Source organism: Pan troglodytes, chromosome 11 (assembly GCF_028858775.2).
Source record: "Pan troglodytes isolate AG18354 chromosome 11, NHGRI_mPanTro3-v2.0_pri, whole genome shotgun sequence".
NCBI lineage: Eukaryota > Metazoa > Chordata > Mammalia > Primates > Hominidae > Pan > Pan troglodytes.
In genome coordinates, this window is record NC_072409.2 from 32443640 (window position 1) to 32515728 (window position 72089).

Sequence of the window (72089 nt, forward strand, 5' to 3'; positions counted from 1 at the left end):
CCATGCAAATCCAAACACTCATGAGAGGGTGGGAACTTCTTAATTGCTGCCTTTCACAGATTGGTGGGGTCTGGGGTTACTAGGTGGCAGATTGGAGGCTAAAGCTAAGAAGAAAGTTCAAAGGAAGCCTCTCCCTGACCTCCCCCTTGATCAGCAGGTGGATTTGAGGGGATTTGCACTGGGAATATCACAACTACTCCGTCACTTTAATCAAGAACCTTACTTTTTTAAATTTTCTAACCCATTGCAGTAACATTCTAACTGGAATCTGAATGCCTAATCTCAGTCCCCTCCAATTTATCTCTTTTTTTTTTTCCAATCCAATGCAAATTTTAATTAGTGTATATAACAAATTGGCACTGTGATAAGCACTGGGATCCAATTTATCTCTTCAGTGACAACTAGTGATCTTTGTAAAATGCCATTCTGACCATGTTACATCCCTTACTTAAAAAAAAAAATTTTTTTTAACTTCCAATAAACTACATCCGCCTTCAGGATGAAAAATAAATCTACTGAATCTAAAGTTCCCTCATCCTCTGGCTCCCTTCTGCAACTCACTTTCAACCCTAAAATTCAGCCTCCCCAAATTAATTTCAAGACATACTCCCACGGGTACCATATTCTGCCATGTACCCATGCCTTCATACAAGCCAGGCTTTATGCTGGAAATGCCCTTTCCCTTGTCCATTAGGCAGCTCCTATAATGCTTCAGAGCTTCCGGTCACACACTACCTGGTCTAGACATCAGCACCCACCCCTAAAACCCCCCAAATTAGTTGCTGTCTCTGTGATATGCTCCTTCAGCCCTCTGCTGACCTGTTTCCTTGCATTGTTCTCAATATGTTACAATTGCCTCTTGTCTTTCCCCCTAACTAGACTGTGATGGCAGGAGGGATTATGTCTTCTATATCAGTATATTCCCAGTTTTGGCGAGGACACAGAATAGATGTTCAATGCAGCTTTGTTGAAAAAAAGCCCATGGAGCATTTATGGAACTCCGTAAGTGCACTGTAAGTATTGGGCACTGCATGTATAATGTATTAGGATCTCTAACTTCGTTAAATATGAGGGGAACAAATTGCTGGAGTGATCAAGTGAGCACACCCATTTACTTCCAAACATTGGCTCATTGACCACATCCAATTTCTAATAAAGGTTTTACTTTTTATGTAGGTCATAATAAAATAAGAATAAAGTAATATAGTTAGATTTTCTACAATTATTCCCTTCTTCCTTTTTTCGGTGCTAAAATATCTTCATTTAGTAAGATAAATAGAGCGGTAGTAGACAGCAGTTTTGTTTGGGTCTTGCTTATTTGTTTATGCCCTTACTTGGCAATCTAAAAATAAGCAAGTCAATATTGGTCTTTGTAACAGTCAGGGTCTCAGCAGGAAACAGAATTCACCCCAGATGGTTCAAATAGAGAGATTTTAATGAAAGAACCACTCACAAAGCTGGGAGGGGTGGGAGAATAAACAAGGGCAATGAGATGCCCAGAAGGGTCAAGGGGAGAAAATTGTGTCACTGGAGCCTGGTGAGTGCTGGAGCCATGGAGAAGGGGCCACCAGCAGAAGCCATAACTTTGAAGGAATATCACTACCCCTGACATGCCAGACTGCAGCAGAGTTTCTCTCCTGTCACTACTCAGTCTCCTGCCAGGGACCCCCATTGGTCAACTGGAAGCCAGCCAGCAAGGAGCTGGTACAGCCCACAGGTCAGCCTCTTGGACACAGAGCAGGCCAGGGATGGGTCCAGAATGAAATGAGGGAAGAAGAGAAATGAGGAATGAGCTGCATAATTTTCCCCAATTGTTAAACTGGTCCATGAAAACCAAATCTTGGCTACTGCTGATCGAGTGGCCTGAGCACCAAAAAGGGAAATAGAATCCTGAATTATAAATTAATCCCTTTTAGTTACTAGCGGGGTGACCTTAAGCAAGTCCTTTAACTTCTCTGTATGACATTTTCTTCACCTGTAAAGTGGGAATAATAATCACTGTCATACCAACTCCCACGGTTGTTGCAAGAATTAAAAAGTGTATCATATATGCAAGGGCTCATAAACTGCCAAGTACTATAGTTTAATTTAACCAACATTTATAGTTCTCACTGTGTGCCAGGCTCTGTTCTAATCCCTTAGCAAATACTAACCCAGGCAATCCTTCACACAGGTTTCCCCCACATACAATATCTTTTCCTCACAGGGGCAGAAAAATATTCAACGGATGAATGATACACTCATCATTACTTTCAATGTTATAAGAGGAATCAACTTCACTCATTCTGAAACTAAAACACTAAGTTAATCTTTACATATTACACTAACAGGCTGTAGGATATCTTGATTCTTTTATTCAAAATAACATTAAAATTTACCTTATTTTCATGCATTTCACTACTGGAGGAAAATAAGAACCAGTGGCAGACTATGGACATTACTATTGCCATTATTCTTCTTACTATTTTATTGTCAACTAAAATTGAGACTCTGTTGTGGCCTAGAGATAAACACAGAACATTCTCCTGGGAACATAACAGATTTTTATGGCATTTCTTCAGCTTGTTTTTCCAAATACTCTAAAAAATAATAATCATGGACACCATAATTGGTTCCATCAAAATGAATAATCAGTGTGGTTCATCGCCCACTCATTTTGCCAGTTAGCCAACTATGACCACCTGCAGATTTAGACTGGTAAACGGGCTTAAAGAGTTGTTTGTTCCAATCCTGTTCCAAACGATGTTCCTTGTGCCTGGAGCTTTCATAAAACATGTTCACAAATCATCACAGACAGAGAATTTCCAGTGGAGATTTTAGAGGGCGTGGCTGGAGGGCAAAAGTCTTTGATTTCAATTACATATTGTTATTAGGAGTATTTCTCATCCTAGAGCTGTCCAAATCCTAAGCAGTAATAAGGTAGCAGAAAGAAGACAGGCTCTGAAGTCAGACTAGGACTTAAATTGCAGATTCTCCACTTACCAGGTATGTGACCTTGGGTAAATTATTTAATGTGGCCGAACCTTGACAAAGTAGGAAAAGAATTTCTGCCTCACAGGATTATTGTAGAAATACATGAGATAATAAACGATACGCCTGGTCTGGTACCTAGCATATAGCTGGTGCTCACTAAATAAATATGATGCTGATGATGAGGAAAGCTTATGATGTCCTGACCCAGAAGGGGTGGCTGTGGACGAAGACATCAAAAGTGGATGAATGCAAGACTTGGCTTTCTCTTCAGACAGGAATCTGTGCTAATCAATGCTCTTTGGCTGTAATGAGCAGTTACCTTTTGTCTGCCTAGCACTCCTCCCTCTTTCTGGGAACAGCACTCTCCATTGGAATGAGGATGGAGTCTTCCCTTCTCCACCTATTCCGCTCTAGTATGGTTGGACAACTGTAACTCCCCACACCACCTCAGGCCACAGAAAGGACCACGAAATCAGCAAAAACTGATCACAGTCCTTCCCCAGAACTTTCCAAATTGGAACTAAGAGAAGAAAGTTTTTTCCACCCTGGAGTCAAAGCTAAGAGGATGTGACCTAGCACCTGTCTGTGCCCAAAACTTGGTGAAAAGAAACTAACATGCAGGGTAAGGTAAAAGCAAAGGCAGCACATGAGAGACAGGCCTGGTTGAAATTGAGCCCCTGGTCCCTGACATCCCTAAGGCCAGCTGTACCCCTGCCCATCCATCCAACAGTTTGGTATCAGAGCCAATAAATCTCCTTTCTGTCTAAGCCAGTTAACTTACTTTCTGTCATGCTCAATCATGCTGAGTAATACAGGGGCCATTCATCTAAATACAGGACAAAATCTAAGACAACACCTCTCCACCTCTTCAGAATTCAGAGTGCCAAAGAAATATCCATGAGAAGAAACCTTGGTGGTAGGGGCAGAGGAAACTACATTTCTTCCTCTATTTAGTCAGTCATTCAACAACCATTACAAAATTTTATTATGCCCCATATGCAAATCCAAGCTAATTCAGCACTGTCTACATCTTCATAGTCTAGAGATCAATGCAAATTAGTAATCATTATATAAGAAAATAATTTTATTAATGAAGGTATGTACAAAGGGCAGGCAGCATAAGGAATATTTTTCAGGCCTTCACAGAAGAAAAAAGCTAAGCTAAGACTTGAAAGTTAAGATGAGTTTGCTTTTTCAAACTCTCTCTAGTGAAAGCCTAGTTTAGTTTGAGTGAGAGAGAGAGTGTGTGTGTGTGTGTGTGTGTGTGCATGTGTGTGTGTTTTATTGCCAATCCTTTGCAGGCTGGTTTATGGTCCTACTACATCTGAACTTGACTAGTATGCAGTTTGTACCACCTGTGACTCACTGTACAAGTTCAATAACTCCTAAACTGTCAATAACCTCTTCAATGACATGTTTACTAATCAAAGTCTTGTATGTTACAGCAATACTAAGTTGTTATAAAAATTTTTTAATGCTCACTTTCCATTTCTGTATTTATTTTGTCCCAGAGTAGTAACTAACAGTTCGTGGCCCAGTAGTGTGCTAGAGGAGCAGTAGAATTCTAGAAGGCAGGCTGGGCCAGAGCATCTCAGGCAGCATGGTGAGGGCTTCAGAGAGTTCAATGATAAGGAAAATGAAGCTCCCTCTTGGAGTTATACCATAAAATAAACACATAGTTACAGGCACCTTAACCATGCTGACTGGCTTCTAGACGAGAGTAAGACTTCACTATATTGGTGATATTACAGTCTTGAGGCAAGAAGCAGAAATCAGAATATTATAAGGTCATCACAGAAAATAAAGAAAAATGAGGAGGAGCATCTCCAGTATCTGCCTAGCCCTGGCCCAGCGTCCCCATCCTGGCCCTGGATCCAGCACATGTTAGATGGCTGCCTTTATAGACCTTTCTTTTTCTGAGATTCCAGGTGATACAGAGTATCTGACTTTGAATCCCGCAGATATGTACAGCTGAGCTTTCAGCATTCCTGTTGTAGAAATTGGTGCATCAGAGCTAAAGGCCACTGAACACAGGGATCTTCCAACCAGGTACTTCCCTTTGTTCTAAGCCCTGACTCTCCAAACTCTCCTTGTCCTGTGGTGCCCCATGAGCCAGTGCTGGGAGACAGACCTCTGGTTAAGTCAGTGAACATGGGTCAGTTGGTATGAGAGACTTGAGTTTTCTCTCACACGTAATTGAAGAACTGGGAATCCTGGTGTACAAGTTGGTTATCGTTACATAATAAACTATCTCAAAGCTTGGTGGCCTAAAACAAGATGCACATATTACGGCACACAAGTCTGTAGGTCAGCTGGGTGTGCTACTGATCTGGGCCAACCTTGGCAGATCTTGGCTGGGATCACTCAGGTGGTCTGCAGTCTCCCGGTAGATCAGCTGAGGGCTAGCTGCCTAGAGATTGGCTGGCTTCTGGCAGCTGGCTGGCTGGTGGCTGTGGGAGCAGGGGTGACTCATCCTCTAGAAAGCTGGTTTGGTCTTGTTCACATGACAGTGGCAAGAATCTGAGAGTGGAGGCGTGAGCAGTCTCTTGAGGCCTAGGTTTGAACTGGAACACCATCAGTTCCACTTCATTCAATTTGCCAAAGCAAACCACAGGATAATCCAAATTCAAGGAGTGGGGAAATAGGCTCCAACCCTTGATAGGAGCAGGTACAAAGTCACATTGCTAAGGGTGGGAAATTGGGGAGCCAAGAATTGGCGCCATTTTTGCAATCCATTTGCCCCATCTGGCTTCCACTTTGGGTGTTTCCTCTGGATGAGTTATTGGCTAAGTACTAAGTTTCTGAATCCTCCAAATCCAGCCCCTAAACCATAGAAAATTCTCCAAGGTAAATGCTACTCTCCCCAGCTTTGGTAAGCAAGATCCACATCTGACTAGATGCTTTTTGTTTGTTTGTTTGGAGACAGGGTCTCACTCTGTTACCCAGGCTGGAGTGCAGTGGTACGATCTCAGCTCACTGCAACCTCTGCCTCCCAGGTTCAAGTGATTCTCATGCCTCAGCCTGCAGAGTAGCTGGAATTACAGGCATGTGCCATCAGGGTTTCACCATGTTAGCCAGACTGGTCTCAAACGCCTGACCTCAAGTGATCCTCCCACCTCAGCCTCCCGAAGTGCTGGGATTACATGCATGAGCCTGACTACATGCTTTCTTTAAAACTCCAACCAGTATCAAGTTGAACATCCTTTTTTTCGGAGGGGTGGCGGGGAGGAGCATTTAAGTTAGCCAAGGAGCTCACAAGAAAATGTAATCCTTATGTTAGACAAAAAGCATGCAAGAATATGGGAATTATAGAATTCAAAATTCAATTCATTCATTTAGTTATCCATTCAATAAATGTTGGTTTAATACCTTCTAAATGCATGATGCACCTAAGATGTTTTGGGGCATATAAAAGCAATTTAGACCTGCATAGTGCCCTTACGGGAATATGACCTCACATATAGTCAGTATCAGAGGATTTGGTGCCCCAGTTCCCCTAGAAACTACTGTTGTTTGTTTACCTGTTTCCCCTCCAGCTGCCTACAAGATCCTCAAAATTGTGGATCTCATTTTATCTACATTTAACGCATATTAAGCACTCAATGAATGTTTGCTGAAATGCAATTAAATAAATAACTGAAGAAAAGAAAACTATAAACATTGACAACATAATTTACTCTTCACAGACAAAATGGTTTGATTTACTCCCTCCCCATTTAACAGAATTAAAACGTATGGAAATCATACAACTTACCCACAAAATAGTGATACTATGGCCCCTTTACAAAAAGCTTAGTGAGGTTATAAGTAAATAAAAAGGGCATTTTTGTTTTTCCCCACTCCTCTGTAGGAGCATATCCTCCGTTGGAAGGAAGAAAGAAGACAAACAGCAGCCTGCATGCTTTTGAAGCTGGACTATCAACAAAGGATCTTCTCAATCAATTCACCACTAGCAACAGAACGCAGGCGGTTCTCAGAAATGGCTCACAAAGAAGCACAGAGAAAGGTTGTCTGAAGGCAGAAGCAGGAGATGTTTCCCTCCTGAAGATGGAAATTGGACCTTCAAGCTTTTCTGTGGAGTCAGAAGTGCCACGGCCATCTCAGTGCGGGTGATTCAGAGAGGGTCAGAACACTTCCTCCAGGCCACCCAGGGGAGTTTTCATTTCAGCCATAAAAGTCAGATTCCCCAGCTGCCCTCCTCCTGGGCTCTCCAGCCTCTGCCAGCACGAGGCCCAACCGGCAGTGTCCACCAACAGAGGAACAAGAAGCATTGAGGAGGAGCACCAACTTGAGCAGCTGCCAGTGCCATCTGCACATTCCACCGGCAGAGGAGACAGAAGCAGCCTCAAATCCCATTGAATTTAAAGAACGGGGATGTTGAAGAGTGAGACTGATGACATCAGCTGGACTTCACGGGGGCCAGGGCCTAAGGGGACTCAGTGGGTCCACTCAGCTTTCCAGGCTCCAAAATATGATTTTGCCCATGCACTCTGAGCTTGTAAGAGCTGATATTTGAACTAATCTCATTTTTTAAATGATCTTTTTGAAAAATAGACTATTTTTTAAAGTAGTTTTAGGTTCACAGCAAAATTGGGCAGAACAAAATAACTATATTTTTAAATTTATAATGGGGTCAATAAACATGCCTTGAGCTGGATGGAAGTACAGCAAATAAGGCTGCATTGTCCCAAAACCGAATTGCTCAAAGTGAATGAGAGAGAAAAATATGCGTAAGAGTTTTCCAAGTGAGTGAAGTCTTTAGGGGACATTTTATTCTAGGAAAAATTGATGTCCTGTGATCTCTCCTTGTCCAAACCCAAGGCCAAATGAGCCTTAGAAAATCCCTGCAGCCGCCTTCTCTGAATCCAGGAAGTCCTCCATGTCCATCTCTAATGTCCTGCTCTAATGCTTCACTTTCTTCCCATTGCTCCTGTTTTCACTGGGAATTCAACTTCTCTTGGCAGCCCCTTCAGGTGAGTGACCCATTGGATGGTTTCCAAACCTGGATTTCAGTTTCTGCACCAGATGCTGCCTCTCTTATCACATCCACATGTGAGTGGGCTATTTCCCAGGGTACTATATCTGAGCCCAGAGTTCCATGACCCCTCTGGCTTGGTAGGGAATGGGGAGATTTGACCACTGCAGGCAGTGGAAACAGATGCACAATGGTAAAAATCCCCTCTCTGAAGAGTGCTCTGCCTCATTCGGATCCCAGTGTCTTCAAATAAGGCAGAAATAGGTGTCTGGATGACATTAACTCCACACCCAGAGAATCCTAGAAGTGAGTTCTTCAGGTTGTAGCCAAAGCCCCATGAACGATTTATTCCAACTAGACAGGTGAGTGAAGAGTGAATTCTCAACACACCTGAGAACACACACTGCTCTTCTTAATTCAATGTGAACACATTTAATGTTCATTAAGTGATATATCTAAGGACCATCCCTCCAGCTCTTTTCTTAAGAAGATAGCCAATTTCAGCCATTCTAGACTGATGTATACAACTGCCCCCCTCAGAAGGGAAATGTCTTACAAATGTTGACGACCTCCAACTGTGAGGCCCTATGTCTTGCTGCAACCCCTCCAACATAATTGAAATGAGGTATTTCACTAACAATCTCCATAGGTTCCTCCCTGTTCCCTCTCCTAGAGAGAAATATTTCCTTGAAACCACCTTGGGCCTCAGCTCACTCTTACACCCATCTGTAAACACAGCCTGAATTATTCCATATAAAAGAGTTTCCTCTCCCCATCTGAATTGTGAGCTCCAAGAGGGCAGGTGCCACATCTTAAGTCATTTTTTGTGTGTGAAATGAGCACACATTCAGTGTGCACACTAAACAACGTGGAGCAAGTTAGCCTCCCTGTAAAATTGGGAGAAATAATCAAATGGATGTCAGAGGGCCACTAGGAGCATTACATGAAAGGATGTATGAAAAATCCCCAGCATGGAACATAATAAGTGCTCAAAACTTATTTGCTGCTGTTATGTGTTATTAATATCTTAATTAACTAACTCTGGGTCTTAGCTTCCTCATTAATTAAATAGTAATAAAGTGGGTACTTTACTGGGTTACAGTAAGTAAATGAGACCATGCTCATAGCAACCTAGCATGCTGCCGGGCACATACTAGTCTCTTTGTAAATGGAAACAATTAATACTAATGCACTGAGAACTTGCCTCCCCTTCTTCCCTATTTCCACCCATGGAGAGGGGTACTTGACCTGGTACCTCTGAATTAAGCACCACTAGGAGACCTAAGGTACATGAGGTTGAAGATGCTCCTCTCCCCTGGGGTTCCTGGGAACTCTCAGAGATACCCTGCCCAGTGCTACCATAAAGCGCTGTTATGGGGCTCACCAGAGGCATCAGCAACCTGCCCCAGGAAAGCTGAGCATCTGAGCAAGCGACACACACCCCAAATAGGAAGCAAATGCCTACCACTGGCGAGGACTGCAGAGGGATGCCACAGCCCACTCCCCTGGGTTTTATGAATTTGTAAGCCAGGGCAAAGAGAACACTGCTTGAGAGCCTACTGAAAATCATCCATTCATTTGCTTATCTGACCATCCATTCAGCCACCCATCTGTTCATTTACAGCATAGAGGCTCTGGAGGCAGCCTTCCTGAATTGAACCCTGACTCAATCACTTACTAGATGTGTGACTTGAACAAAGCACTTAATACCATAAGCCTCAGATTCCCCCTTTTATAAAATGGGAAATAATAACAATAAATGCCCCATAGGTTTACTTCATGGAGAAAAACAATCCCTGAGTATAGCACCTGGCACAGCATAAACATCATTACATGTTACCTGCTATTATGACAAAGATGATGATGATGATGATGATGTTGATGATGATGATGGTGAAGATGTAGGAAGCCTGCACAAAGGTGGAGGATGGAGCTGCATAAACCAAACTGCAGATGGAGTGCACACAGGAAATACCATCAAAGCCAGTCCTAAATAATTGAGGCTGGGGCTGCTGCTTCTATCATTAGGCTGTTTTAAGATCTGTTGTGTTTTCAAAGGGAAGAAGATATGCTGCCACTTCCCTTGAAGTTTCCGGTGTACACGGGTCAGCTGCACACCTGCAATTAAACATTGAAGGGATTTTGGGAGGCCCTCTTTTTCAGCAGCTCCTTTTTTTTAACCATCATTTTCCAGGTTTGTTCCCACAGTCACCTGTCAATGTGTCACTTCCCTTCAACCTGCCCTCAAATGCACTTGCTAAAAAACAATTTCCAAACTCTCCTTGTTACCAACAGAGATGCTGAGAAAGAGAGAGGAGAGCTGGAAAAGCTACCGATTCTCTTTGATGAGTCAAAGATTCTAGCATTTTCCTTTCTTGATGCTTTGCCTTTGACTGACATTGGGGCCTGTTTATAAATCTCTAACCTGAGCCAGTGATCATTTCCCAAAATCTAAAACTGCAGACCAGAATCAACCTTAGAATTGATTGCAGTGGATTTGTTTTGGTTGCTCATTTCTCCAGAGCCTTAACAAACAATCTTTCAAGGCTTGCTGGTGGGAGGGATGGATGGCCTGAAAGGAAGGAGGTGAGGGGATGAGAGCTCCCCAGGCTCCCACACCACCCCTGCTTTCTCTCTACTACTGGGTGATTTCTTCTCTCTACTACTTTTTGAAGCTACCAATTAATTCTCTCCACCACCCTTTGCCTAAGTCAAGCACTGCTTCTTCTTATGCCAAGTCACATTCAAATTGAAAAAATTAAGCAAGTGTAGTAGCAAGAAAGATACCCCTAAAATCCTGTTCAGTGAGTTTCAATAATTCTATTTTTTAAAATTACCAGAACATCAAGACATGGTGCACATAGGAAAAATACAGAAAAGCACATTGTCTGTATTGATGATCTACATGTTGGTGTGTACATGCAAACAGGGGATGACCCCCTTGTGTCACACTGGAAGCCTCTGACAACATCAGATTCTAAATTATTAAAGTAACGAAAATTTAAGATGGCCACAGCCCCTCACGATGCCCAGTAACAAGTAGCTGTATCTCTAATAAGATGCATTCTCAGGCCACAAGCCCGGAGCCTGCTGAGCCACTCTACAGCTCATCTTGTTCACCAAGGCCTTTGCAGCTTGAAGGTGACAGAGTCCACACCTGCAAGGGCAGGGTCATCCCAGCAGCCACCATGGCCCCTTCAATCAGCTAATCCCAGATATGACCTCTTTTCACAGAGACGAGAAACTACATGGATCTTTCCACTTGGTCATACCCTGGGGATGGAGCCTGGTACACGAACGTGCTCAGAGACATGCCAGCCAGAGAAATTAACTAACAGGCCTGGGGCACAGAGGCCAGGGCCACCTGTGCAGGCAACCTGTGATTAGGCAGGCTTCTGGCATATCAGCAGAGGGACTATGGCCCAAGGGACAGAACCACATACCCTGTTAGGCCCAAATATGCCCTGTCAGCCTGCAGCCTGGACAACCTCTGTTCCCACCAGCTTAAACAGAGCTGAAAGAATTGTAGGCACCTTCGCCACTGCTGAGAGTAATTGAGCAATAGCCTCCCAGCAGGCTGAATCGCGATGTGTTCCTTGGGAAATTATATACTTTTAACCTCTAAAACAATATAATTTAAAGGTGAATGTATTTTTCCTCAATGGTTACAGAGCCTCTTATTTCCTCTAAAGAGCTGAGGTGGGAGGTTATTTTGCTGCTCCTACATATATATTTAAAGAGATACTTACAATGGATTCACCTCCAAATGTAAGTTTTGGTAGAGGGGTATTTAGAAGGCCTCTGAAAGTAACATTTCTGTATAGGATTTTATTTCCAATTAACCCAGTTTTGCAACCAAAGTATATGTGCCCACTCCAACCCCTTACAGAGTTTCTATTTATGACAACAGAATCTTCCCAAACACCAAGACAAGAAGAGTTATATTCATGGTGAAGAATGAAGGTGATCTCATCACTACCCTTCATTCCTCATATTCCCTCATTCAATAATTCCATCACCAAGAGTTAGTCAACCATCCAGTCTGGCCTCTTTTTCATTGAAGTGGCTCTTGTATTCATTTCTATTCAGTTCCAATATCCCTACACAAGGCAAGACTCTTCCACCCTCATGCTGGGATCACTGTGTCCATTCCAATTAAACCCCCTGGGTTCCAGCAGCTTCTCCACACGGTGCAATCCTGCACACAGCTGCTAGCAGCATCCACTTTCATGCTACTCTTTGCCAGGTCACTCCTCTGCTCAAAAACCTTCAGTGCTTTTTATCCTACCATGGTATTCAAAGCCAGCATTCTCTGGCCATCCCACAAGCAAGATCCACCCTGCCTATCCTGCTGTATTCACAATATTTTTCAGCAAGTACTCACTATTCCAGCCACACCAACAATGTTTGGACCCACAAACACATCAAACTCATTCATATCTGAAACTTCTATATCTTTGCTCATCCTGTTTCCATCATTTGGAATTCTCTGTAATCTTCTCACTTCCTAACTCAATTCTAGGCATCCTCCAAAGTTTACCTCTTCCAAGAAGACTTTCTTGATTGCCCTGTGTCCTGCTATTCTCCCACAAGTGCTGTGTCAATCAACATTGTGCTTTATTATGGACTATTTGTGACCAAGTCACTGTTTCTTGTTTTTTCAATGTCCTATTTTTTCAAAATTGCAAGAATTTGAAAGTCATAAGTCATCTGTATCATTTTTTACACAAAGTCTAGAACCGATTAGCAAATAGGCAGCTTATGCAGACTTGGAAGGAAATGAAAAGATGCTATGATGCCAACCTGAGCTCATCAAGGACAAGTCACACAAGACTAGCTTAATTCCTTCCTGTGCAGGGGTTTTAGAAAGGTATAATAGGAAAATAGAATACATGCAATGCTCTGCATTTCACCAAAGTATGTAACAAAGTCTCTCCTTCCCAAAAATTTAAGAGCAAAAGTACCTTTGCTGATCTAGATAATCAAATGATTATCTAGAAAGGATGCCCAAAGGATGCCAATCATTGCACTGTTGTCAACCAGCTAGGAGAGCTCTAGTGGTATGCTCATGAGTCTATTTCAAGAATATTTTTGTCAATGGCAGAATGGTAATATTTATGGCACTCTGGGAAAAATATACAACCTGGAGGGAAAATGATAATATTGAATGACCAAATAAAGTTACAAAATTTTCTGAATTGGCTGGTGAAAGAGACAAAGCTGTCAATATGGCATTCAACAGAGACAAATTTAAAGTTTCACCCACGTCCATTCATCCAACATGACAAGTATGGAATTCCTGTTGCTGAAGCTTTTCTGATATAAATACTTTTTTCATTTTTATGATATACAAAATATTCAGTGTCCAAAAGAGGGATGAACTATATGATGTCAAAAAATCTTCTCAACTTTGAGATTATAGTGATGTATGATTCTATATATCTCTGTCTCTATCTCACACCAAAACTAGATTGGAAATCTATTGGCATGAACATCATGGTATAGGGAAAAGTACATGGAATTTGAACTCAGATAGACATGAGTTCAAATAATACTTTTTCCAGTTACTAGGTGGATAACTTCTGTTTCTTTTTCTACAAATTAGAAATTGTGCAAGGTATGATAGTTGACTTGAATAATGTTCCAAACATATGACCTAGTCTAATGTCTGGCATATAGTGGGCATTGAATAAATGTTAATTATAAATATTTCTCTATATCCTATCCAGCTGATAGACTATTAGGAATAAATTGGAATTTTAGTAAGAAATCATTTAGTTCTTTGATTTTGAGGAATGTCTTAGAGAGATTACTTGCTCATTAGAAAAGGTTTGAAGATGGAGGAAGAATAAATACAGGTATTCCAGACAGAGAAATGGCAGGGGGAAAGGCATGGAAATGTGAATATGTAGAACATGGCATATGCAGGGAATGGGAATAACTCCAACCCACTAGGACTAGAGGTTGGAGAGAAGGTTAAGTTGGTAGAATGGCTCAGATGACGCAGAACTTGAAGTGCCACTAAGCCAAACTGTAAGCCATGGGTACCTTCTGATACTCACATGGTAACTCACCTCTATACCTCTTTTTGGCATATTTTAAGAATATTAAATGATTATTCTAATCAAGACATTTTCTCTTTGGGAGCAATGGCTTGACAAAAACAATTCACAAGAGATGTCTCTTCTAGCAGCAACCAAGTTACTTCATCCTCATTTTTCTAGCTTGCTTTCAAAAGCCAAGGTTTACTGATTTGAACCAGGTGCCCTATTCTACCCATGCAGTCTCTCTAGCCAGCAGAGTTTGAAGGCCTATTTCACCAGTTCTATTCTTTTTCTGACACTAACATATTTGACAGGAATATGAGTAGGTGGAAAACACAATGTTTTCAATTGAAGTTCACTAGCAAGTCTCCAGTAGAGTTATTTTAGAGATTAAAGAAAGGATCATTTGGACACATGAATTTGAATATGATTTATAGATTACTTCCACAGACATAGAGTTGCTTATCTCTCAGACAGCTGTGAGAATAGACAGAAGTCACATAGGAGGTACATAGTCTCCAGAATGGGGAAAATATATATATATTAAATCTTAAAGTGGCTGATGCAGCAATTAATATTTCAACCTTCCTTGTGCAAAGAAGAAAAGAGTAAGATTACAGGGATGTCGGATTCCCATGAATATGTGATTTCAGACTTGAGGGGGAAAATGCCTGATTATGTATTACAAACCTAAACCCCTCAGGCACTAATGGGCTATTTTAAAATGTTTTTTAAAAATTGTGGAGACTAAAAAACTCTGATTTCTGTGGCTTAGGATCTTTTGAGTTATTTGGGACAACATTCCCTTCTCTTTGGATCCAATCTCTTCACAGGGATAAGTTCTATAGATACTACTTTTTCTTGGTTAATAATTGCAATCCAATTTAACCCGTGGATAAAGCATTACCAAAAACAATTGTAGTGACAATAGAACGTAAATATTTTAAAACTTGACAACATAAAAATAAGCGCAACAAAAATCTAGAACAAAGGGGAGATGCAGAAATAAACATAAATGTGCTACACAGTGGGAATTCTATACATAATGTCTAAATATAAGTCATCAAACAGAGAATGGAGAATTTGTAAAGGTATAAAGCTAACCATTGGAATATCAATAAAATCTCAAGAGATAAAGAAGGGGAGGGAAGGTGTACAATACTAACAATAACTAAATACCTCAAATTTCCGTAGCAGGATGTCAAAATATACTTTAAAATGTTGATATGTTAAAAAACATAAAATTCTATGATTTATAATTTTAATTGTAGCCACCAAAAATCTAAAAGCAGAAACTTGAATGTCATAGGGATAAAATTGGGGTACAGGAGGGAAACAGACAAGATAAATGTTTGCTTTTCATTTTAGACTCATGAGTAGTTTAAATAATTTTTTCTGTTTGGCATAGGCAGTTTGTACTTTAGTTTTTTAATTAATTCAAAAAATTATAAAGAAAAAACTAAGTTATATTCTCTCAGCTTATCAGCAAGTGGTGCCCCCAAAATGAGCTGGGTCCTTTTAGGTATTAGGAATTTAATATGGAAGCTGAAGCCAAGAACTAGTATCTGGGATTTGAAGGTCAAAACTTTCAGACATATGTAAAATCCACAACAGGGCCAGATCAAGACTAAAAAGACACGTAATTGATTAATAAACATAGAAAAGTCATTCATTTATACATGCATTCATTCACTCATTCATTCGTTTATTCCCTCTGACTCATTTTCCTACTTATAAATCATTCATTCTTTAATTGATTCACTTATTCAATGGTTTATCAGAAAACATAAGGCAGGCTCTCTGCCTTCAAGGAGTTTAAAAATCAAGCCAGAGGGAAGGCAATAACCTAATACACTGCTCTCGGAAAGCACTGAATCATGCTAAAAGATGGACATGGGCAAAAGTTTCATGAATGGAATAATAAATGTACTGGGCTTTGAAGAATGAATAAGCTCTGACTCGGAGGAGGAATCTGTTTCATTTTATATCTTCATACTTTTATTTTTAAGTTTTAGGCTACCCTTCGAGATATTGAGGATAAGGTCAGTAAGTAAGCTTTCTATAAACCAGAGCTGAGAATCCATAGATCTACCATCTCACACTAGTCAGAATGGCAATTATTAAAAAGTCAAAAAATAACAGATGCTGGCGAGGTTGTGGACAAAAAGGATGCTTTTACATTGTGGGCGTGTAAATTAGTTCAACTATTGTGGAAGAAAGTTTAGCAATTCCTCAAAGACCTAGAGGCAAAAAATATCATTTGATCCAGCAATCCCAATACTGGGTACATACTCAAAGGAATAAAAAGCATTTTATTATGAAGATACATGCATGCATATGTTCATTGCAGCACTATTCACAATAGCAAAGGCACGGAGTCACCCTAAATGCCCATCAATAATAGACTAGATTAAAACATGTGATACATATACACCATGAAATACTATGCAGCCATAAAGAGGAAAGGGATCATATGCTTTGCAGGGACATGAATGGAGCTGAAAGTCATTATCGTCAGCAAACTAATGCAGGAACAGAAAACCAAATACCACGTGTTCTTACTTACAAGTGGGAGCTGAATGATGAGAACACATGGACGCTTGATGGGGAACAACATACTGGGGTCTGTCAGAGGGCTGGGGTCAGGAGGAGGGAGGGCATCAGGAAGAATAGCTAATGGATGCTGGTCTTAATACCTAGGTAATGGGATGATCTGTGCAGCAAACCACCATAGTACTTGTTTACCCATGTAACAAATATGCACATCCTGCACAGGTACCCCTGAACTTAAAATAAAAGTTGAAAATAAAAAAAAAAAGAATCCATACATAAATCCGCAATAGAGCAGGCAACTAGTCCACAGAAGAAAACAAGACCTTCTTCAACCACAGAGAAAGTTCCATCACCCCTTGGGGTACTTGTTTAAGCTGTGTCTGGGTCCTCCAAAGGGGATAAGTTGCCCTGAGTAAGATGACTGACCACCCCAGTTTTCCCAGGACTGTCCTGGTTTTAGCACTTAAAATCTTGTGTTTCTAGCAGCCTGTCACTCTCCAGGAAACCAGGACAGTTGGTCACTCTAGAGTCAGCACTCAGTTTCTAATATTTCAAGACTTACTTCATTTGATTCACGCCATGAGTTTACTGTGAGTCAAGATACTGGTATCCCTAGTTTTCTGATGACAACATTGAGGCACGAAGGGGTCCACTGATTGCTAAAGGCCACGTACACAAAGAAAGTGGTAGAGCCAGGATTCAATCCCAGGTCTGTCTGCTTTTATCTAAAACTATCTCTCTCCAACAACCTCACTCCATGCCCTGTGTTTCTTCACATAGACAGGCATGAGAACAGAGGTAGTGCATACTAAGGAACTCCAATTCTCCATGTGCAGAAGTGACAGAAGGAGCAGGAGACCTTGAGCTCACTGGCACCCTGCTCCAACACAGTGAGCCAGGCAGCACAGTTATGATAAGGCAATATCTACATTTAGCATTCAAGAGCCACAGAACTGCTTGCAGGGTCTGATGAAATGCCATTTAATTAGACAGGCACTCAATAATTTTTCTGTAAATTGAGACAACATGGTTCCTTATTTTCTACAGCACACATAGTATATCATTCCTGGATAGTCATAATAGTAATAATAATAATAATGCACCACTTGGGCACAGTAGGATTTTTTTAACAAAAACTTTGCAATACCTTGTCAAGGATGCTGAAGATTATGTATCTATCCAGTACAAAGAGGAAACTTCTGAGGCCTATTCCAACCCTAAAAGATGACAGTTATCAGACTCAGAGAAAATGTACCCATATTCCTGGATAAAATTTTTGCATATGTGTACCCTACTAGGGATTTTTTTTTTTACGTATAGATTATATAAAAGAGAAAGAGAAGAGATCTGGGAGAAAATGAGATAAGAGGGGAAAGGAGAGGGTGACAGAAATAATGAAAGAGGTAGATAAAGGAAGGAATGAAAGAAAAAGAAGAGCTAGACCTGCATGATGAGAAACTAGAACAGATAAATGAAAAACGACAGTACAGAAAGTCATGGAGTGCTCAATTAATTAGTTATTGTCCATTTCCTTGAGAGACCTCTAACAAATCTGTCCTTGTCAGTGACAGGAAATCTTTTTGAATTCTTTGTAAAAGGATATTAATGGCCGCTGCAAGCTTCAGCACCCCTCCACTGTGATGCTGTGATGCAGGGAGGTTGTAGGAGTTCCTCTAGGTCATACCAGGAGCCAGCCTTGGTACAGGAGCAACTCCTCTCATGTGCACACAAAGAGTACTCCTCCAGCCCACAGACTGTCAACCCTCTATCCTTGACTGGTACATGGGAGGCTGACATTTAATGCCCTGGGGATATAGATGTTTGAAAGCTGGTTATTGTAACAAAGGAAGCCATCCAAACTCTGCAAGACCAAATGGATCAGATAAAGCTGACACAGAGATAAATCTGTTTTACATCCATTCTTGCACAAGTTTTGCTAATCTATGTAGTTATAGCTTTCCCACTGAAGGGGAAAAAAATAGCCCACCACATGTCGGCAAGTCCACATCGCATTCCTATTTTTAATCTCCAAGGTATAACATTCTGGGCAAAGACCATTTTTATGCTGACTTTTGCATGAACTCCATTCATGTAGAATGACACAGGAAGAAAATAAAAAAGGAGGATGAGAGAGTATAGGGAGGGGAAAAAAGAGAGAGAGAGAAGGGGAGAGAATTTCTTCTTGAATGGCTGTGTAAATGCAGATTTTGTTTTAAATGAATGAATTCTGCTCCATCAATGACACAGGATCGCTTCTCTCCCAGGCAGTCAGACATCTACTCTTCATTAGCCAGTATTTATGCTGCCAGATTGGACTTTCATATGGGAGCCTGAAGCAGGAATGGTGCAGATGGCAGGAAAGCTCTCATGAGATTGATAACGATGAAGAAAGATGCCACATTAAGTCAGAAGGTGCCACTGTTAACATCCCAGCTCGGAGGAGAATATTTCTAGCTAGCACTCCCCTCCAAGGTCTGTTTCTCTTCCAGCTTCAACTAAAATTCATCCCCCTCCCCAAAAGCTCTCTGCCCTACTCACTCTCTTTCTGGCAAGTAAGGGATACTTTGGATTTCCTCTCCTTTGTGTTTCAACTCTTTCTGCCTCAGGTACTTAACCTTTGCTTTCCAAAGGTGGCTGAGATCCTAGCTGTGGAGAGGAGCTGGAGGGAGCCGGGAGGAAGGGAGAAGGCATTTTAGTCCATGTTTGCTCTAACAAAGGAACCACTATATAAGAAGTTCCGAGCAGGAAACCTGAATGGTATTTATTGTTTCAATTCAGGCCCTCATTGCATCTGCTGCCTTTCAAAGACAGACGCTGTGTTCATAAAACCAGAGCCCTGCCTCAAAACCTTCGAGAAAGGGCAATCTCCAGGGTGTAGGACTGACAGAAAGTCAACACCACTGGAGGATCTGCAGTGCCAGGCATTTGCTGCTAGGATGGAGGAGCAGAGCCTCCTAACTTTCGACTTGCAAAGGAGGGACGGAGACTCATTTATACCTTCAGTTGCTGGCTAAACTAGTTGGTTCCTCATTCAAGGAAAACACAGGTCCTCATCTGTGAAGTCTGAGTCTTTCCACTGCAGAGTAAAAGAATCCACTATGTTTCAGCAAAAAAAAAAAGGAACAACATCTTGTTCTGATTTTTAATCTCCATGGTCCTCGTTACTGATTTTATCTGGCCAGTGACAAAGACTCTCTTTTGTGACCAAACTTGGGTCAGGCTCCTCTGAATCCTTTCTGACTAGGACAACATTGGACTTCCCTCTCTCTCCTTTGGAATCCAGTTTGAGAAGGAATCCTGCTAAGCCAGTCACTGAAAATCCCCACCCTTTGTTTCTGACCACCCTCTACATCTTATCACCCTGGTCTGCCTTCAGCAAGAATTCTACTGAGTCAGTCTAGCAAGAATCCCCCTAATCCCCCATTTTCCTTTTGGCAATTTTCCATCTACCGGCCCCCACCCTGCTCCTTGGTTATAAATCCCCACTCGTCTTTGTCAGAGTCGGAGTCCAGCTCAATCTCTCTCCCCTACTGCAAGACCCTGTTCCAGTGGGCCCTATGCCCATCACCATAGCCCCACTTGAATAATGTCTGCCTTACCATCTTGAACAAGTGCCATGAAGAATTTTTTCTTTCACACCACAAATACATCTTTGGCATTAAAGCAGGGAATGAGTTTTCTGGTTTCTTCTGACATCCCAGCCTACCTGGATGGCCACCTGACACCAGGCCAGGAAGGAGAGTAGATGAAAAGTTCTTCAGCCCTCAGTGCAATCAGATAGGGAGAGCATTTCCCTTGTTCAGAAACAGTCACCCAGAAAACAAACCAACAGACAAAATGTGATATAATGAGACTTGCAAACTTAGCAACTTTGGAAAATTTGGCTGCTTTCACGCAACCTGAGTTATATACTATCAGAGTCCATCCTAGAAAATGTAGGCTGGAAAACAAAGGGAGGCCACATCAAGGGCCCCTGTGCAGCAATCACAAAATCATGTTGGTGTGTAAGCATTTAATTAGCTTCCCAGGTTTACAGGAGCTCTAGTCAATTTAAGACACTCTAGGTAGCTCCTCCTAGACCATGCTGGCCCTCTTGGAAGCCTGGACTTAGAATGCCTACCACCAGGGAAGGGTATTCGGAGAATCTTAATTGAAGGAAATTCCTATTTTTATGTCTATATGATGTACCATCAGCATTTCCTCCCCCACAAAAATACACAGAGGCACAACTAGTCCAAATAACTGGTTTAAATCTGTGAATTACAGCACTGCTTCAAGGAACTTTTAAGGTCGTTTTGTGTCTACGGAAAAGTTAGATGGCATCATAAAATTTTTAGAGCTAATGTAATCTTTATACAGTGGATTCATCTCCACTGATGAGATGTGTTTGAGGCACTACCTCTCTCTCCCTTTCTTTTGACTGTCCTTGAGTCCTGAGAAAGAATTACTGCTCCAGTAATACTCATGCCATGACTGCACAAATACATCTTCTACCCTTCGGGATGCAAGATCTCAGATCCCAGGTCTTCATTTTACTTTTCTGTACCAAGGGAAGGGTTGGCTAAACATGGTTAATTTTCAGAGTTGGTTGCATTTCAGCTGTGGAGTCTAATCCTCTCTTACATCTCCTGTGTGTATTTCTTCTCGGCACTTCGGTCTTTAGTGACCTTCTCATACATTTCATTAAATGCCCTCCACCTTGGTAAATTACAGTACTTTGAACCCTTGGAGTTTAGCATATAAAAAAGCAAGCGCCTCTATATACTGCCCTGGGATAAGGTGTGATGAAAATCCCATGCAAGCTGAACTGTACTTCCTAATCAAATGGGTGTAACAGATGGCTGTTGGAGCGAACCATCACAATGGAAATATCTGCAGTTCTCATGGTAACGGAATCTGCCAGGTCTGAGGGATTTGCTGTTTTTCAGGACATCTGAGCTGCAATCTCTTTCGAGCTGTCTAGCAGTCTCCGTCTCGCTCTCTCTCACTCTCTCAGCATGATGGAGATAGAGTTGAAAGGTGGAGCTCGATTTTGCATTCCAGCTGTGATTAAAGACACAGGCACACATCCTGGGAGATAATACGCTGCATATTCATTATGCTATCTAGAACCTCTTTAGCTACTGGGACACGACTGTCATGCAATTACAATATGCCTTCTTCAGGAGTAAAGGGGGGTTGGGATGAAGAAGATCAGAGAATGACAGTGAAGGAAAATACGAGGAATTAAGATGCATGAGACGTACCTTGTAATAAAGATATGGAGCAATATTAAAACAAGCAGTTGTTTCCATTTCATGGCAACATGTCAAGATGACTTAACATAGCAAGATAAAACATCTGGCCTGGGGAAAAAAATACATGATGTCAAATTTCCAAATCACAATGTAGGCTATGTGGAAGAAAAACAACAGATAAGCAACTGTGTACCTTCCCAATAAGTGAAAGCATGTGGAAGATTTCTTTATACTCCGCCATCAGAAAAGAGATCCATCTCATAAGGTGGAGGTTAGCATATAGACACTGAGCTTTTATTATAAATCTAAGGTTTGGGCTTAAACCCACAGGACTGCCTTCGAAAAGGGTTTTTTATTATTTTTTTTCCTCATGCTATTCATAACCTTCTGATTTCACAGCAGTGCTCGGAAAGGGGAAAATAATCAGTCACAATTCTATTTTATTAAAGTCTTTTCCTCCAAATCCCTATCGATTTAAAGAAATAAGGAAAAGTATACTGTCTTCTTTGCTATAGTACCTCCTAGAAAACACACACACACACACACACACACACACACACACACACACACACGCACAGGGTTGATTCACAGCTGCCTGGTCCCTCGGGTATTTGAGCTTGAAGATCAGACAACATATAAGAATTCAGCCATGACTCAAAATGGAAACAAAGAAGACCATTCTTAGCAAACCCAGCAACGTGAAATGAAAAACTACAGGCTGTAGGCCGGAGCCCCTAGCATGCTTACCACCCCCCACCCATTGTCCTTGAGGGCACTACTGTTAAATACATATGACAGCCAAAGAGATGAGGAGAATAGTTTCCAGAAAGCAATGATTGGATCTCCCTTTTCATGAGGTAGAATAGGCAGGACTATGTAAGCCTGTAAAGTAGCTCTTGAGAACAGGCCCTGGGAGGCAGCATTGTCTCCCTCTCATACGGCGCCTGAAGAACATATTATATTATATAACCTTTCTCCAAAGCCCGCCCTGCTTTGACTGGGACCCTCTTCCTTTAGAAGCCTGCTAATAACAACTTGTGGATGACAAGCTCTGTCTTAACAAGCCGGATTAGTTAGTTTAAAGCAATGAACTGAGGCCATTTGTGCAGATGCTAATCAAAAAAAGAAAAAGGAAAAAATTAGAAAAGACCCATGAGCCTCCATCTCTTGTAAGTACAATATAGATAAAGAGGAGTGCGTCCCAGGGCCACATCTGTGAGCTGACCTCTAAGGCACACAAAGGTCTCTGGGGCTGTGGGGTTATAAAAGGAGGGAAGAGGGTTTGTATGGGGCCAGTAGCAGACAAGAGTGGCTCTGAAAGGGCAGTTATCGGAGGACTGTCTGAAGCTTTTTTTCCCCCTTGGAAATTGTTCTTTATTTGTCTCTTATGAGGACTTTGCTTTTGCTTCACAGACACTTCCCAGCTCCTAGCACGGAGCCTGGCACATAGTAGAGGCGCAGATTAAATATTTGATGGATAAAAGATTAAATGGATAAGGAAAGATTCAAAAATGTTCAAATGTCAAGAACAAACATACAAATCCCACAAATATATGACTGACCTCTCCTTCCTCTCTTCACCAAGAACAAAAATAAAATTATATTAAACACAACAATCAGCACATTTAGAAAGACGTTCTGTATCTTTGAAGATCAATGGCCAGATTGGTTATTAACATTCAACCATGACTGGCACTTTAAAATATATACACAAAAAGGAAAGCTACTCAGCAGATGATTCAGATTTAGAATATTGCAGAAAATTTAAGTCCATTTTTAAAAAAGTAATCTGTCATTTCATCGGCTTCTCTGAGAGGTCACTTTTTTCTACACCACAACTAGGAAAACTGACTCATGAAGGAAGGAATGTTTGGTTTCCTTTCAAATATTCTGAGAATAACATAATATGCACTCTATTACATTTCAAATCTGAGTATGTAATCAGTGTGAGAGAGAAAAACAAATTACTAGAGAGAATACCAGCTCTCACATTCCAGAGGCTGAAACACACACACATATGCACACACGCACACACACACACACACAGCTTCTATTGGCTCCTTAAATTTTAACTGCCTTCAGAGTACTGTTTTTTTAGGAATTCTCTAAGCCAAATGTTTGCTGGAATGCTAACCTCCTTAGAAGCTCAGGATGTCCTGCTGAGATCATTCAGTTAGAAGACATTCAACTGCCCTAGAAGTTAGAGAAGGGTAAGTTTGAGAATTGGAAAGATTCTTAAAGAGCAAAACATAAAAGCTGCCTCTCTGGGTAACACTCATCTCTAACCCTCATAACAAATAATATTTTTGTACAAGAAGGTTGCAGTCAAACTCAAGAAGATACAGATATAACTCCAATGTTCCTTCTATAATTTACAGATAGAAAATACGCTCTTCATATATATTCAGCTCATACTGTCTCTCAGCCACAGAGATTCTTTTGTTTTACTGTCAATAATTATCTCATTTTCTCATGTCCCTGCCACCTCGAGCTGAGGAATAGGATCTAACCATGGTGTTGCTGCTTCCAATAAGTTTTAGGATCCAGTTTGTTTTAGACCTCACCTAATTCTCTGGAGTGTTCAAAGCCCAGGTAGGACAATCAGATCTGTCCTTTCAAAGGAGCTCTTTTATTACCAACCTTCTCTAGAATAGATCCTCAAGAATTGAAATAGAATATTTTGTTGTAGTTGAGTTCATCAAACCTGAGTAGGAAACCCACTAACACACACACACACACACACACACACACACACACGTTCAAGATTCCGGGGGAATATAAAATAAGTCAATACCTTCTTGTCCTGAGAGTTTACAATCAAGCTGGGACAGTTAAGAGAAGATTACTAATGGTTATAATATCAGGCAGGACAAAAGAAGTATAATCCGAGTACCTTGCAGAGGCAAAGAAGGGTTGATAAAGTGCTCTATGAAAAATTGAAAATTTGATGAGATTTGAAGGATTATATGTAAGATTTCAACAGACTAAAAGAAAGGCATGAACAAAGACATTACAAATGGAGGAAATGACATGAACACAGAGGCAGAAAAGTGTTAAGAATAGTTTGGGCACACTGAAGAGACTTGTTTGACTAAGCAGAGCAAAGTAGAAGAAAACAAAGCTGTGGTCATGAGAGAAAATAATATCTAATCCCAGGAGCATTTGGGAGTTGCTGACCATTATTGAGCAAAAAAACCTTTTATTTGGGAACTCCAGCTTCACTAGATTCACAAAACACAACACTTTTTCAGGATTCCAAGGATGCCCCAGGCAAGCAACAGTCCCAAGGGTGCATTACCAGCAGAAAATCCAGGGAGGTCCCAATTTACACGGAGCACATTTTTGCCCACTGCAAGTATGACCTTTTAAGAGTCAAAATAGCAAGATGTAAAACCTGTCCTGTTCTGCATGTCTTTGGAAATAAATAAACCTTTTCTATTTCAATACTTGGCATCGTGACAAGACCTAAGAGGAACTAGAGAGATAATTAATAAGGGCATGAGGGGAAAGTGCAATTAAAAATGGCAAAGACTACTTCGTAAATAAGTGCTTCATACTGCGAAAGATTATTACTGCGATCTCCAGCTTCAAACTGAAATCAAATCACTCTGAATGGATAATTTGAACATTATTAGGGGGGAAAAAGCCATCATGGTTCCTAGCCTCTAAATTACAGGAGAAACAAGATTTTATTCTGACTTCACCTTTCTGTCAGTTTAAATCAACAAAATAATCACAGTTTAGTCCCAGTTGGCATAACTCTCCATAACCTCAAGTTTTAACGTTCTTCAGTTTCTTAACCAGAAGAGGAAGTTAGATTGAGAATGCCTCAAGAAGAATCTTTTCCAGGGAACTATAAAAAAAAAAAAGTCTCCTAGGAAACAAGAAAGGCAAACTCCCTTTATCTGAATAAGAGCCTTTGTTGGAAATAAAATCTAGCTGGAGCAAATCTGAAAGCACAAACCCCACCAGGCTTGGAGATGTTTGAACCTCTGGCCCAGTTTACAGAGCCTACTTAAAGTACTGATGTTTCCCATCTAAAAAGCAGTCCATGTGTTTGTCACTCTTAGGAGAACTTTTGGCTTCTGCCTTTTGAATGGAATGATTCAAAACTGTATCGTTTCCTGCAATTTAATTTCATAGCTAAATGCAAAGTATAGGAAGATAAGGTCACAGGGATATGGATCTATCTCCAGAAAGTGATCACACTCCCTGGGCTGCCATAAGTGGAGATTTAATTGGATACAGTAGGTTTTGCTATGATTGCAACATGGAGATAAATTATTTTTAAAATGGCCAGTGACCATTGGTAGCTCAGCAGGAATAGGGGTCAGAGAAGAGTACGGCTTCCAATTATGGCTTGAGATAGAAAGAATTGCTTACATCAATTTCAGATGGTTGTGAATAGCATCATTATTTTGTAATCATCATCATTATTGTTGTCATCATCATCATCTTGACTTATATTTTTTAGTAATCTTAGAGAGGAACAATGACTAGAGGGGAATACTGTATACTGTTCATTCTCTCTTTACCTTAGGTTGAGGAGGTCCACTAAAATAAAAATGGGATGAATAACTCCTATCATTCCTGCACAAAATAATTGGCCCAAATTCCTTTAAGTCAGAAGTCGACAAATTATACCTGCAGTCCAAATCTAGCACTCTGCCTGTGTTTGTAAATAAGGCTTTATTGGAACACAGCCATACTTATTCATTTATGTATTGTCTATAGCTGCCTTTACAATACAATGACAAAGTTCAGTAGTTAATGATAGAGACCATGTGGCCTGCAAAGGTTGAAATATTTATTCTCTAGCTCCTCACTTTGCTAACCCCTTCTCTATCTTCATCATCAGTATCATAATCATCCCTTCCACTGTAGAAGTCATGGAGTATCTGAAGGTTTTAACACATCTTGTTTGATAACACCTTTCTGATTGATGAAGATGGAGACAATTGCAGTGCCCACAGACATCTCAGACTAGTGTCACTTCTCTATGAGAGATTCAGACCTGACATTCCCTTCATCATGGGACACTCAGGATAAGGACGTCACTTTGTATGTAGAGTGAGGGCCAGTGCTCCTGTTTGTCAGTAAGACTGAGAGGCATTAGGCTTGATCTATGGACTGGGGCGATTCATCAGGAAATGACAGTGAGGGCTGTTAAACTTGGAAACTGCTTATTAAACCACCTTGTGTGTAATACATTTGTAACTGCACATATTCTCATCCATCTGGAGTGGAAATATGTAAACGAAGAAACATCAAAGTTGAGTATTAACTGATTGGACTCTTATAAACTGCAGTAGCAGAATAAAATATTGGAAATAATTTAAAGCCTAGACTGACCTTAGTTCAAATCCAGACACCCATTAGCTATGAACATTCGGACAAATTTCTTACCCTCTCGAAACTTCCATTTCTTAATCTGCAAAATAGAAATGTTAATAGATAACATTTATTTTTCAGGGTTGTTGCAGGAATTAAATAAGGTAATTCCTAAATAATGCCCAACACAGCGCAGTAGATGCTCAAAATGGCAATGGCAATGACTACTGCATTTGGCTTTAACTAAGAAGACAGTAGAATCCTTTCCTAAGAAAGACTGATTTCAATGCTCTTAGTAAATTGGGCTAATACTCTTAAAAGTTATTTAATTTTGTATTCAACTTGTTTTTAATATTATACTTCAAATATTATAGCTTGCATTTTTACATCACTTCGACTCCCAAAGCTTTTTCAAATGAACCCAACATTTCTGTGTCTGAAGTATGCTATAAGGATCAGGTATTTGTCCATTTAACAGATAAAGAAAATAAAGTTATACCTAGATTCCTACAGTAAATGAATTAAGCTAAGGCTCTGGCTGTAGTGCCTCATGGCTCAAGCACTTAGTACTACCCTGGATGTTATGTAATAGTCTTTTAAAAGTCAACCCTAACATCCTGGGGAAGGCAGGGATCCCAGTCAGAAAGCTACACTATAAGGAATGAAAGCCAGGGCAGAAGATGCTGAGAAAGAAGGCAAGACACTCAAGAAAGCAAGAATCTAACAGACAGATGATGCTTCAGAATTCAGACAAATACAGCAGTGTGCCTTTAAAAAGGACCATGTCTATACTTCTATATTGCTTTCTATCTGAAGCTAAGCCAGAGGGATGTACATAGTGAGATCTTTGTCTCATTTCAGGAAGGATACAAGATAAAGATTCTGTGCCAGTAATCTTCCTTGGATTAATGGTTTCTCTTTTATCTGCTGTATTTCTGCTCAGATGTCTTTTCTCTGAATGAGTCAGAGGAATGCAAATGCTGGGTGCAGTCCGCCTGAAATATTTAAATCTAGTTTTGCAATGTTTTGCAGGTTTGGAGGGAAAAATTACACACACACACTTACATATGATGAAGGAATGGTAGATGAGAATTACAGACACATCAGCCAGCAATACAAAAATGTGGTATTTCAATTTGACAACAAATTCATTTTCCTTTTTCCATGTCTTTGTTTCTCCAGATCAACATTTAGATGCTCGATGTGAGTGGAAAGAATCTGCAAATTCTTTTGTGAGACTCGGAATCTCATCAAGAATGTATCTGACTACATGGGAAACTGATTTTATTTTGGCTTCTAAATGACAAGCCTTCATTAAGCAAGGAGCATCTCTCCCTAGAAACAGCATTCTCTATACCCTGATAGAAGGTGAGACATGTTGGATGGTTGGGCATGATTTGTGTTCATTTTCCTGATTCTTCCTTTTACTGATACACTCTGAACTCTTTATTCTTGCATTCAGTCATAGACTTGCAGGCAGGGTCTCACTATTGTGACTAAGAGGGCTTCCTCTAAAAGGAAACCTGAAAGGCATTAATATTCAAATCCTCTGGCTTGGTCTGCAGTGGCCTGATGGAGCTCGCACAGAGCCCCTATGCTGCAAGGGAACAAATCTTGGGAAATACAGCTGAGTAAATTGGAATTTAGCTTCTCTCCCCATGTGCAGTACTTAACATGAAACCCTTATAATGAAAGGTCTCTTCCAAAGGCTTTTATTGCTGCAAGAAAGAGTTCCTACAATGTGAACCCAAGGACAGAAGGAGGCTTTCTTATTTTCCTTTCCACCTCACGTGAAAGAATAATCTCATGCCTTTAGGACAAAGCCTTCTTTAGACAACAAAGTGAAATGCCTTCAACATCCATGAACATCTCCCAACATCAATGAGACTGCTATTCATAGATGAAAAAGGAAGAAGAAAAGTGTTGGGCATGAACAATTGGTCAACACGGCATTACCCTCAAAAACCAGAAAGTCAGAATTTGAAATGTGAAACATCTCTCACTCCTATTAAATTAGGATTGATGAGTTCCCAGGGTTGTTTAACATCCTTTGACTTTACTTAAATGATTTATGACTCTTATCTATGCCGTGGTTTCTAAATTTTCTCCAAGCATGCACCTGAACTAAGTCTGGGGAAGGCCTGACACAAGTATACAAAATCATACTTCTTTTTTTCAAGCAGTTTTTGTAAATTGGTCTGTGAAATTTTACTCAGTATTAACTAAGCACCTAGAATATGCCAGGCACTGTGCTAGATACTGGGGCACAGATATGAGTAAGACGCAGTCCTGGCCATCAGAGAGCACATGCCTGCTAGAGAGAGAGAGAAACCAGTATCTGCAATGTCATACAAGTGCCAGAGCAGAGATGAGTGTAAAAGAAGGACCAACCAGGAGGGCAGATATATACATATGTGTGTGTGTGTGTGTGTGTGTGTGTGTGTGTGTGTCACCCAGGAGCCTATTTCAGAAGGTTACATGTTATAAGAAAAATCAGACTTCAGCCTCTCCAAATGAGATTTCAGTGGCATCAGCCTCTGCCTGGCAGTCATCTCTCCAACTCATTCCCCCTCTAAAAAACCATTCAAACAATAAAATACTCTGAGATCTCTGGCAGCTGCAGACATGAATACAGGTCTTCTTTGGACCCCATTTAGTCTGTCAGCAGACTATCCGTTGTAGGCATCAAAATGAGAAGCAGCAGAACAGGGTACCCAAGTCATAGGCAGGGACAGTCTGTCTCAAAGAGGCTCAACCAAATTTCTGTCTAGCATGGAGATACATCCTGCCAGTACAGAAATGCAAAACACACTGTGAAACAACTAGCCATTTGTATTTGCATTCCCTTGGAAGGGTTCCAAGTGCTTCTGCCATCCTTTGTGTATTCTCCAGAACCAAAGAATGATCAAGGTATATGTTAGAGTCTCAATCTGAGTGGCTACAGCTTACCCACTGAGTCCTCTTAGGGAATCCAAATGTGATACACCAAAATGCCTTTGATCTCTTGACACCAGAATTTAATGCATCATCTAAGCTACAAAGAGAAAGATTTTACAGCTCTACAAATATCCTAGCCAAAAATTTGTAGAGATTTTATATCTATACAAATACACCTTCTTTGGCTAGAATAGCATGTTGCTGAGAAGGGTTTTTAGGATGCTGGTTTAAATGAGATGGAGGCTAATTTATTCTCTGAAATGATATTGAAGCTCTGCATCACACAATGTAAAAAATGACTAAGTCCACTCATGCATCAGCCAGAATAATTCTGGCAAAGTTGATGCTGACAGCATTAAAAAAAAATGATGGAGGAGTCTGGCCTTATTGTTGTCATTTTAATTGTCACTATGAGTGACGAAAAATGCATTTCCTTCTCCAGCATACATATCTCTCAGTTCTGTAAATACCTTAACTGGGTCTGTGTCACTCAAGGGTGTGATTAAAAAATAAAAAGGAAAGGAAGTGTATATGTAAAGATGTGAGAGAAAGAGGGAGTGTGGAGAGGAAGAGTAAGAAAGAAGGGGAGAAGAAGGAGACGGACAAAGAAAGAAAGAGCCAAGTGAGCAATAGAATCTGAGAGAGAGAATGCGATAAAGATAGAGAAAAAATGATATACAAACAAGGATTGTTTTGGATGGCTCTTCCTGAATATCAAACAAAGGGTGCTGTTAGTAATCTCATGAAAAGGGCTAGTTTTTTGCATCAAATCAAGAAACCTGCAATGTTTCCAAGATCTACTCAGAGTTTTCAGGCAAGACAGCCCAGAATTTCTTGTTAAAAGCTTAAGGGCTCCTCAATTTATGCTAAGCATTCAAGGAAATGTCTCATCCAAACAGAATATCATTTTTCATATTAAAGAAGCAAACCAATCTCAGAGCATAAATGTTATTATTCACAGTCGCAAAGGAAAATGGCATTTACATTCTCTTCTTTCATAGGGAAGGAAGAAGGAGATTCTCCCTTCTTTGGGGCCAGAAGAGAGCTCAGAAATCCTATTTCTCCTCCTGAAAGAAATACATTTTTTTTCCTCAACCCCAATAGGTGATTCCACAAGCCTCCCCCATGGCATTGATTGCTTTGATGGGTCAGTGTACAGTATGCGCATGTTGCTTTTAAACATATGTTTGGGGGGAAGAATCAAAGCTAATTTCAGTGTGTGAAAAGCTAGCAGATTCCATTAGTGATTGTGACTTTACTTCAAAGTGATAAGCCTGCTGGATGCAGGTTCTCAGAACTGAATGTCCAAATGAGAATTTATGATGTAGAACTTCAGTTTTATCAACTATTGGAGTCAACACACATACAAAAGAAGAAATACTACATTTTTCCCCTAGCAGAAATTTTAAGGTTAATGCAGTGAACCTGTTATGCTTTTTTCCATTTTCTCCATAGTTTTTTCCTCTTGAAAACTTGTTACAGTGGGGAGTAGGGCCACTGGAATCACCATTTCTGGTTTTCATATTGATGGATCTGAAAGAACGCACGTTACATGACCCCCCTCCCATAGCCTCTTCTACAGATGACCATGGCAAACTGCCAGAAATAATTCAAATGGGATTAGACTACAGCCCTGAACTCTCCTTACAACATAGATATCTGGTAGTACTCTTAATTATCTTGGTGTCAAATCCCAGCAAGTCATCTCCCAGCTTTATGGATAACAACCCCAACTAGAAATTTGAAGAGAACATGGTCATTGATACTCAATGGATATTACTACATTCAAAACACAACAAATCCATAAATGTACATACATAGACAACTCATATGTCCAAAAGAAAAAAAAAAGATATGTACTGCTAAATCCTCAAAATAGAGCATACTTTTTAAAGAAAGTTTGTTATAAAACAACATTTGGTATTTCCCCTATAAAACTGAGTGGTCTCCATTTAATGAGACATGATTTTTTTTTTTTTTTTACAAGATTTACCTTACTCAGGATATGAAGAGTTAATAACCGGGTCCACCAGTTTCATAAGAAAAGAAGTCAGGACTTATGCCAGTTTAACATCATTTCAGGCAGCATAATAATACCCTTCCCTGTTCTGTGTCCAGGAAAGGGAAAACAGAGACATTGAGAGTGATACTGGAGTCCTTCCTTGTTTTATTTGGCCACAGTTCCTCAGCAGCTATTGTTTCCTGTGTGTTCAAGCACAAGTTGCTATAATCAATGGAAGAAAATGTAAAGACAAAGAGTGGCATGAGAGATAACTAAATTCTACTGAGTGCCTACCGTGTGCCAGGCACAGTTGATTATCTGTTTCCGTTCTTACAGATATCTTATGAAGTACATTCTCATTCAAATACCCATTTTACAGATGATGAAACTGAAACTCTAACACTTGCCCAGGATGGTATAGCTGGTAGTCGGTGTAATAGCAAATAAACTCAGATCCATCCCATCTGATTCTAAATCCCATGTTCCAAAAGACTACACAGCAATGGTGTTCAAACTGTGTGTCAGTGTTTTAGGGGTTCTGTCAGTGTTTCATTTAAGCTGTTTTCCTCAAAATACATTTTAAAATATCTTTTAAAAATATAATTTTTAAGAGGTACATTCAGCCAGGCATGGTGGCTCACACCTGTAATCCCAGCACTTTGGGAGGCAAAGGTGGGTGGATCACCTGAGGTCAGGAGTTCTAGACCAGCCTGGCCAACATGGAGAAACCCTGTCTTTACTAAAAAATACAAAAAATTAGCTGAGCGTGGTGGTGGGCACCTGTAATCCCAACTACTCAGAAGGCTGAGGCAGGAGAATCACTTGAACCTGAGAGGCAGAGGTTGCGGTGAGCTAAGATCACACCATTGCACTCCAACCTGGGCAAGATGGGCAGGACTCCATCTCAAAATAAATAAATAAATAAAGACAAAGAAAAACGGTATATTCAAGTGTCCTGTATTCAATGTTCCTTTTGGAGACTACCAGGATATTAACTTGTTTCCTCACTGGCTGTGTAAAATACTGCTTTCACAACATTCAACATTTCATATGTTGAATTTTGCATAGAATTTGCATAGACTAAAAGACAAGTGTGAAAATCCTTGCTCTAGGGCATGCATTCTCAGTAGGGGCCAATATAACTACCAAGGGGATGAAATTTGGTTCTTGAAGGCCAAAAACCTTAGATATTATCATGGTTTGCTCCCTGCTTCCCAAAGGTCATAGTACATAAAGAGGTATCCAGTATTTCTGTGGGATTAAAATTTCACAGGGGAGGGGATTAGCAAAAAAAATGTCTTAAAAGGCTGTTTATGAGGGAGATCATGAAAAAAAGGTTGAGAAACACTGCTCTAGAGTATTAAGAATTTCAGGGAATTTGAAACAGAGAAGAAGGACAGCTCGGTCCTCACTAGGCCTGAGCAGCCCACCTACTTGTATTATAATCCTTTGGGGAGTTCTCCTTGGATGCTGTCCATTGTTAACAAGCCTGGCTTGTTTGGAACCTTAGAATTTTCTATCTGTAAAATGGTTTTACAAGCTCCAATCCTTCTGTTTCTGAGATGAGATTTAGCAACCTGAGCCAGGCCCCTCATCATATAGAAGGAAAAAGTGAGGTCTGGAAAAGCAAAGCATTTGCCCAAGGACATAGAACTATTGGTGCCAATTGAAACTTAAACCTGGAACAGTACCTTACACAGGGTAGGTGCTCAAAAAGTCTTTTGTCAGATGAGTGAGTAAAGGGACAAATGACTTCAATTTAACCAGGAGATTTAACTGGGAAGATCGGATATAAGAATATTTTAAACCAACTCTACGCCACCAACTGACAGGGAGAAAGAGGGGAAAAAGAAAACCACTGACTAAATAAATTTCCCCAGTGGTTAGGCCTCTAGGAGTCACGTCACACGTCATAGCCCCAGCTGAAACAGAACAGTACTGGGAGACAATGCAAGTGAGTTCTTCCTCTGGCTGACCCAACCACAGATCTTTCCTTTGTTTGTTTGTTTTCCTTTCTTTAAAGCTCTTACAATACTCCTAGCGTAGTACCATCTGCTGAAGCGGGATGAACAGGTAGCTTTAAAATGATGATAGCTCTGGGAAATGATAATCACTAGGTCATAGAAAGCTGCACTGCAGTGTATAAATAAGATAAGTAAAAGTGCTGAGGACTGCATGTTTGCTTTAATAAAATGTGTTTTCCCTTTTTGTGGAGAATGCCTTTCTCAAATGCCTGGGGAGGGAAGCTGAACTGTAGACCAGAAACATGCAGACGGTTCCAGAATCTGGCAATGAGGGTGGGATCAGAGGGGAAAAGGATGAAATATTACCTACTGAGACACAAAAGGAAAAGGGTTGGACCAGAGCCTTTGTGTTGAATTGCTGAAGCAATGGAATGAGATAAGAACTTCCAGGTCTAATTCCAAAGCTCCCTTTGGTAGAGGCAATATGCTGCAGTGAAAAGAGCAAGGGTTTGGGTTACAGCACAGCTCTCAACTAACTATGTGACCTTAGGAAACTCAATCTCTCTGAATCTTGATTTTCTCATACATAAAAAGGAGATAATATCTTACAGGTATATCACAAGGTTTAAGTTAGAGAATATATGTAAAGCACCAACCATAATGCCTGATATACCTTGTGTTTAATAAATGGCACTGGTGATGATGCAGTGATGAGGATGCAGATACGCAGATGATGATGACAATGAAGATGATCCACAGGCCTTCTCTAGACAGTAGCTGCATGTACACACTGAGTCCTGAAGATCATCAGTGGCTTAGAAGTTACCATGCCCTGTGAGATATGCTATTGGAAAGTGTAATTCATAGAGCAAGAATTCCCTTTGCGAAGGGTTTCAGTGAGTAAGAACGAAATCTAAAAAGATGTGCAGCTTCTGAATTTTTGCATACTGTCTTACTTGGGCTTTCCGCAAATCCAAAATATTTTCACTGACATTTTCACATTTTATTCCCATACCAGCAATGTAAGGTTGCCAGCGTACATACTAGATGCCCATTTGACAGATGAGAAACCTGAGGCCTCAGGAAGTTTAAACCATTTAGTTACTAGCACAGCCTTGTACAGTGAGAAATGGTACCTGGACTGAAAGCCTGGTTGTCTGCTTGCTATTCTAATGGTACAACATGCCAATTACTTTAAAAATTTCTACCTAGAAAGAAATGTGGAACACATGCAGGTCTGGTGCAGGTGCAGGTATGCCCTCTCTGCATCTCTAATGTGTGGCCATCTATCCTCTATCTGATCATTTCCACCTGAGTCAACATAGCATTCTCATTATTCATCCACCCACTCTGTCCTCCATTCCTGACTCAAAGTAGAAAATCTGGGGGAGACTAGTGAAAGAATCCTTCGTCTTGAAAACGAATAAAGTGAGATGTCTATCAAACCAGATACATAAATGGCATCATCCAACCATTGTGCAATTGACAGGGAAGCAAGACTGAGCTCTGGAGGGCTTTGCTGTATCTCAGTGGACAAAGTAGAGCTGACTTCTGTCTGCAAGATTTCAACCCTGTTGGGGATACTCTCTCTACCCTCAAACACAATTCTGAAGGTATAAATGATGTATCTTCCTTCTCACAACAGTCCTATGAGGAAGATGGGGCTGTCCTTTTTCTTCAAGTGGGGAAACAGGAATCATAAATCAGCCACCATATGCAGGAACACAAAACTAGTTCATTGGAAAGCCAGGTCTTAAACACAGATTTCCTCACTCTAGTCCTATCTTCTTTGCGCTACACTAGATTGCTGCCTCTATCAATTAGAAATCTGGCAGCAACAGAAAATCCAAAACCCAAATCTGCTTGAACAACAACAACAACAAAAATTTGTAAATCAATAATTCAAGGAATAAGTCTGGTTTCAGGCCCCAGGTAAAAATCTGGGTAGCTCCAACTTCAAACCTTACATAGCAGCTCCCTAGCAACCACAAGTTCTCCTCTCACAGAGAAGACAGTTCCATGGTACAAATCCTCTTATTAGCACCTTCTGTGGGGAAGAGAGCATTTATGCCCCTGCAATTCCATGACAGATGGTGAGCTTTACTCTAGTTGGATCAGCTTAAATCATGTTCCCATCACTACACCATCATGATAGAAAGAAGGACAGGACACTTTGATGGGCTAATCAGGACCCACCACTGGAGTTAGGGTGAGGTCAACCCCACTCAGTCTACATGAATGACTATGGTGGAGAAGTGCTCTCTCAGTGGAAATTCAGGGTGCTAATATCAGGAAGAAAAGCTAATAGAAACTCGGCAGGGACTCCATAATGACAGTCTTTGAATTCCTACCATGTGCCAATTGTACTGCCAGACTGGAAGTAAACTTTTAAAAAGAAAACACCAATGTCTGCCTAGGCAGAGTTCAGTCTGGCATATCTTGACCCAATGGTAGAAAATAGGTGTTGTCTTAGTCAGTTCAGGCTGACAGAATACACAGAGTGGCGTGAACAACAGACACTTATTTCTCACAGTTCTGGAGGTTGGGAATTCCAAGGTCAAGGTGCCACCAGCAGATCTGGTGTCTGGTGAGGGGACTATTCCTGGTTTGCAGACAGTCATCTTCTTGTTATATCTTCACAGGATTAAGAGAGAGAAAGCAAACTTCCTTATGTCTTTTTATAAGGGCACTCATATTAATGAGCACCCCCTCCTCATTACCTGATTACATCCCCAAGGTTCTATTTCCAAATACCATCCCATTAAGGGTTAGGATTTCAATATATGAATTTGAGGGGGGACACAAACATTCAGACCACAGCAGATGGCTTCACTGCTGATGGTACCTTCAGCCACTTCCCCAATGTAGCCTCTAGTTCACCTCAATTGGTCCAGACAGAGTCTGAGCCAGGCTGGTGAGAGGAACAATGGACTGGTAAGTTCAAGTTGTTTTCTACCTACAAGGCAACTAGATTTATGTCTTATATAGTAAAGGGGCAGTATGGTACAATGGTGAAGAGGGCAGGCTATGGAATCAGACTGCTTGAGTTTGAATCTTGAGTCAACCACTTCCTAACTGTGTGAGCTTGGGTGAGTTATTTAACCTATCTGTGCTCCAGATAGGTTAAATAGTAAAGTAGTAGCAACTACTTCATTCTGCCATTATAATGTGAAGGCAGGCATAGGTGATACCTGAACAAACGAATGTGATTCTGTTCCAGTAAAACTTTTTCCTTTAGACACAGGGTCTTGTTCTGTTGCCCAGCCTGGAGTGCAGTGGAACAGTCACAGCTCACTGCAGCCTCGACCTCCTGGGCTCAAATGTTCTTCTTCCCACCTCGGCCTCCTGAATAGCTAGGATCACAGGTATGCACACCCAACTAATTTTGTTTTTAATTTTTTGTAAAGATGGACTCTCACTGTGTTACTCAGGTGGTCTCAAACTTCTGAACTCAAGTGATCCTCCTGCCTCGGCTTCCCAAAATACTGGGATTACAGTCATGAACCACCGTGCCCAGCCCCAATAAAACTTTATTTATACAAACAGGCAGCAGGATAGATTTTCCTGGCATCAAGTAACAGCTTCATATGATAGCTAATGTTAAAAAGCCATAGCAAATAGCATATAACTTTATTTATTATTCTCTTCCACACAAAATTCCTCTCTCCCAATAGATTCTACTTCTACCGCTTTTTGACTATGCTGATCATAGATTTATGATTTCAGATATGTACACATGAACTGTTTGTCTTAATTCCTTAACTTGGTGACATAAAAGATCAAGAAAACTCCCCACTCCTCTAATTTGATTATCTTTCACATGTTTAAATTGTCTTGTCCATATGACTTAAAGAGGAAACACTCGGCAAAAATCTTGGCATGTTGTATACAACCCAGTGCTGGGGTGATGCATAGCAAGTAAAGAATAATAACGGTGATTATTTGCTATAAATAAATTCTCAACCTCATTAGTGAATGTTCACTTGCAGACATTTACTCCCATCAAAATGATTTCCTTATGTTACAAGCCACCCCTCAAAGTTTCCTTCTCTACAACTACACTCCAGGTCCAGAAATCACAACTCAAATTTTATGGTGCTCAGTCATGCTGAGATGTCTCAAGAGACACAAAAACAACACTGGAGTTACAAGTTAATTCTTCCTGCTGGGTTAATAATTAGGTAAAACCAGTTTGAAGCAAAGGGAAATCAGTGTGTGTGGAGTTCAGAATGAATTAGTGGGGAAAGAGGCAAAATAAGGAATTACAGAGTAGGAATATAACTGCCTCTCCTCTTCTGAAGTGGTGCACTGGGCGGGAAAGGGGAAAGGACAAGGAGAGCCATTCAGGAGCCTGAACTTATAATCAGCAAAGAATCCCTAAACTCAGAATCAGATCCTTGTCTGTGAGGAGGCTTTTTAGCTAATCAACATGAATAACACTTCTGTTTATTGGTGAGACAAAGACTTAAAACTTGATAAATTATAAAATGTCTCTCCTCTTAGCACTTCTGCTGGCAGCCTGGCTCATGTTAACTTTTATTTTATACCAAAGCATCCTCCCATTAACTCAGCATTTTCCCTCAAATTTGTATAGCAAAGAGAAACTCCACATTTCATCTATTCATTTTGTTAGGATGTCTGCAACACCCAGTCAATATGCACCAATCAATATGCACACTACCCATAATGCCAAGTGACAACCCTGGGAAACACATGAATAAGGAAAAGAGAAGCTGACAATTTCTCTGCTCATTGGCACAAAAATGCACTGCCATATTTTATGTCTTTCAATAGAGAGGTACGTGGGTGAGGCCATAAATGGCCCATGACTTTGTTACTAGGAAAGAAACCAGTGGAGGTGGGAATATTCCATGTATTTGGACAAAACTGTATCAATGTTACTAGAAATAAAGACGCTCTCATCCATTGTACTCCCCTGTAGAGACCTGGACATATACCCAAAAGCATTTAGTGTAGTTAAGTCTCAAATATACTGAAGCCAAGATTAAGTTTTAAACGACTAAAATGCCACAGCTTTGTTGATCATGCTACTGGTGCCACCTACAGCCTATTAACTTGTGAGGTCAGCACTCAAGTGTTCACACAACTCTGAGCTTTTTACTCTGCTTTCTACAAGGAGAGCTCCTGATCTCATCCAAATAATACAAGCCTTTTCCATCCATCCCTTTCCCTAGGACTTGAAAATCTTAGCATAGGCTGGGCACAGTGGCTCACATCTCTAATCCCAGCTTTTTGGGAGGCTGAGGCGAGTGGATCACCTAAGGTGAGGAGTTCAAGACCAGCCTGGCCAATATGGTGAAATCCCATATCTACTAAAAATACAAAAATTTTCTGGGCATGGTGGTGCACACCTGTAATCCCAGCTGCTTGGGAGGTTGAGGCAGGAGAACCACTTGAACCTGGGAGGTGGAAGTTGCAGTGAGCCGAGATTGCACCATTGCACTCCAACCTGGGTAACAAGAGCGAAACTCCATCTCAAAAAAAAAAAAAAAAAGAAAAGAAAAGAAAAGAAGAAAAAGAAAAAAAAAAACAAAATCTTAGTGCAAGGAATTAAGGAATCACAAAAGTCCCAATTGCAGAGAGAAAATTAAATGGGCTTGAAGTCAGATGAGCTGTTTGAATTTCAAAACTGCCCTTACTAACTGTGTGCTATAGTTTGGATAATGTTTGTCCCTCAAACCTCACGATGAAATCTGATCCCCAGTACTGGAATGGGGCCTAATGGGAGGTGTTTGGGTCACATACCTCATGAATGGCTTGGTGCTGTTCTCATGGTAATGAGTGAGTCCTCACTCTATTAGTTCCCACAGAAGCTGGTTGTTAAAAACAGCCTGTTACCTCCCCTTCTCTTGCTTCCTCTTTCACCAGGTGATCTCTGCACACACTGACTCCCCTTTGCCTTAGGCCACGAGAGGAAGCAGCCTGAAACCCTCACCAGAAGCCAATGCCAGTACTATGCTTCTTGCACGGTCTGCAGAACCATAAACCAAATAAACCTCTTTTCTTTATGAATTACCCAGCCATGGATATTCCTTAATAGCAACAACAACAACAAAAAATGGACTGACACTGTGGGACCTTGGGCAAATTACCAAAGTAACTTGGGTAAAGTTACTCTATTTTCACTTATAAAATAGGAATAATGATATCTGCTTTCCAGGGTTGCTGTAAGGAGTAGAGAAATACATGTTAAGTGTCTAACATATAATAAGGCTCAATAAGTAAGTTATATTTTTCTGGAAAGACAAGTCATATGAGCTTGACATATAATTTCTCCAGCCTTGCTCTCTGCTCTTCCCTATGTTTTGATCATCTCAGGACCATAGGAAAGGCCAGGATCCAGAGTGCTTAAGAAGAATAGGAGAAGGACAAGTAAAAGAAGAGGAAGAGAAGCAGCAGCACTTTACTAAGTAACACTTACTAAATACCAGGGATTGTTCTAAGGTGTTCATAAATATTGACTCACTTAGTCTTCATAGCAACCCTATAAGGTTGGTACCATAATTATCCCCACTTTACAGATTAGAAAAGTGAGGCACAGAGAGGGGGATATATGACTTGCCCAAGATTGCACTGCTAGTAGGTGCCAGAGCAAGGATGCAAACCCAGGCAGAATGGCTCCAGAGTGTGCGCTAATGACTACTGATGTGGGACCCAAAGAAACAAATATGGAATCTACTCAATTAAAGACATCAAGAGTTTTAGGGGATGAGTATTTTTTTGTTTGCCAGGGGTACTAGGTCATAATTTTTAATATAAAAGAGGTAACTAATGAGCTTAAGGACACTCTCTTGACATAAATAATACAGAAAAGGCTATGTTTGTACACATACTAGTGAAAAAAGGTGACAAAGTAAGTTATGTCCATCACAATCTATGTCTCTTCAGATCATCTGACTCTAAATCACTGGAGAAACTGAGTATGCATAGCAGCACATTGGTTCCTGCCCTTCCTCCCACATCCTCTTTGCTCTTTAGCAGTTGTTGGCCATATCACTGAGTGTTATTGTTGCTTGAGTGGTACCTTTGGAAATTGAAAGATGTGAATGGAAGGGAAAGGTCTAGGTATCTTCATTGCCTAGTCTTGAGGATGGAAATATAGGCAGACACCCTGGTCAAAAACGAAGAGGGAGACTTGGTTCAGATGTCAGGAAAATAGCTTAGCTGGACTGAGTGCCAAATGGAGAGGGAAACTCAAAGATACCTTAATCAGAAAACCATGGCTACACACTCCAATAGCCGGGAAAAAAACATCAGGCTACATGGGCAACGTTATGATTCTCTTTCATTTTCTTTACACAAATGCGAGTGTTCCAAAGGCACCCTCACAGGGGTTTCCTTCACTTCATACTCTGGCAAAATGAGGTCTATTAGAGCCATGTTAACTATTCAAAAGACCAAAAGATACCTACTTTTGAAACCATTTTCACATACAATGGAGTAATGCAATGTATAGATTCAAGGAGTTCTCTAGGTTCCCTTACGGTGACAATTTTGTTGTTGCCGCTGTTGCTATTGTTACAAGCGCTGGAAGTTAAAAGCAAGCATATTTCTACATGTTCAGCAACCTCCCAATCTGGAGAGCCCATGGAATTTAGACACACTTTAAGGTTTACAGTTACAACCAAAATGTTAGCTTCTATACTAAGTGTACAGCACAAATAATATGGATCCAAAAAGTACAAAGAGATAGAGAATAGGAAACTCCAGAGGTAGAATAGAAGCAATACACTACTGTTGGGGACAGCCAGGGAGGAGAACCTCACAGGAGCTATTAAAGTCCAATTCTTCCTCCTTGAGAATAAGAATGGAAAAATGGAAATGGGCTGGCTACAGAGTAGGGAAACGCCAGGATCCAAGCCTCTCTGCTGTAGCAAAGTGGGAATTACTCGTGGAAAGGACAGAGGGAAGTGAGGGGATTCTGTTGATTGTAAGAAGCACCAGAATCAACCCAGCTATTCTCTTCTTAAACTTTCATGCAGCTATGCCCTCTGGTGTCTTCCAAAAAGTCCAAAATGAATTATTAGAATAACAGTGAGTCAAAGAATGATGCTCAGGATTCTTTCATATCACTAGGATTTTCATAAATTCTAAGATTTTTATCTTAGAATTACAAAGCTACCTCAGATTAAAGCTTTAGGGAATGGTGCTGAAAGAAAGCAACAGCTTTAATGTGACAATGAGCTTTGAAAGCTACAGTAAGTAAACCAGCTACCTAGTAGTTTAGATTCTAAGAAACTCAAAGCCGATTGCTAAGGATAGCATAAGAAAGGAGGCTCATTTATGTGAATTAATTGGTAACACCCCCCACCTCTCTCTCTTGCATACACACACACACACACACACACACACACACACATTACTTGCTTTCTGGAAAAAGCCACGTTATAAGCGGCCCTATAGAGAGGCCCATGTGGCAAGGACACATGGCTGCTTGCCAACAGCCTCCTGACAACAGTGGGTAAGCTTAGAAATAGATTTTCTAGCCTTGGTCAAGTCTTTAGCACTGCAACCTTGTCTGACAACTTGATTGCAACTTCATGAAAGGCTCTGAGACAGAATCATCCATCTAGATAGCTCCAAAATTCCTGACCCTCAAAATCCATGTGAGATAATAAATGTTTTTCATCTTAAGTGACTACATTTTCAAGTAATTTATTATACAACAATAGACAACTAACATTAATTCTTACTTAAGTCATATAGCTTAAATAGAGTGGTATATCCATTTCCCAAACCTATGCCTTTGCCACTGCAACATTCTGCCAAGCCTGTAGTAATCCTGGATTCCATAATTAATGGCTTCTGTTATGGTTCTGCAAGAAACAAAAACCCAGTCAAGCTAACTCAAGTAAACTCAAGCTAACTCAAGGCTGGGTGTCTAATAATGTATCTTTCCATAAATAATATCTATAAATGCTAGGAGAAAAAATATAAACACTTGATGGTTCCAAGAACTGAAAAAAAGCAGGCATATTTTGAAAGGCAGTCAAACTTACAGTAAGAAGTCAGCACAGAGTGATTTATAGTTTCTGCAGGTATGCCCTAAAGACAACCAGAATCATGACCAAAGTAGCATTGCTGAAATTCCAAGAAAAAGTCTCCTACTTTTCTGGCTGGAGGAACTAGGAAAATTCCAGGCAAAGTAGACAATCAGAAGTTGTGGGAGAAGAAAACCGTGAAAGAATACCACCAAATTCTGTTTACATTCAGCTCAAATTTCTGGATGTCCCCTGAATTATGTATGAATGGGTCAAATAGAAAGCAGCTAGCAGTTAAGGATTATAGGATTAAACTAAGTTCTGAACTTCCACTCAGCAAAGGCATTACAGGCTTCAGTTTAAACCAAAGGAAATAAGATGCCTGTTAAAATGAAACATCAACACTCTCTAGAGCAATAAAACAAAATTCAGAGTCTCTACAATGTTGCCTCTACAGCATCCAGGATAAAATACAAAATTACTCAACATACAAAGTTCCGGAAAAATGTGACCCAGTCTCAAGAGAAAATGCAAACAATAGAAGCCCATGTCAAGATGACCTGTATGTTGGAATTATCAGGAAAGAATTTCAAAATAGCTATTGTGAGTATAGTCAGTGATGTCAAGGAAATATAATGAATATAAAGATTAAAAACCTCAGCAAGAAAAAATAACATATAAAAAAGAAATGAATGGAAATTTTAGTACTAAATACTAAAACATCTCAAATGAAAAATTCAGTGGATGGTCCTAATAGCAAAATGGAGATGAAAGGAAACAGTGAGTGCATTTGAAGATAGGTCAATAAACATCATCTAATTTGAATAAGAGAGGTAGGGGAAATTAAAAAAAAAAATAAGCAGAACCTCAGGGACCCATGAAATAATTTCAATACACCTTACCAAGAAAGACAATGGGGCAGGTAAATATTTTAAAGATAAATACCAGAAAACGTTTCCAATTTTTTTAAGATGGAAATGTACAGATCTAGGAAGCTCAAAAAGCCTCAAAGGGAATTAATGCAAAGAAATCCATATCTAAGTACATTATAGCCAAACTGATGTTCAGGGAAGAGAAAGACAAAAATTTGAAAGCAGCCAGAAAAGAACATCACGTAACATATAGGAGAACAATGATAGAGATTACCACAAACTTTTCTCACAAACCTTTCCCAGAAACTATAGAGGCTAGAAGACAGTGGAACATCTTTAACATGTTACAAGAAAATAACTGTCATCCTAGAATTCTAAATTCAGTGAAGCTTGCTTCAAAAAGGAAAGTGAGATAAAGACATTTTTAGGTAATGAAAAACTAAGGGAATTGGTCTCCACCAGAACTGTACAAAAAGGTCTTCAAGTTGAAGGAAATGATATCAAGGGAAAACTTAGATTTTCAGGAATGAATGAAGAGTAGGAAATATAAATGGTAAATATATGGGTAAATGAAAACACTTTCTTCTTTTAATTTCTTTAGAATTCAAAGGATTTTTCACAGCAAAAAGTATGACATTTTCTTGTAGGATTTACATGTACTTAGATGTAATATATGTGACAACTATAACTTAAAGAGTGGTAAGATAGAAAGTAAATAGACCTATCTATGTATTACAATAATTCTACTTTTTATCATATTAGCACTGCATAAACTGTGAAAAGAATGTATAGAACAAACATGTTTTTGAAATGTACAGAAATATAATTTCAAATGAATAAGTGTCCTAAAATGGAAATTAAGATATTGAAATAACCCAAAAGAAGGTAAGATGAGGGTGGAACAAATGAGAGGGATTCAAAATATATAAAAAATAAAATGGCTACCTAAATTCAACCATATCAGTAATTATATTAAATGTTAATTGAGCTGAACACTGCAATTAAAGGGCACAGGTTATCAGAATGGATTTTTTAAAATGAAGACCCAACCAAATTCTATCTACAAGAGACATATCTTAAATATAAATTTAAAAGTTGAAAGTAAATGGACAGAAAAAGACACACCATATGAAGAGTCACCATAATAAGGCTACAGTGGTTGTGATAATAGCAGATAAAATAGATCTCAAGAGTATTAGAAAAAATAATGAAGAATATTTTATAATAATAAAAGGATTAATTCATCAGAAAGGCATAGCAATTATAAATGTGTGTGTCCCTAATAACAGAATTTTAAAATAAGCAAATCAAAAATTGATAAGATTAAAGCGAGAAATAGATGATTCTACAATCAGAGCAGGAGAATTTAATACCCCTCTTTCAGCAAATTACTTAAAAACTAGAAAAAAAAAAACAAGTAGATACATAGAATAACTGAACATGTCATTCGTTTTTGCCTAATTTGTATTTATAGAACTTTACACCCAATAACTACACAATACATATTATTTTCAAATATACTTGATACATTCACCAATATAGAACATATGTTATGTCATAATGCAAGTTTCGATAAATTTCAAAGGATTGAAGTTATACAAAGTATGGCCTTTGACCACAAAAGACTAAATTATAAATCAATAACAATAATATAGCTAGAATATTACGAATGTTTGGAAATTGGACAACAGATATCTCAATAATCCATGGGTCAAATAAAAATCAAAGAATTAGAAAATATTTGAAACCAAATGATAATAAAAATACAACATAGAAATAAATTTGTGGGATGCAGTTAAGGCAGTAGAGGGAAATTTATGACTTTAAATGTTCATGTCAGGAAAAAGAAAAAAGAATAACTTGTAATTAATGACCTTGAGAAGCTAGTGAAAAAAAAGAACAAAGTAAATCCAAAGCAGACAGAAGAAAGTAAATAAAAAGCAAAAATCAATGAAATAGGAAATAAACAATAAATAAAATAAAGCCAAAAGATGATTCTTTAATTTTAAAAAATTCCTACATCTCTAGCTGAACTGAGTTGAAAGTGGTGGAAAGGGGAAGACGCAAATTACCAATATCAGGAATAAAAAGGAATATCAGGAATAAAAAACTATAAATAGTACACATATTAAAAAGATAAGAAAAATTGACAAGTTAAATGTAATTAACATACTTTTTGAAAACTAGTAAAGCACAATCAAGAAGAAATAGATAACCTGATATCTACTAAAGAGATGAAATTACTTGTTTCAAAAAAAACCCTTTCTATAAAAATTTTATTTAAAAGCCTTCAGGGCAAGATATCCCTGCTGGTGAATTCTACCAAATATATGAGGAATAGAAAAATAACAATTCTACACAAACTCCTCCAGAAAACAGGAAAAAAGAGTAGCATCATTATCCTGATACTAAAATTACATAAGATATTACAATTTTAAAAACTATAGATTCATATCCTTCATAAACACAGGTACAAAAACTTTTAGCAAGTTAAACCTAGCAATGTATCAAATGAATAGTTAATATATCATGACTAAGTGGTATTTATTCCAGTAATGCAAGGTTGGTTTAACATTTTAAAAAAAATGCAATTCACCATATTAACAAAATAAAGAAGAAAAAAATCCCAAGGGGGGCTGGCCAAGATGGTCCACAGAAGCAGCTAGTGTGCACTGCTGCCATGGAGGGAAATAGAAGGGGCAAGTAAACATAGCACCTTCAACTGAAATACTCAGTTACACGCATTGAGATTAATTTAAAAAAAAAAAACCACCTTGACTGACAGAAAACAGAACAGAAAAAAGCAAGGCAGGACTGCTTACGCAGGAGCAACAAAGAACAAGGAGCCAGGGGAGTCTCCCCTGCCCAGGGAAGTGGTGAGTAAGTGAGTGACCCTGGTGACCCACACTACTCCCATAAATCTTTGCAAACCTCAGGTCAGGAGACTCCCTTGTGAACCCACTCCACCAGGGCCCACAGTCTGACATGCAGAGCTACATGGAGTCTCAGCAGAGCAGACCCTCAGGCATAAGTAGAGCCCTGTGAGCTTTAGATGCCCAGGCTTTCCAGCAAAGCAAGAGGTTAGACCCCTGTACAGACCCCTAGGAAAAAGGCTGAATCCAGGGGGTTGAGCAGCAACAGTCTGCAGGCCCTGTTTCCACAACACCTCACAAGATAAGATCCACTGGCTTGGAACTCCAGCCAGCCATGGGTAGCAGTGTTACACATCCCTGAGACAGAGCTCCCAGAGAGAGAGGTGGGCCACCATCTTTGCTGTTTCACAGCCTTAGCCATTGATGACTTCAGGCTCTGGGGAATCCGAGGCAACCAAGGGACTGGATTGATTGCCCTGCACAGTGTAGCAGCTCTGTGAAGAGTCAGCGAGACTGCTTTTTCACATGGGTCCCAGATCCCATTTCTCTTCACTGGATGGAATCTCCCAACTGAGGTCTACAACCACCCTCACCAGTGTTTTCCAGATGGCAGCAATTCCAAACCTGTCTGGGACAGAGCCCTCAGAGGGAGGAGTAAGCCACCATCTTTGTTGACTTGCAGTCTCAGCCATTGTCACCTTCAGGCTTTAGAGAGTCTGAGGTGACTAGAGGCTGGAGCAGACCCCCAACACAGCACAGTTGCTCTATCAAAATGTGCTTTTATACAGTTTCTTGACCCCATTTTTCCTCACTGGGCAGGACCTCCCAGCCCAGGCCCCCAGCACCCTACCCCACCAGCATGTCTGAGCCAGCAATAGATCCATACCTGGAGCTCCCAAAAGAAGGGGCAGATCACCATCTTTGCTGTTTTGTAGTCTTTACTGTTGATATCTTCAGGTACTGCAGCAGCCCTGTGGAAAAGTTTCCAGACTGTTTGTTACATGGGTTTCCAATCCTGTATCTCCTCACTGGGCAGGTTCTCCTGGTGTGGGTCTCCAGCCACCCAAACTGGAACAATCAATCCAGTAGCAACTCTGCAACCCCTTGGAAGAGAGCTCCCAGTAGGAGGCATAGGTTGCCATCTTGGCTGTATCACAGCCCTGGTCCTTGCTTTTTCCATATCTGGAGAGTCTGTGGGACCAGGGACTGGTCCAGATGCCCAGCACAGAGCACCTACCTCATGCAAAAGTGAGGTCTTGGTTCTCACTTCTCCTCACAGAGTAAGGCCGCCCAACCTGGGACTCCAGCACCCTGCCTCTGTCCTGACCACGTCAATCAGAGGCAGCCCAGCAGTTAAAGGGACAGCCACACACAGAGATGAGAAAGAACCAATGCAAGAACTCTAGCAACTCAAATGGCCAGAGTGTCTTATGTCCTCCATATGGCCACACTAGTTCTCCAACAAGGGCTCTTAACCAGGTTGAATTCACTTGCATTACAGAAGAAAAATTTAGAATATGGATAGGAATGAAGATCACTGAGATTCAGGAGAATAGCAAAACCCAATCCAAGGTAACTAAGAATCACAACAAAACAATACAGGAACTGAAAGATGAAACAGACAGTATTTTTAAAAAAAACTAACTGATCTGACAGAGCTGGAAGACACACTATGTTAATTTTACAATGCTATTGCAAGTATTAAGAGCAGAATAGACCAAGCTGGGGAAAGAATCTCAGAACTTGAAGACTGCCTCTTTGCATTAAGACAGTCAGAAAAAAATAAAGAAAAAATAAACATGAATGAACAACACCTCTAAGAAATATGAAATTATGTAAAAAGGCCAAATATATGAATCATTGGCATCACGTAAACGAACAGAGAGAAAGCAAACAATTTGGAAAACATATTTCAGGATATAGTGCATGAAAACTTCCCTAACCTTGCTAGAGAGGCCAACAGTCAAATTCAGGAGATACAGAGAACCCCTGCCAGATCCTACACAAGAGGATCAGCCCCAAAAAACATAATCAACAGATTTTCTAAGGTTGAAATGAAAGAAAGAATGTTAAAGACAGCTAGAGAGAAAGGGTAAGTCACCTGCAAAGGGAACCCCATCAGGCTAACAACAGACCACTCAGCAGAAACTCTACAAGCCAGAGGATATTGAGGTTCTATACACAACATTTTTAAAAAACAAAATCTTCAACCAAGAATTTTACATCCAGCCCAACTAAGCTTCCTCAGTGAAAGAGAAATAAGATTCTTTTCAGATAATCAAATGTGGAGGAAGTTTGTTACCACCAGACCCACCTTACAAGAGATCTTGAAAGGGGCACTAAATATGAAAAGGAAAGACCATTACTAGCCAATACAGAAACACACTTATGCACATAGACCAATGACACTGTAAAACAACCATGCAAACAAGCAGGCATAATAACCAGCTAACAACACGATGACAGGATAAAATTGACACATATTAATACTAACCTTGAATGTAAGTAGGCTAAATGGCCCCATTTAAAAGGCACGGAGTGGCAAGCTAGATAAAAAAGCAAGACCCAATGGTATACTGTCTTCAAGAGACCCATCTCACGTGCAATGACACCCACAGGCTCAAAATAAAGAGATAAAGGAAAAATCTACCAAACAAATGAAAATTAGAAAAAAGAAGCAGGGTTGCAATCCTAATTTCTGACAAAACAGACTTTAAACCAACAACGATCAAAAAAGAGAAATAAGGGCATTACATAATGGTAAAGGGTTCAACTCAACAAGATCTGACTATCTTAAATATATATGCACCCAACACAAGAACACCCAGATTCATTAAGCAAGTTCTTAGAGATGTACAAAGACACTTAGAATCCCACACAATAATAGTGGGAAACTTCAACACTCCACTAACAGTATTAGACAGATCATTGAGGCAGAAAATTCACAACGACATTCAGGACTTAAACTCAACATTGAACCAAATGGATGTGATAGACCTCTACAGAACTCTCCAGCCAGAAACAACAGAAAATACATTCTTCTCATTGCCACATGTCACATACTCTAAAATCAACCACATAATCAAAATTGAGGGAAAAAAGTCACTCAAAACCGTGGAATTACATGGAAATTAAACAACCTGCTCTTAAATGACTTTTGGGTAAATAATGAAATTAAGGCAGAAATCAAGAAGTTCACTGAAACTAAAGAGAACAAAGATACAACATACCAGAATCTCTGGGAAACAGCTAAGGCAGTGTTAAGAGGGAAATGTATAGCACTAAACACCTACATCAAAAAGTTAGAAAGAACTCAAATTAACAAGTAATATCAAAACTAAAAGAACTAGAGAAGCAAGCGGAAACCAACCCCAAAGCTAGCAGAAGATAAATAACCAAAATCAGAGTTGAACCAAAGGATATCAAACAAAAAAAAAATTTTAGAGATTAATAAATCTGGGAGTTGGCTTTTTAAAAAAAATCAATAAGACAGGCCACTAGCTACACTAATAAAGCAGAAAAGAGAAAAGATCCAAATAAACACAATCAGACTTGAAAAGGGGGATGTTGTCACTAACCCCACAGAAATATGAATAATCATCACAGATTACTATGAACATCTCTATGCACACAAGCAGAAAAACTAGAAGAGTTGGATAAATTCCAGGACACACGCAAGACTGAACCAGGAATAAACTGAATTCCTGAACAGACAATAATGAGCTCCAAAACTGAATCAGTAATAAATAGCCTACCAACCAAAACCGGAACAAAACCAAAAAACTCAACCCAGGGCCAGATGAATTCACAGACGAATTCTACCAGATGTACAAAGAAGAGATGGTACCATTCCTACTAAAACTATTCCAAAAAATTAGGAGGGACTCCTCCACAACTCATTCTATGAGGCCAGCATCATCCTAATATCAAAACCTGACAGAGATATAACAAAAAAATAAAACTTCAGGCCAATATCCTTAACGAAGTTTGATGCAAAAATCCTTAACAAAATACTGCAAACCAAATCCAGTAGCACATCAAAAATCATGATCTACCACGACCAAATAGGCTTTATTCCCTGGGATGCAAGGTTGGTTCAACATATGTGAATCGATAAATGTGATTCATTACATAAACAGAACTTAAGACAAAAACCATGTGGTTACCTCAATAGATACAGAAAAGGCTTTCAATAAAAGTCAACATCCATTCATGCTAAAAACTCTCAATAAATTCGGTACTGAAGTAACATACTTCAAAATAATAAGAGCCATCTATGACAAACCCACAGCCAACATCACACCAAATAGGCAGAAGCTGGAAGCATTCCCCTTGAAAACTGGCACAAAATGGCCAGGTGCGGTGTCTTACACCTGTAATCCCAGCACTCTGGGAGGCCAAGGCAGGCAGGTCACGAGGTCAGGAGATCAAGACCATCCTGGCCAACATGGTGAAACCCTGTCTCTACCAAAATATAAAAAATTAGCCAGGTGTGGTGGCGTGCGCCTGTAGTCCCAGCTCATCAGGAGGCAGAGGCAGGGGAATCACTTGAACCCAGGAGGCAGAGGTTGCAGTGAGCCGAGATCACGCCACTGCACTCCAGCCTGGTGACAGAGTGAGATTCCCTCTCAGAAAAAAAAAAAAGAAAACTGGCACAAGATAAGGATGACCCCCTCTCACCACTCCTATTCAACTTAGTATTGGAAGTTCTGGCCAGAGCAATCAGGGAAGAGAAATAAAGGGCATCCAAATAAGAAGAGTAGAAGACAAACTTATTCCTGTTTGCAGATGATATGATCATGATTCTGTATCTAGAAAACCTCATAGTCTTGGCCCAAAAGCTTTTTTAGCTGATAAACAACATCAGCAAAGTTTCAGGATAGAAAATCAACACACAAAAATCACTAGCATTGCTACACACTTGACAACAGCGAAGACAAAAACCAAATCAGAAACACAAATCCCATTCACAATTACAACAAAAAGAATAAAATACCTAAGAATACAGCTAACCAGAGAGATGAAAGATCTCTACAATGAGAATTACAAAACATTGCTCAAGGAAATCAGAGATGACACAAATGGAAAAACATTCCATGTTCATGGATATGCAGAATCAATATAACTAAATATATTTAAAATGGCCATACTGCCCAAATAAATTTACAGATTTGATGCTGTTTCTATCAAACTACCAATGAAATATTCACAGAACTAGAAAAAACTATTTTAAAATTCATGTGGAACCAAAAAAGAGCCCAAATGGCCAAGGCAATCCTAAGCAAAAAGAACAAAGTTGCAGGCATCTTGTTGCCCAATGTCATACTGTTTTTGTACCAGTACTATGCTGTTTTAGTTATAGGCCAATAAAACAGAATAGAGAGCCAGGAAATAAGGCCACACATCTATAACCATCTGATTTTTTTGACAAAAACAAACAATCGGGAAAAGACACCCTACTTAATAAATGATGCTGGGATAACTGGCTAACCATATGCAGAAAACTGAAAATGGACCCCTTCCTTACACCATATAGAAGAACCAACTCAAGATGGACTAAAGACTTAAATGTAAAACTGAAAACTATAAAAAAACCTAGAAGGCAACTTAGGCAATGACATTCTGGACATAGGAACTGGCAAATATTTCATGATGAAATCGCCAAAAGCAATTGCAACAAAAGCAAAAATTAATAAATGGGATCTAATTAAATTTTAGAGCTTCTGAACAGCAAAAGAAACTGTCAAAAGAGCAAACAGACAACCTACAAAATGGGAGAAAATTTTTGCAAATTATGTACCTGACCAAGGTATAATAACTAGCATCTATAAAAAATTTAAACAAATTTACAAGAAAAAAACAACCCCATTAAAACGTGGGCAAAGGACATGAAAAGACAGTTTTCAAAAGAAGACATACATGCAGCCAACAACCATATTTTTAAAAGCTCATTATCACTGATCATTAGAGAAATGCAAATCAAAACCACAGTGAGATATCATCTCACACTAGTCAGAATGACTATTACTAAAAAGTCAAAAAATAATAGATGCTGGCAAGGTTGTGGAGAAAAGGAACACTTACATGCTGTTGGTGGGAACGTAAATTGTTCATGTGGAAAGCAGTGTGGCAATTCCTCAAAGAGCTAAAAACAAAACTACCATTTGTCCCAGCAATCCTATTTCTGGGTATACACCCAAAGGAATATAAATCATTTTACTCTAAAGACACGTGTACGCATATGTTCATTTCAGCACTATTCACAAGAGCAAAGACATGAAACCAACCTAAATGTGGTAGATTGGATAAAGAAAATGTAGTACATATAAACTATGGACTACTACACAGCCATAAAAAGAATAATGATTAGACGGGAATAAATAAAACTGTCTCTATTTGCAAATAACATGACTACTTATGTAAAAAAACCTCAGGATGATACCAAAAAACTACTAGAACTAACGAGGGAATTTATCAAGATCTCAGATTATAGAATTAAATTTTTAAAAATCAAGATAAAATCAACATTAATTGAATTTTTACATATTGCCAGTATACAATTGGAACACAAATTTTCAAAATTGCATTTATAATAGCACCAAATAAATATAATATCTTTAGGAATAAATTTAACAAGTGAGACAAGACTCCTATAACAAAAAGAACAAAATTTTGCTGAGATAAATTAGCAAAGATCGAAATAAATGGTGAGGTATACCATGTTCATGGATTAGAAGACAATATAATTAAGATGTCTCTTTCCAAATGTATCTATGGTTTTAACATAATGACAAAAAATTTCAGCAGAACTTTTTTGTAGAAAATTACAAGTTAATTATACATTTTATATGGAAATCAAAATGACTTAGAAAATAAAAAGCATTTTTGAAATAGAAGAAAAAATTGGTATACTTACACTGCCTGATTTCGAGTCTTACTCTTAAGACCCAGTAATCAAAACAATGTAGTAGTGCCAAAAAGATAGACATATAGATCAATTTGTATAGAATATAGAACCAAGGAATAAATTCATATATATTTGATTAGTTTTCAATAAAGGTGCTGAGGTAATTTTAAAAAGAAAGGAAAGTTTTCTCCCCAAATTGTGCTGGAACAAGTAGATACCCTTAGGTGAAAAAATTAACATTGACCCTTACCTTATATCATAAACCAAAATTAATCAAAATTGTCCATAGGCCTAAATGTGATGGAACAAAAGAGAAGCAAAGAAGAAAATCCTTGCAACCTCAGGGTAGGTAATAATTTCTCAGATAGGACACAAAACCACAAACCATTCAAATAAATTGGTAAATTAGATTTCATCAAAACCTGAAAGTTTTGTTCATCTAGACACCTTGAAAAAATGAAGAGATAAGCCATATAATGGGATAAAATATTTGTAATCTGACAAAGAGCTAGTATTCAGATTACATAAAGAATTCTTACAACTCAATGAGAAAACTGACAGAATTGTGAACAAAAGACTTGAACAGACACTTCACATAATACAGATGCTCCTCAACTTAAAATAAGCTTACAGCCTACTAAAATATTATTTCAATTGGCATGAGAGTTCTTTCATGATTTGACAGTCTGCTTGTGTATTGTTGGTGTATAGGAATACTTGTGATTTTTACACATTGATTTTGTATCCTGAGACTTTGCTGAAGTTGCTTATCAGCTCAAGAAGCTTTTAGGCTGAGACAATGGCGTTTTCTAGCTATAAGATCATGTTATCTGCAAACAAAGACAATTTGACTTTCTCTCTTCCTATTTGAATATGCTTATTTTGCTCTCTTGCCTGCTTGCCATGGCCTGAACTTCCAATACTATGTTGAATAGGAGCGGTGAGAGCGGGTATCCTTGTCTTGTGCAAGTTTTCAAGGGGAATGCTTCCAGCTCTTGCCCATTCAGTATGATATTGGCCATTAAAGGAAGAAACCTAATGTGCTTATTCCAAAAGATAGCTGTTTCAGTTCAGGCTGAGAGATACCTCTCCTTTTTTACTCTACCTTTGATACTTCAACAATAACCAAAGTGGATAAAAAATATAAATTATTCCTGTGGGAAAGCTTTCTCCCACACTGCCCACCATGCTTAGTATTTCAAAAGGCAAAAGAAGGTTTTGAAAAGTAATCACCAGCAGAGCCAGGGACCAAAGAACTCTACTCACTTTGTTTTTTGGCAAATGTCAAGCTCTGCTATATATATCTTTGTTAAAAGGAATATACTCATTTGAAAGATGTAAAAATCAAGCTTGAGAATTTAGAAGTTTCTGAAACGGAAGGAAAAATAGCACAGCACTCAGGATACAAAGAAGAATATAATGGACCCTACTGTATTGACTGCCCATTCTTTGTTCACGTTTTCACTGTCTTTATAGGCCTTGGTGGGAGACAGAGGACACCTTCTACTACTGTTGCTGAAAAGATCAGAAACTTGCTTTACCAGACATACTTGCAGTTAGACCACAGACATGTAATCTAGGTTCAGCCAATCATGTGCATGCTTCCTGAACTACGAACCAGTGTCTAGTGATGCAAAAAGCAGAACAGTGGAGAATCCATTTGGATGGCAGAAGGGCAACCATGGCAGCAACATAGTTTCTGGAGGAAATAATGACATAGGTGGAAGCTGTGGCACTGGGTGCTTGGCAAAAATAGCGGATAATGCTCACCTGACCAGTTCTGTGGTGTGATTTTACAGGATTCCAGCCATGTCACCTCTGGGTTCAGTTATCCAGTGCATGCCCTCTATTCAACAATCCAGAGACTACCCAACATCAATACTCTCAACTTAAATTAGCCAAAGTCAGTTTCTTCCACATTAAACTAAGAACCCTGACTGATTCAAACAGCTGTCTTCTGAAAATTATTTATACAGAAGACTAAAGAAATGTAGAAATCATAAATTTTAGTTTTTAATTAGGTTCAAAAGAACACAGATACCATTAAGCAAATAAAAATTGAGAGTATCAGGTGTTAGATGCAACCTTAAAAATAGGTGAACGAAATACAGAGACATAAAGATAAGCTTGCTGAGATGAGAAGGAAACTAGAAATGAAATAACACAATTAAAATCTACATTAGAAGCAGAAAATATAATCATAGACACTGTAGAAAATCAAATTAATTGCCTAAAAACAAATCTGGAAAATCCTTCAAAAATGCAAACGGCAGGGAAGAGAAGAAAATAAAATGAAAGAAGATGGATAGATGTAGAGGTGAGAAAAGAAATCAAATCTGCAGATAGTTGATATTCCTAAAAATGAGGCCAAAATAAATGGAACAAAATTGAAATAGAGCAAAAATCAAAGATAAAGGTGGGGGGAAAAACCTTCCAGCATTAAAGAAAAATTTATGTCTACTAAATAAAAAGATTTGAAAGTACCAGTCAACACTGATTAAAAAGAGGGCAACAGCCAGAAAGAACAATTGCCAAACATAAAACAAATATAAATTATTTTAAAATATAAAAACATAGAGTCTTCTCAGATTTCTCCTTAAAACTAAACACCAAAAAAAAAAAAAAAAAAAATAGAGCAAATTCTTCAGTTTTTTAAAGGAAAAACATGGTAACTGTGATGGTCAATTTTATGTGTCAAGTTAAGGAGCTAAGGGATGCCCAGATATCTGGTAAAACAAGATTTCTGGGTGTATTTGTGGAGGTGTTCCCAGAAGAGATTAGCATTTAAATCAGTAGACTGAGTAAAGAAGATTCACCCTCACCAATGTGGGCGGTCATCATCCAACCGATTGAGGGCCTCAGTAGAACAAAAAGGCTAAAGAAGAGTGAGTTTTCCCTCTTCTTGAACTGGGACATTCATCTTCTCTGGCCCTCGGACATCAGAGTTTCTGGTTCTCAGGCCTTTGAACTCAAACTGAATTACACCACTAGCTCTCCTGGTTCTCAGCTTATAGACGGCAGATGGTGAAACTTCTTGGCATTCATAATCACCTGAGCCAATTCCCATAATAAATATATCAATATAATAAATAAATGTGTGTATAAATGTGTTTATATACATAAATAATGACTAAATAATGACACAGTGATTAAAAGTGACTCAATCAGAAAAACTAGGAAGATATTCTCTGACAAAAATAGGACTAATAGAGATTATGACCCAGATACAACTCAGAAAAAGTAAAAAAGTACTTGAAGATAGATCCTAACTCATCAAGAGTTAACTCAAAACAAAAAAGTCAAAAATGAAACTTCCATAGTATTAAAAAACTGGACATTATGTGAAATCAGTAAACATAGAACTCAGGGTAACCAAGTATTATAAATGTGGCTAGAAAATAGAATATTATCTTAAAAGAAAATAAATACAAAAGTGAAAAAGATAATTTAATAATAGCTCTGTGTCGATAGACAGTGTTATCAGAGTCCGGAAATGGGTAGGGAAAAAGATAAGAGTAGCAAAAACATGTTTAGTTCATTACTATATGTCGGAAAAATTAAAATTGTTACGTTGATTTGTAGAGTAATATAGATAGAAGTAGGATTACTAAAACCAAAGAAATCAATGTCCATAGAGCAAAAAATTGGAATTCAAAAAAAGTTTTAAAAAAAATAAAAATAAATGACAGACATGTCATTATCAAAATATACCTAATTTAGACTTCCATATTATAATTTAGACTTCTCTTACCTAGTGTTAAGAAGACTCTCAAGGATGTCAGTTAAGAAGATTCTCAACACTAGGTGAAATTCTTAACACCAGGTAAGATAAGTCTAAATTATAATATGTTAAGAAAATTCTTAACATTAGGTAAGAGATCAAATTCATATTCTCAGCAAGAATGCTTTGGAGAGATTAACAAAAGTGTTGGTCAAAAAAGAGAAAAACAAAAGAGAAGAGCAGAGATGACTACTAATATCAAAAAAAATAAGAATTTAAGGCAAAAAATGCAATGTAAGAGAAAATGCCAATATATACTGATAATGGTCACAACACATATTGAAGGTAGGACAATCGTGGTTATATAAGTGGTGAATAATATCAAAATATCTAGAAACAAAACTTGTAAATATACATGAGAAAGATATTTAATGTTGTAAAATTTTTACAGTAATTAATAAAAGAACTGAAAAGATTCATTTAACTATTAGAAATTAGGAAAGGGAAAATAAATAATGTAAGGATGTTAATTCTCACTGTCCATAGTGCAGAGTCAATTAATATTACCTACAATTGATAAATCAAGTAATGGCAGCATAAACACATTATAAGGAGGTGTGAAAACAATCCCCAAAGAAAGTAAAAACACAAAGGCAACAGATAGAGTAAGAATAAGAAAAGGTTGACAGGTTAACTCTTGCTTTTCAGACAAACTCATTTGTGCTATTTAATTTTTTCTAGATGTATAAATTTTCTTGAAAGATTTTTGTTTTTTCCTTTTTGAGACAGAGTCTCGCTTTGTCATCCAGGCTGGAGTATGATGGCACTATCTTGGCTCACTGCAGCCTCTGCCTCACAGGTTCAAGCTATTCTTGGGCCTCAGCTTCCTGAGTAGCTGGGACTACAGGCGCTTGCCATCACGCCTGGCTAATTTTTGTATATTTAGTAGAGACAGGGTTTCTCCATGTTGGCCAGGCTCCTGACCTCAAGTGATCCGCCCACCTCAGCCTCCCAAAGTGCTGGGATTACAGGCCTAAGCTACAGTGCCTGGCCTTGAAAGTTTTTTTAATTGACACATCATAATTGTATACATGGGGTACATAGTGATGCTTTGATACACACAATGTCTAGTGATCAGATCAGGGTAATTATCATATCCATCATCTCAAACATTTATCATTTTTATGTTGGGAACACAAAGTTTAATCATGAAAAACCATATGAATCCCCCAAATCATCAATTGTACAAGTCACAGTTTTTGACTGCGGCATAATGAAATTTAAAATTAAAAGAATGTTTATGCAAATAAAGAAAAACAACTGTTTTGAAATCTTAAAAATTATGTTGTAAATAATCATTAATGGCAAATCCAAATTACAGTGTAATTAGAGAATAGGAATAGTGGACATATTACATTACAAATTTATGCAGTGCAGCCAAATTTATCACTGGAGCCAGATTCACAGCCTTAAAAATGATATCAAGAAAGACCGAAAATAAAACAACTAATCAGTAGCAAAAGAAGTTAGAAATGAAGAACAGCAAAGCAAATCTCATAGAAGGAAAAAAAGAAAAATACGAATGGAGTATCTCTATTTTGAAAACAAATAGTGATATTACATATGTGCAACTATTGTGTATCAATTTTTAAGTGAAAAAAAGTAAATATAATAAAAGGTAACTTGCACCAACAGATATCAAGATGTACTACACAAGTATGATTAAAACCATAGAATAGACATACTAATAAATAAAATTGAGTAGATATACTACGTTGAAATTCACATAAGCATTGAATATTTAATTACATTTCAATTCAAATAAGTGAAAATAGAGTTAAATATTTAATAATTTATTTGGGGAAGATTTTATATAGAAATAAGAAGGAAAACCTTACAAATTAACAAATGTAATATGTTCCTCGATGGAACATTAATTGTAATGTTGGAAACATAAAAACTCTATTCAATATAGTATAAGATGTTGATAAAATTCCAGTCACTTAGTTGGACTTTTATTGGTTTGTCAAAATAACTTGGGAGTTTATCTGAAAGAAAATATTGGTAGTAATAACTGAATATTTTGGAGGAGAAAAGGCGAGGAGGTAGCAACTGCCATATCAATAATAAAATATTCCATAGAGATACAGTAATCAAAACAGTATGGTAATGTTTTTAAAACCAGAGAAATATGATAGAAATTACAGAAATAAACCTCTAGTATGTAAAAGAATTTAGGAAATGATAATAATTTCACAAGTAAATAGAAGGAAAAAGGATTATTCAAGAAATTGACCAGATTTAGAAAAAATTTCTGTCTGAATCTTTACATCACATTTATCCAGAAATAAAACTCAGATGAATAAAAGAGCTAAATGTAAAAAATGAACTCAGGAAATATTTGAAAGAAAAATATATTCGAAAACATGTTTGGGGATTGAAGAAAAATGTTATGCTTTTCTTGTAAAAGCAATGGAGGAAGTCTCAAAGAAAAGTGGGATAAAGCGGCCCTCATGAAAATTAAAATCTTGCATGTATATATTTTTAAAACAAAAGTAGACCAGGCACAGTGGCTCTCACCTGTAATCCCAGCACTTTGGGAGGCTGAGGCAGGCGGATCAATTGAGCCCAGGAATTTGAGACCAGCCTGGGCAACATGGTGTAATAAAACTCTGTCCCTACTGGTGAGGTGAGGTCAAGGCTGCAGTGAGCCATGATCATACTACTGCACTCCAGCCTGGGCAACAGAGTGAGACCCTGTCTCAAAAAAATAAAAGGCAAATATAAAACTAGGGAAAAGATTAGCACCACTAATAAATAAATAACAGCCCTTACAAATCAGTGTAAAAAAAATCACACAACAGAAACACAGACAAAAGGCACACATAATTGACAAAAGACTAAGTCATTAACAAAAATATTAATACATATTCATTATCACAAGGAGTCAAATAAATATAAATAAAGCATTTATTCTTTTTTTTTCTTTTTTTTTTGAGATGGAGTCTCTTTCTGTCACCCAGACTGGAGTGCAGTGGCATGATCTCAGCTCACTGCAACCTCTGCCTCCCAGGTTCACACAATTCTCCTGCCTCAGCCTCCCAAGTAGCTGGGATTACAGGCACACATCACCATGCCTGACTAATTTTTTTTGTATTTTTAATAGAGACGGGGTTTCACTATGTTGGCCAGACTGGTCTCGAATTCCTGACCTCGTGATCCACCCGCCTCGGACTCCCAAAGTGCTGGGATTACAGGCATGAGCCACCGCACCCAGCCAACTAAGGCATCTTTTTTACCATCACTTTGGGCTTGTTATTTCTTTCCTAGCACTATTGCAATATACAATTACTTGTTTGTTTATTGTCTCTCTATGCCAATTAAACAGTAAACTCCTTGAGGGCAGGAGCATTGTCTCTCTTTTTCACAATTGTCCTTAACACTTAACATAATGCCTGGTACACAGGGGTGCTCAATAAATGTTTGTACCATAAGTAAATTAACAGACTTATTTTTTTCTCACTATTAAACATTTTTATAGCACTAACTGCCTGGCATTGTTGTACAAATATCAACATATTTCATTCTCAGAGAAACCCACTGAAGTATTTTATCATTAGTTTACAGACTCAAAAACCAAGGCACAGATTAATGAGATAACTAACCCAAGATCATAGAGCTGGTAAATAATAGAACCAGGGTTTAAACTGAGGCATTCTGATTCCAGTCTCTATGTTCTTAAGCACCATACTTTCAACCTAATATGTATTATATTTGATTATCTTCTGCAATTTCATCTGTGATCTCTGGTTATTTCAAGAAAATCTTAGAGATCACAAATCATTATGTTAGGTATAGACTAGCAATATTAGCAAATTTCAGAAATGCAGTCATAGTTATCTGTTCACATCAGTGACTTCATTTGTTACACTTTTGCTTGTGTGCATGCTTTATTTTTTAATAAACTTAGTTTAGAACACCTTTAAATTTACAGAAAAATTGTGAAGATACATCCCACACCCAGTTTCCCCTATTATAAGCATCTTCAATTAGTATGGTAAACTTGAGACAAATTATTAATCAATATTGATACACTATTATTTATTAACTCCATATTCAGATTTCCTTGATTTGACCTAACATTTCTGTTCCCAGATCCCATCCAGGAGACTATATTGCATGTAGTTATCATGTCTCCTTAGGCTCCTCTTGGCTGTGACGGTTTTTCAGGTTTTCCTTGTTGTTGATGACTTTGACAGTTTTGAGGAGCACTGATCAGGTATTTTGTAGAATGTCTCCCTCTTGGATTTGCCTGATGCATGATTACACTGGGTTTATGGGGTTTGGGGAATAGATTTATTTTTAATGATACAACTCAAGACTGGCAACGGTGCATTAAGATGAGCATTCTCATATATGGTGAGAGTAAAAATTGCTAAACCTTTCCTAGAAATAATTTTAGTAATAAGACTATCCTTAACGAAACCAAGTGATTCCACTTCTAAGACTCCTAAAAAAGTTTTCAGAGATAAGGGCAAGGATTGAGCTATCACTCTCTAAACCACACATAAGAGGAAATAGATGAATACAGCTATATAAGACACATGACTAGGAAAAATGTCTAGAGGGAGCTCTTTAAAAGGTTCACAATGTTCCTCTCTGGATGGTATAGTTATGAATGATTTTTACCTTTGTTCTTTTCTGTATCAAAAAATTTTTTTACAATGCACATATATTACATCTATCAGAGAAAACAATGTGACTTTTTTTTAAGAAAGTCACATAAATACATATTTTAGCTCTAACTATTGTTTTCAGGCCAAGGCTCGTGATGGTGCCAAGGAAATCTGCAGCCATCTCCTGCATTCAAGATTCTCGAACTCTCTGCCACAGTTTGGCCTAGTATCTGGACCTGTAGCCTCTTCAGGACACTCAGCTAGCAGAGTTGACATTAAGACTGTTGTTAGTCTATTCAATAATTGAATTCAGACTATTCAATAGTTGACGTTAAGACTGTTTTCTCCTTACACTTGTCATCTGACTTACAGAATACTTATATTTACATACAGGTTTTTCTCTTTTATTCTTTTTGTTTTCGTTTGTATGTGTGTTTTCTTTCTTCCTTATCTCAATAAAATCAAGCTCAAGATCCTCATCCTGACAATTTTATCACTATTTGGCTAACCAGTACTTCCTTCACCTCAGTTCCCACAACCTTCCTTATGGTTTTTGATATTTATCTCGAGTTTTTTGAGGGCCAGGTCAGATCTAATTCATCTTTGTTTTCACCATTAGTTCTCAATAAGTCTTCATTCAATAAGTTGAATAAATTTTAAAAAGTAATGCTCATCCATGGTTACTCTGAACGCACATCACCCACTATCCTGGTGCCATTCCCCTGCCTGGCCTACACTTTGGCCTTCTGTTCCCATGGGCGTCATTGTCAATCCTTTGAGTATTGGCGAATTCTGTGTTCCTTCTTGAATTCTCTCCTGTGAAGATCATTTGTCCTGGCCTCTGCTTCTTCTGATTTCCTAAGACTCTATTTGCATATTGTTATACACTATCTTATAGTGTCCCCTACTAATATCAAGTGTACGTGTGTCTCAGCCAGCATCCATTAGTGGGAAGTCTCCAGAATTTGATCTAAGAGAGACCTGGGATTACAAACCAACATTGCCACTACCATCTTGGAAAAGATAGTCAAGTTTTTATACTCTTTGAGCCTCTGGTTAGCATCTGTAAAATGGAAATAATAACTCAAAGAGGCTGCGCAAAGATTAACAGAAATAATACATATAAAAAAAGAAGGCAAGATAAAAGCACTTTTATTCTTATTTTTACCATTATTAAGTCTTTTCCTCCCTGAAGATTTCATAGCTTGAGACCATGCCACTCCTCTGTATCTTCCAAAGCATCTCATCCAATATTTCTGACACAACTCAGTGTCACAGAAGTTAGACAACATGTATTATTACACCATAGGACCTTGAGCAAGTCACTTGACCTCTCTGAGTTTCCTTATGTGTTAAATAAGGGTTATATTATAATATCTTCCCTACTTATCTCATTGTTAGTGCCAATAAAAAGATGAGGCTGGGTGCAGTGGCTCACACCTGTAATCCCAGCACTTTGGGAGGCCAAGGTGGGGCGGATCACAAGGTCAGGAGATCGAGGCCACCCTGGCTAACACGGTGAAACTCTGTCTCTACTAAAAATACAAAAAATTAGCTGGGCATGGTGGCGGGCACCTGTAGTCCCAGCTACTCAGGAGGCTGAGGCAGAAGAATGGCATGAACCCGGGAGGCAGAGCTTGCAGTGAGCCGAGATTGTGTCATTGCACTCTAGCCTGGGTGACAGAGCGAGACTCTGTCTCAAAAAAAAAAAAAAAGTATTGGGGGAACCCACCCCCAATATTTCAATGTAGGTTCTTTCTATTTTCCATAAGTGTCAGCTGGCTGAGAAATAAAGAGAGACAGTATAAAGAGAGGAATTTTACATCTGGGCCGCCGGGAGTGACATCACATATCGGTAGGACTTTGATGCCTGCCTGAGTCTCAGGCCAGCAAGTTTTCATTAAGGGTTTCAAAAGGGGAGGGGGTGTAAGAACAGGGAGTAGGTACAAAGATCACATGCTTCAAAGGTCAAAAAGCAGAACTACTAATAAGGGTCTAACAACGATCACAAGGCAAAGGGCAAAAGCAGAACCACTGATAAGGGTCTATGTTCAGCAGTGCACATATTGTCTTGATAAACATCTTAAACAACAGAAAACAGGGTTCGAGAGCAGAGAACCGGTCTAACCACAGATTTACCAGGGCGGAGTTTTTCCCCACCCTAGTAAGCCTGAGGGTTCTGCAGGAGACCAGGGAGTATCTCAGTCCTTATCTCAACTGCACAAGACAGACATTCCCAGAGTGGCCGTTCATAGACCTCCCCCTAGGAATGCATTCTTTTCCCAGGGTATTAATATTAATATTCCTTGCTAGGAAAAGAATTTAGCGATATCTTTCCTACTTGCACGTCTGTTTATAGGCTCTCTGCAAGAAGAAAAATATGGCTCTTTTTGCCAGACCCTGCAGGCAGTCAGACCTTATGGTTGTCTTCCCTCATTCCATAAAAATTGCTGTTATTCTGTTCTTTTTCAAGATGCACTGATTTCATATTGTTCAAACACATATGTTTTACAATCAATTTGTACAGTTAACACACTTATCACAGTGGTCCTGAGGTGACGTACATCCTCAGCTTACAAAGATAACGGGATTAAGAGATTAAAGACAGGCATAAGAAATTATAAAAGTATTATTTGGGAACTGATAAATGTCCATATTAATATGAAATCTTCACAATTTATGTTCCTCTGCTTTGGCTCCAGCCAGTCCCTCCATCTGGGGTCCCTGACTTCCCACAACAAAAAAGATGATGATGCACTAGATCTTTTGAACTTGTAAAGCACCTACAACTTTTAAAATGTGACTGTGAGCTTTAGTTATTATCAAATATACTCAATATATACATATTGACTTGGAGTACCCTGATTCAGCCTCTTTTCAAATTTTGCTTAGTCCATTTTACCCCACAAGTTTTCCCATGAGGCTCAAAGAAAAGCTCCCTCCCTAAGCTACACTCATACCAACTCTGACCTGTCACACCAAACACTGAACTGAGATGCTAGATTCCTTTTCTCTTATGGATACCATTGTTCATACAACTGATCATGTTCTCCTCTGTACTTTGGCTATGAGGAGACCAGATGCAAAGGTGTAGCCCACCTCTAGCCACTATACAAGAAATTGTGTATTCTCATACTAACTATGTTCCTGGCTCCTAAGCCTTCTATTTTCTCTTTGACCTTGTCCTGCTACATGTATCTCTGCAAGCCCCCCCAAATTCCTTCTGAAATGAGAAAGGACAAAAATCTGCAATGAAAGCTCCATCTATTCACTGAAGACAATGCCCTATTTTCTATTGCAGGGTGCTATTATTCTATAGCAACTGTGACATCTATGTGGTCATTCATCAGCTCAATATCAATAGGAATGGGTGTGGTAGACTGTTCACAAAAATTGACACAACAGAGTGCTTTTCTGTATGAATTCTCCTTTGCAATGTATCTTTGCAACTCCTCCCATCAAAAGATGAAAGCTATTTCCCAACTTGTTTAATCAGGGTGGGTTTCGTGACTTGTTTCAGCAAATAGAATGCAGTAAAAGTAATGTTAAGACAGTTTTGACACTCAAGAGAACTTGCACAGTTCTCCTCTCTCTCTTGAGATCCTGTCCAAACGTCAGGTAAACAAGCCCGGGTTATCCTGCTTGACGATGAAAGACATATGACCCAGCTGCCCCCATTTCTCCAGCCAATGGGCCACTAGTCCCCAAAAGAAAGCCACCCAGGTGATTGGTAGTAGATGTAAGACTGAGGCAATCCAAGACCAGAAGAATTACCCGAGTCCAGCCTGAGCTGCTGATCCATAGAATCATAATCTAAATATATGTTTATTGCTTAAGCCATTAAATTTGGAAAGGTTTGTAAGCAGAAAAAGTTAACTGATACAGTGGTTGAGCTCTTTCACAAGGCATTATTCAGCCAAAGGAAAATAATCATTTAATGGTCATGAATACTACAGAGATATGAGATATAATCAGAATCCCTTTAAGACCATCCTCTTGGAAGGCACAACTCCATTGCATGTAAGAAAATGGCGTTTGTTTGAAAGAGAAAAGGAGCAAACATCCTTACCAACCAATATTCTTGCAGTGCTAGCTGACTGCAAGCTACTAACCGCAATACTCCACATCCTCTAGGGTCCCATTCCCCAGACGCTTCCACACTCTGTGTAACTGCAGAAGAGCCTTGCCTTCACTATTCTCAAAGCTTGGATTTCAAACATTCCAGATACCAGGCAGAAACCTACTTCTAGAGGATGGTTTCTAAGACCAGAAACTCCCAAGCTGCCTGCATTTAACGAGACCTAGAGAGGAGGTAAAGAGAAAGAAACAGAGCCAAAGTATAGCATAGTGCTAGGAGAGCAACCCTTGGTTCAGACAGACCTGAATTCCCACTCAACCCCTCATAAGTTTACCTATTGGACTTGGAGCTAGAAAACCTGGGTTCATTTCCAGAGTTCCTCCTTATTCACTTAGCCTCATTTTCATCATTTGCAAAGTGAAGAGCTTTGTTTTTTGTAGCCTTGAAAGTTAATTTTGAGATTAGAAATTTATTAATGTTCATTCTAAAAACTATAATTTTTTGAGCAAATTATTCAACCTATCTGACCTTCAGTAACCTCACCTTTAAAACAGGTTTAGTAAAACCTACCCCACAGTATTGATCTGTACATAAATTACCAAACACACTGCTGACATATAAATACTCAATAAACAGAAAGCAAGTTGGAAAAATGTTTGACTTTACTGTTCGGACCATGATTTTTCTCCTAGGATCCTATTGACAGCTTATTATTAAGAATTTTAATTCTTCTACTACATTCTCTATGAGTCCTTTTTATTAGGAGTACCTAAAAGTCAAGACTCTTATCTTCTTTTATTATATGTAAGCAAGAGAAGTTTAAAAACCAGAGAATGTTTTAAAAACTAGAACGTACCTTAGCCGAACCTGTAGTCTCAAAATTACTAATTTTCAAGACCGCAAAGAACACAGCTTCTATTTTGAAATAATGAAAGTGAGATCCAGTGAATAAGTAAAATCTCCAGAAGTAAACCCAGGTTTTCTAATTCCAAGTCCACTTCTCTTTCCACAATTTAAAATAGTACCATCTTCACCCCAAGAACCTTAATAAATATTTGGCCATGGTGATAACAACAACAACAAAAATATTCTACAGGAAATGTTCCCAAGTCATTTCTCATCCATCCTTTTGGCTAGAAATCCAGATTAGCTTTTGTCACTGCCATATCATCAGGCAGGCTTCACTCAAGACCCACTTATTGTCTGCAAATGTTGCTATAATTAAATCCAAGTGGCCGCTGTGAGTTATCATCACGTACCCTCTTCAGCCATTAGTCAGATTTCCAGGGCTGCAGTTCTTTATAAAGAGGTCACTCACTCTTCTCTTTCCCCTTGGCTATCCCAGCAGGTTTTTTCTTTCCATTTCTTGGGCAAGAAACTTTTAAGCCAAACTCATTTTCAGGCAATCAGCCAACCTTCCCATTTATCCCAGTGACCTTACAGCAGCCAGAATGTGTCTTGCCAGCATTGCTGATGAGCTTTGGGGAAAGTGAGAGGAAGAGCTCTGAAGCAGAGTCTCTGAGAGCAGTGAGGACTGGGGGCTGTTTCTAATAGAGTGCAGGACTGCTGTCATCATCATCACCATCAACATGAGAGTCAGAAATCCCTCCAGTTTGGAGCACATTACATACTTTTTCCCCCTGGGTGTTTACAATAATCCTTCTAGCAAGGGTAAAGAAAACTGTAGAAGCTTTGAGCCAGATAGGATTATCAGAATCACCTCATCCAAGCTCTTCACTTTACAAATAAGGAATCTCAGACCCCCATGAGAGAAAGTACCCGCCCATGATCATTTAGTGAAAATGGCAAAATGGGTCTAGATTCCAATTTCCCACCTGAATCTCTATTCAGGAAGCATCCCACTCTTTGCTCCTAGGATCCCAGAAGAATAATAAGCAATCGTAATGAAACAGGTCTTGAAGCTCTCCTGAAAGAAACCACTCTGCCACCATTTTTAATCAACACTTGGAGTTGACCTTACTTCTCAGTTCCAGGGCTAAGAATATTGCCCAGACCTGGATAATTAGAACACATCCTCCTTCTGGCCACAGTTAATGGTTTGGGGATAATTAAATGACCTAAATAAGCCCAATGAGAATAAGCTCCAGGAATTTTGCTGAAGCTTTTAGAAAAGAATCTATTCTGGGTTCTCTAAAATGTTAAGTTGTAAGGGCTACAAAAGCCTTGAGTTGCTAGAGACCTTCTTTATTACCATTTAGAAAAAGCATTCCTTAGAGTGACTCCAACGTGGTAACATGATTTGAGCACCTGGATTCAACTATGCCTGAAGAACTAGAATTTTCAATTACATGTGTCAATAAATGTTATCTTTTTAAAAGACAGTCTGATTTGTTTTGTTATCATTTATAACCAAATGAATCCTGACTGAAACACCAGCTTTTCTTGATTACTTTCAATCATGAATGAAATGTTAAGACTCCCTTGGTACAACATAGCTTTTACCACAATCACTGACAACATGAGCACCCCTTCTTCTATCCACTTACACACCTATACCCAATGGACCCCCTAAAAGTAATTGTTCCCTGAGTCTTCCATAGAACTAATCACATTAATAAATTATTACCAGACACTGCTTTTTACATTATCTCTGACTATACCATCAAATTCTTTAAAATCCCCACAAGGAAAAATATACGCAATAATGAAACAAGAGGGCTTTTAGGACTCTGATCTACCTAATATAAAATGCCCAATTGTGAGAAAGTAAGTATCCAGTCCATCATCCAATTGTCTTGATACACACCCACCTCCCAGCCAAGGGGTTGTATTAATGATGTACACACACACAGGACAGCCCATTTAAAACACAGCCAGCCAAAAAAGTCATGGCAGCGTTTTTTTTAAATTCACTATAAAATGCTGTTCTTAAGAAAACAAAATACTATTATTAAAACCATCCAGAAGGATATTGTCAAGCCACCTCAGCAGTCACATCTGATTGGCCTTTTCCAAAAGACCTATCATCTAGGGGATGAAAAAGGTTATTGGAGAAGTTAATAAAGATGCTTCAAGAGTCATCAAATGTTTACCATATGTTGTGGTGTGGGAGGTGAAATTGCAACCAAACAAAATAATAATAAGTAGATTTGCTGGCACAGATATACAATTGTGTAGTGAAAAGATAAAGCACTCTGTGCCAGCATTCCACTTTTTAATGAATGCCTTACTAATGGTTACAATTTGTGGACACTGAGAAAGTAGAAGCTTGGCTATCAGAGCCATTCAGGCAAGGAAGCCATTCTTTCCAATGTAAACATGCTTGTTTCTCCGTACACAGTGAGGTATCAAATGCCAATTAACCCAAGAACTATTTTTCAAGTGTTGCATCAGAGCCTCAGAACCAAAACTATGATTGGTAGACAGATAGATGGATAGATAGATGATAGATACATAGATATAGAGATGATTAGATGGATGAATAGAGATGATAGATAGATAGATAGATAGATAGATAGATAGATAGATAGATAGATACTGCTTCTTAATTAATTCCAGAATGAAATAATGTTCACACTTCCGCCATTGGCTCCAGGAAAAAAAATGGGCATGTGATGTGTGCTAGAAAAAAGAATATATCCCTCAATCGAAACTAATAGCACCCTTAGCTTCAGAATGTATCCCATGCAAACAAAGCAAAAGAGGTTTAATATCAGAACACAGACCACGTTAGAAGAAACCCAAGGAGTCTTTGAGTAGAGGATCCACACCTAGGTTTTAGGCTAACTACTCTGTCCGATTTCTGTCATAGAACTTCCATTTATTCTTTAAATAAATAGTTATTAAATTCTTACTGTGCGCCAAGAGTGGGCTAAGTGAATACACAATGGTGAACATAACAGGTATGGCCCCAGTTGTCCTCGTGGTGCTTACAGTCTAAAGGAGAAAATACATAGTAATAAGTAAATAAACATGAATGTTGTTCCAGTTGTCTATTGCCACATAACAAACTACTCAAAAATGTAATGGCTTAAGGCATCCACCATTTTATTACATCTCACAATTTTGAGGGTGAGGAATTCAGGCAGAGTTTAGCTAGGCAGTTCTGTTCCACATGATGTGGATGAAGGTCAGTATTTAACTAGCAGATATGCTGTAGTCTCGAGGGTCCAAAGTAGTTCACCAGCACATCATATGCCTCAGCAGGGATGGCTGGAAAACAGGGCCCAGCTAGGACAGTTGACCAGAAAGCCTATACAGGAACTCTTCAGTGTGGCAGTGTCAGAGTGATCAGACTTCTTGCTTAGAAGCTCCGGGCTCCAGGAAGTCTTCCAAGAGATAGGAAGCAGAAGCTTCCAGTTTATTAACGTCTGAGCCTGGATACTCCCACATAATAATTTCTGCCATGTTCTATTGGTCTAGCAGCCATAGAAGCCTTCCCAGACTCAAAGGAGAGTACACAGACCCCACTTCTTCCTGATGGAAGAAGAATTTGCAGCCATATTTAATCTACCACAAATATATAATTCACAATTGTGATAAACACTGTGAAGTATGAAAACAGGGTGCCAGGAGATAGACTGGGGGACAGGCAGGGAAGTGAATCTAATTTACACTGGCAGGGCAGGCAGTCATGGGCTCTCTCTAGCCCTGAAGGACGAGTAGTCATAAGCTGTTCAGCCCACCTCCATCATCACACCATGAGCATATCCCATCTTCGATGTCATCTTTTTTCAAAAAAAAAAAGGGAATTGCAACAAGGTGTTTTCTGTTTTTCTAACACCCTGGAAGACGGGCACATGCTTCAAAGCTACTGAACTCCTTCAATTCTCTGAGGAATGAAATAAAATATATGCCTGAGAATTTATTTAATGACATGGAACAGCAAATTCCACTCTAAGATCAAATACAATATCTGTAATAGCACAATAAAATAATAGGCAATCAAGCAGAAAACTTTGTTACTAAATATGAATTATTTGCAAAGAACAATTTGTCATCTTAATGTACGAAGCATTAGATGCCTCAAAATCGCCATAATTTGCATTCACTTTCTGTTATGAAAATAAATGTTTTAACTTAAAATTCCCAGGTATATTTATTTATCATGAAAATTATATAGCTGGTGAATGTGAGTGTGTATCTCTATGTAAATATCTAATCATATGTGTAATGCAATCCATCTGTAACACCCAGCTTTTATTCAAACAGTGAGTGTCTACTTTGTGCCATTCTACCATCTTAATATAAGAATTCTACAGGTAGAATTCCTTATGCAATTGGGAACTGTCCTATTCTCTTCTTTCCTACACTGCCACTGGCCAGGTTCAAGACTGTTTCAATCTCTCCTGGACAGTTAGAACAACCTCCCTCCAGTCTGTTCCACAGTCTGAAATTCAAAGCTCTTTACAAGCAGGTTATAATCCATCTCTCCAGCCTCTTTTCCTACTTCCCCAGACACTCTGCAGTCCAGCGGTTCCACAGCTTTGCCTGTTGTAGTCCCTCCACTCTCCCCCTTTTGTTGCTGGCTTATCCTCTAGCCCCATTTCAAAATTCATCTCCTCTGCAGAACCTTCGCTCCCCTATTCCCACAGGCTCCTGTCCTCAGTCCTGTCATAGCCTGAACCACAGCGTATTAAATTGTCCACTTACTTGTCGATCCCCGACCTCCACCTTCAGGCTGACTGCAAGAGCAGGGGCTGTGTCGTTTTCACCTTTTTATCTCCAGTGACCAGCAGGGCTTGGCCCAATGTCGACACTCCAAAAACATGGTTGAATATCTCCTCCTTCTGGCTCTCAGCTACCTTCTGGAAGGTTGATTTGCTGGCTTGAGGAAATTTTAGCTTTCTTAAAATATCCAAAAGCCATGATGTCAACAGAGATATAAATAAAAATATTTTTTTTAAAGTTTACTTGAACATTATTGGGTTTTTTTTTCCTATTAAGCAAAGGATTCTTCTCTGTACTCATTTGTTTGTCTCTA